The sequence below is a fragment of the Triticum dicoccoides genome, chromosome 2B (assembly GCF_002162155.2).
Source record: "Triticum dicoccoides isolate Atlit2015 ecotype Zavitan chromosome 2B, WEW_v2.0, whole genome shotgun sequence".
In the NCBI taxonomy this organism is placed as follows: domain Eukaryota; kingdom Viridiplantae; phylum Streptophyta; class Magnoliopsida; order Poales; family Poaceae; genus Triticum; species Triticum dicoccoides.
This window is the reverse complement of record NC_041383.1, coordinates 160,536,560-160,608,648: the sequence shown is the minus strand read 5'-3', so window position 1 is coordinate 160,608,648 and position 72,089 is coordinate 160,536,560. Positions and strand designations below refer to the sequence as shown.

Sequence of the window (72,089 nt, the reverse complement as noted above, 5' to 3'; positions counted from 1 at the left end):
GAGAGGACAATCTTTCGGCGCCGTCTTCCGGCAGCTCCGCTCGGTCGATGACCAAGCGATGACCTTTCGGTCGTCGGTGGTGAGGGAGGAGGGGGGTCGCTGGATCCTGTGCGCGCGGATCAGGTAGCTTAGGTTTTCGGGCCCTTCTGGCTTAGGTTTTGGGTCGTTCGATGCCTTCGCTTTGGTGGCGGCGGCGGCAAAAGAAGCTCCAATTCTTCCCCCGACGAGGCGATCAACTTTATGGTTGGTGATGGATTTGGTAACTAGCCTGTCCAAGCGATGATGTCATGGCGGCGTTCTGTGGCCGACTTGTGCCCTCGGGCTCCATTGTTGCGACGACATCTGCTCGAACGCCAACGTGGAGCTTAGGAGGTAGTCAAGGAGCGGATGCAGATAGTGGTATGTATCAAGGACATCTAGAAGATGGATTGTATGATGAGTTTGTGGTTGGTGGTCGGTAGGGGTGGTTTCCTCCTCCAGCATCTTTGTATTGTGGAGATCTCAGATCTGGAGTTCGATGGCGTGTCTGGGGTGTTACTCTGGTCTAATTCGTTCAACGACAATAGCTTTGCCTTTGGTGGGCCACCTTGGATGTCCGCAAAATTGCATATCTTCGGTCTTGATGGTTGTTGTGGTTGTGCCTGAGGACGCTAGTGTCAAGCTCAGGAGATTCTTCGGTCAAGGGGTGGCGATTTGCTGTCTTTCCAATTTTAGGGTCGTGATTTGTTGTCTTTCTAGTTTTCTCACGTCGGTGTCTACGTGCCTTGTACTATGATTTTTATGATATACTCCCTCCGTTTCTAAATATAATTTTTTTAGAGATTTCAATACAAACTACATATGGATATATAGACATATTTTAGAATCCATATTCACTCATTTTTCTTCATATATAGTCCCTTATTGAAATCTTTAAAATTATATATATTTATAAACCGAGGGAGTAAATGAGGCACGTATTACCGTGGAAAAACGTTTGCCAATTTTTTTGCGAGAAAACTTCTGATCTCTTCATTTTCAATCATGACAATACAACGAACACCAGAAATAATAAAAATTACATCCTGATCCGTAGATCACGTAGCGATGACTACAAGCACTAACGCGAGCCGAAGGCGCGCCGCAGTCATCGCCCTCCCTTGCCGGAGTCGGGCACAACTTGCTATAGTAGACAGTCGGAAAGTCGTCGTGCTAAGACCTCATAGAACCAACGCACTAGAATAGCAACCACCGCCGATAAAGAATAACATAGATTGAAAGGATCCAACCTCCAATTTGTCCATGAAAAAAATTGTTCGTCAATTTTAGCAAACGAGTCTATCCAGGACACGTTGATCATGGACTTATGTAAATGTTGTAAAACTATTATTTCAATATAGCACAGTAGGAGCCTCTCCTACTGTATTAAGCTCAAAAAATTGGACACGTTGATCGTTCTTCAAGTGCAACTAGGTGCGGCGGGATAGCAGTAGCAGGGTTATACGCCAGCTCTAAGAAGCTGTCCAAAGAATGAATATCAATTAGACATACTCTCTCGTTCTGAATTACTTGTCACTTAAATGGATGTATCTAGCACTAAAATAGTGTTAGAGACGTCCACTTAAACGACAAGTAATTCAGAACGGAGGGAGTACAAACAAAGTGATGATTATCAAAAGAGGCCAATAAACCAAATTAAGAACGCTACATTATACTCGCATTTAGGTATAAACGTTACACAAAACTGCTACAACAGACTTAAAACATGTATAAACAACAGTAAAATGTACAAGTATTTCCACCCCTTTGCACAATGATGTTCCCTCTCGTCGGTAGCCATTCCCGGCCCTCTCTTTCTTTTTGCGCTGATTTCAATCAGTGTTTCTTGTTTTCTTTTCTTTTTGTAACACCCTCCCTCTTTATCAGCACCAAGCTATATTTTCGTCAAAAAATGGATTAGTAAGAGAGCCAGGCCTCAATTTCTTTCTTCACCGTTGTGTTTGGATGTCTCCGTTGGTGTGCTGGAATTGGATCTGATATTCTCTGACTTGTAATTTAGATGTTTGGATGGTTTGTACATATGGACATGTAGAAATGGGATCGAAATACCAGGTTGTTTTCGGTCGCACGCAGCTATCGCCCGCACTACATAGGGTTCCTGCTCCGACTTCATCTGATTTCAGCCTCTCCCCAAAAGTAAATGGATCGCCCCCCTTTTCCCATGACCACGAAAAGAGCCGAGGAGAGGAGAGAAGGGACGCCAATGATCACGGGGCTCGACGGCCACACCGGTTCATTGCTTCCCCGCTCCTTCCTCCTCCTACTGCGGCATCCCACCCCACCTCTACCGTGTCACCTAGGGTCGGGAGTAGCAGAGCAAAAACTTGGTTTTTCCTCTGCTACTCCTTATCCTAGGTGACCTTTGTGTACATGCATCAATTGTGATGGTTGTTCGGCCAAGATTAACTTGGCTGCATCGTTCTGATGCTCACAAGAGTGTAGTCTTGACAACACCAATTTGATTGATTGAATTATTTTGAGAAAAACACCAGTTGGATGATAGGATGCGAGTAAAAGATAGCAAGCCCGGTCCTGGGGGTGGAGGAGGAGCGGCCGCCTCTTTGTGTCCTATGATCAAAAAGCTACTCCCTTTGTTTCATAATATAAGAACGTTTTTTGCGAAATCACTAGTTAAAGAGTACTCGTTGCGAAGATCCTTCCAATTCCCCAACCTGGTAGTTTCCCCCTTTTTTCATAGATCCGTTTATTCAAAACATTTTATCTCTTAACCCGTGTGTCCAAATCTCGAACCGCTTTCGTCGTTAGATTCCTCGCGTCGAGATCTTCAAAACTAGATCCCATGGTGATAGGTTTTGACGAACTTTTTTTCATGAAAAAAAAACGGACGAAAAAACCGAACCGGGAGCACGGGTTTTTCCCTTTCCGAAAGAGGCATGCTTGTGCCTCTGACGAAATCACAACCGTGCCTCTCGCGGAAGAAAAATCGTGACTCTCACAAAAGAAAAAAAACACGTTTTTTTCGTTTTCGAGGAGGCACGACCGTGACTCTCGCGAAAGCACAACCGTGCCTCTCGCGAAAGCAAAACCGTGACTCTCGCGAAAGAAAAAGAAACGGAAAACACATTTTTTTCATTTCCAAGAGGCACGGCCGTGACTCTCGCGGAAGCAAAACCGTGACTCTCGCGAAAGGAAAAAATAACAAAAAACACGTTTTCGTTTCCAAGAGGCACGGCCGTGCCTCTCGCGGAAACAAAACCGTGACTCTCGTGAAAGAAAAAAAAATAAAACGCATTTTTTTGAGCAATTTTCTTTTCCGATTTTTTTTTGTCGAAAAGCTAGGGAAGACCGGTGAAAAACCAAAACAGCGAAAAAAACTCGTTTAAAAAGTCAAAAACGCGTACGGAAAAGTAAAAAATAAAATAAAATCCAAAGGGAACGCCCAAAGCGCGACACGTGGCGAATCGCTGAGAGCGCGCCAAGTGACGCTGATTGTTGCGATGCTATCGAAGGAGCGCTCGTTAATTAGTTGCTCTCACATTTTTGACATTACATGAAAAAGGTGAGCTGGGCCTAGCCAAGTAGGTACTCGCAAATGGGTTAGTGAATGGCGGCCTGGACGGGATAGCTCAGTTAAAGAAACTAGTGGGGTGGCCCGCGCAATTGCGTGGCTAGAATTAAAATAGTTTGAATATTGATATCTAATATCTTATTTTTCATTCTTTATGCCACATTTTGAATAATCTAAGAGAAATATGAAGTCAAAATTATGATGGCCTATTTGAACTTCCCTACGACTCCCAAAATCTACTACTATAGTCTAATTTCACACTTGTAGTGCAAAACCCAAGTAACTTCATTATATCAAATAGCGGACTCTACCATTCAACTTGTATTCTTTCTTTTAACTCTAGCAATCAGTGGTGTCTTATCAGTCCTGAAGTGATTTTTGCCATGTTCTGGTAACATTAACAATGACAATGTACCAACAGGATGCATTATTTCCATTCCCTACATATCACAATATTTCTTGATGAGACTTGTGAATGAAAAATTATGTCTAGTAGAATGATTTAATTGATTTTTTATAATAGAAATGATATATAGACCAAGATATATGAGATTTACAACATATAGGTTAAAAGTCATGTGACATTTTGAACATTACATAATGATGAATAATTGAAGAGTCCATTCATTATTTTTGTGCGTCCCGGTGTCACCTTCAAAATCCTTCGATTTTCATAGCTCTATATTTTCTAGATTACCTGAGTTTTTATCCAAATACGTGTGTACATTCTTGAAATGTGGGTCTATATCTACCATAATAAATAAGCTTGAAATCTTAGCCTAACTTTTCCACAATAAATCCGGTGCACTTACACGACCATCATGAGCTTCCAAAATGTGTCTCATTTTTCTCTAACAATAATTTATGGATGTCTTAACCGCCCCTGTGGAACTGCCTCTTCTTATTAAATTAGCAACCCAAATAGGTAAAAAAAAAGAAGTTTTATTATTATTTGAAAAGAGTGTTGATGCATAATGGCATATTGTAACCACTCGATAATACACCATACAGTTTTTTAGATGAAAAGCGTTATAGTAATACTTTCATTGTGAAATGCCACCTAAAAAAGAAAGAATTAAAAGCTACAGTACCAATATACATCTATATTATTTTGTTACGACATATCTCAACATTTCCTCCCTCTGATCCTCGCATGTTCTGATGGGAGAGCGCAGTGCCAATATACATGTATATAACTAAATATCAATCTATAGTTGACTTACTGGTTTAACAACCAAGACAACAAAGAAGTAAAAGCGACTTGAGGCATCCAACCAAAATATTTTCATCAAATCTGTTGTCGTGTATTTTGCAAAACCTTAGCACAAAGATCTGACACCTAAAAAATGAAGAAAATATCAAATACATAAACAAAGACTAAAGTTTTTCTCCGGAAGAACTATTGTTTAACACGAATCAATGATGGAAGCATTATTTAGTTGTTATGAAATATTTGTGAAATACGACACTTCTCCTACTTATTTTGGTATGAAATATCTCAACGTTTCCTCCCTTTGATCCTCACATGTGCTGATGGGAGAGCACTGTACCAATATACATGTATATTATTTTTAACTGAATATCAATCTACAGCTGACTTACTGGTTTGACAACCAAAACAAACAAAGATGTAAAATCAACTTGAGGCATCCAACCAAAATACTTTCATCAAATCTGTCGCCATGTATTTTGCAAAACCTTACCAAAAAGATCTGACACCTAAAGAATGAAGAAAATATCAAACATATAAACCAAGACTGAAGTTTTTCTCCGGAAGAACTATTGTTTAACATGAATCTATGATGTAAGCATTATTTAGTTGTTGTTTCCAACATAAATGGACAGGATAAACTGCAACGATGTTATGCTCTTCTATGAAAATATTAGTAGTTGCCGTTTAGCCATCTGTAATTAAGGAATTTATCGTTGTAACATACCAAGAAAAACAGTGATTGTTAGGAAATTTAATGGCCGTGTTATTGGAGTAATTTTAAAATAGCAGAACATACATCCTATTTTTAAACACATTGTGTGCTCCCTTCATATTGATATGGCGTTGTGGATGTTGTCATTTTCTAATAAATTGTTCTAACTTTGCAATGTCTGACTTAGGAAAACTAACAAACAATGTATTTGTCAATGGCGGTAAAAACAGCTCAAATTATACTTTCTAAATTTAAGGAACTGGACGCCGACAGAACTTTGCACAACAGTAATCCAACAAATGTACAAAATAGATAGAAATAATGATATAAATAATTAATAGGCACTTATATGTTTGTAAACTCTGTTGCATAAGCAAAAACACATATTCAGCCGGCCACCATAATATGACTGTGCACCAATTGCGACTTAGATCATAGCGCTTACAACAAATATTAGGAATGTAAAGATCTACTCCCTCCGTCCCATAATGTAAGACGTTTTTTGACTCTAGTGAAATGTCAAAAAACGTCTTACATTATGGGACGGAGGGAGTATGTTTCAGAAAAAACTGAAAAAGCTCTTTGTTTTCCCCTTCGTTTACATCTAACTGTCATCTCATCCAAGTATTTAGCTGATACTTTGATTTTATCTTCTTAGATCGTGGGATAGTAACTCAGGGTTCAGCAAAAGGGAGATCATTTCTATTGTTGTGCTCTCTATTTAGTCCCTCCACGAATGCAGAACCTTACCACCTTATCTCGAGTCCATATTTACATCATGCATGCAGAAACCGGAGCGAGAGTCATAGTCCAGTGCAACCAATACACTTGAATCTTGTAGGACTTGGATTGGATGTCATGTGCTCATGTTGTCTTATCTTCTCTGTTGCTCGTCCAATTCTTGCTGCAGGATCCTTTTTGCGCAGATCAGCCCATCATGTCATCACCAGAGGCGTGAGCCTGAAGCGTGGGGACCTTAGTTGGTTCTCGATGTTAGGTGCCAAGCCGCCGGGCCTTGCCTTCCTTGAGCATAGCTGGGTTGTCCGTAAAAAGTACCAAATAGGTCAATAACACCTTCTGGCATCCGGTAGACGGCGGACAGGTTCTACAACCTACATGATTCTGCTAGCGATTTTGGGAGATAAAACTGTGAGCCTGCTACCGCTCATGATGCGGCAATGGCGAATGTCAGAGAAGCATGAGATGATGCATATTATCTCCCCCTAAGTTAACGGAGTATGTTATAGACATGTTTTTTTGGACAGTTGGTGTGGTCGCTATGGTTACGTATGTCCTTCCTTTTCTATCGTACTATGAATTCTATCTCAGGCCGATTACCTTTTTTAAGCTTGATTGACGTGGTCGCTTTGATTTGTTTCTCTTTCCTTTTCTATCGCTCTTTCCTTTTCTATCTAACGTGAATTATATCTCCAGCCCTTTACGTTTTATTTTTTTCCAAATAGAAAAGGAATAGTAGGAAAAAAGATTAAAAAAATTGTGAATAGCTGTTGAATCCCTAAACACTGTACGTGTGGTCATTACTAACGCTACCCATCTATGCATCCACGTCGTCTTTTTTTGACGTCATGGTATTTTTTTTGACACGAAGCAAGTCCTCTTTTTCGGACGTGATGGTAGTATTAAAAGTTTTGTTTTTCGAACGTGATGACAGTCTTTTTTGTTGACACGATGCAAAGTCCTCTTTTTTGACGTGATGGTAGTCTTTTCTTCTTCATGTCTACACGTGACAATCTGCTATGTATTTGGATGTGTTTTTTTTGGCGTGATGGTAGCCTTTGTTTTTGTGCTTCCACGCCTATTGCTTATGATTGTGTACACGTGACATATCAATATGCTATGTTTTTGGATGTTACGTAATATCTTTTAATCTCAACCGTTAATATTATAATCAAAGGGCCGCTATAATTTTAAGCTATGTAGATTAATATGATGGCTCATGTCTACACGTGACAATCTGCTATGTATTTGGATGTGTTTTTTCTGGCGTGATGGTAGCCTTTGTTTTTGTGCTTCCACGCCTATAGCTTATGATTGTGTACATGTGACATATCAATATGCTATGTTTTTGGATGTTACGTAATATCTTTTAATCTCAACTGTTAATATTATAATCAAAGGGCCGCTATAATTTTAAGCTATGTAGATTAATATGATGGCTCGTTTGACTTTTGTTTTATGTATATAATAGAAGATAGAAGATTTGGGACACCTCAAAAGAAAAAGTTAAAGAAATTTGGGCCAATACTCAATGTCAGTCGATGGGTTGCCCAGATCGGTCATCTCCTCTTTCGTTCGATCCCGCGCCGACCGTTTGATTTGTCGATTCCTTCTTCACCTCCCCACAGGAATGGAAAAAGGGAGAAAGAAAAGAAAGAGCAGCGCCCCAGCCCGCCGGCTCGTGCCATGGCACCCCGCCCATGATATTGGACCATAGGTGCGCCGCACACCACCTCGTCGTCGACGGCGCTCGCAGCCTTGCCGCCACCGTCGAAGCAACTCCCGTTGCGGTTGCAGCATGGCATGCTTGCGGTCGCAGCCCCTCGCTGCTACCGGTTGCAGCCTCGCCGTTAGCACCACCGTCACTGAGTATTGGCCTATTGCTGAAGTTCTTTATATTGCAAGAGAACTTTTAGCATGAATCCGTCTGAATTTTTTCAGCTTGTATTACGAATTTCTGCTTTCATTTTTGCATTAAACATGGTGGCTTGAGGCTCCACTACTTGTAAAAGAACATGTAAATCAAGGCTACCCGGCTAGAGCTTGCTCACTGAATTGTCAAACAGACACCTAACAAACAAGTTGTGAAAATATTTCTCTGTACAGACTCAGTGAAAACTCATATGGCCAATCTAAATAGTTTTTCACACAGGTAATAAACGGCTGTTTGTTCAGTGAGCCAACTTATCCAAATAACAAAGTTTAGTTTCACCCTCTTTATATATATTCAAGTAAGATGAGTTAATTGCAGGGAACTACCACACTTCGGCATGTTGTAACGGATCAGTACCACTAGTCATTTTTTTTGCCATGCAGTATCAACTCTAAGCCTAAGTGTTGCAAAACAGTCTAAGCCACGTATAAACTCGTATTGACGGTGTATCTGACCGCTGGGACCCGTGTGCCAGGTGCCGACGTGGCTTGCTCTTTTACAAAAACAACCCTTATTTTTTATTTAATCACGCATATATCCTCTATTTGTCAAAAAAAGGTCTTGCCGCAAGAAACATTTTTTTCAAAAAAAAAAAACAACGCACACGTCCGCCCGGGATCCGAACCAGCACCTTGCCATTCCACGAGGATGCTTGCTACTAAACCCGGGCAAACGTCGGGCCGGGCTGGGTTTCAGGCCGGGCTTGTAAAAGCCCGACCTTCATTTTCCAAGCCCGAGCCCAGCCCAAAGCCCGAAATACTCCCTATTTTCAAGCCCGAGCCCGGCCCGAAATCAAGCCTGAAGCCCGAAAGCCCGGCCCAAATGTTGTTTTTTAGTGTACGCACGTGCAAGCCCGACCCGAAGCCCGAAAGCCCGGCCCGAAGTACATAAAAAATGAAGCCCGAGCCCGGCCTGAACTATCTTCCGGGCTGCAAAACAAGGCCCGAGCCCGGCTCGAACGTCAAGCCCGACCCGGCCTGGGCCGGGTTTTTCGGGTCGGGCTTGGGCCGGGTCGTCAGGCCGGGCTGCCCATGCCTGGGTTTACTTGCTACCGCTGCGCTGCTGCTCATTTCATAACAAATTGCACACGCGAGGTTATTTATACTTTGTGTCATTCATTTTTTTTACAAAGTAGAAAATCGCGCGACCCTCCGCCGGAAATGCGATCCCGCCTAGTCGTTCGCCGCATCGAGCCGTTCCGATTTTTAATCACCCATATATACTCCGAGCCATTTCGATTTTTATACGATACGAAATGATATTATATGTTCATCGTGTCGTACAATTTAAAAAATGTTCACCACATCGTTTAATATGTATATTGAACATTTTTTAATAAATAATGATCTTATTTAAATATATGATATCATATTTTAGAAAGTTTATCGTATATATATTTAACATTTTATAATATATGATGTCCATAAATATGTGTGTATGATATATATATATATATATATATATATATATATATATATATATATATATATTACGCACACTACGTTCGGTCTGAAGAATAAACATGCTGGTCTCTGCATTGTTTTTGGGTTGACGTTCAAATTTTAAAAATTGTAAAATTATTTTATAAAATGTTGAACATATATTAAAAATTGTAAATGTATTTTTTAAAATGTTCATCATGCATTATAATATTACTACTGTTACAAAATAATTTTTAGTACATATTATCAAAATTTGGAGTAACTATGCGTTAAAAATACAACAAATATACGCAGTAACTGTGAGTTGGCCATATAATTTGTTTAGTTTTGTATTTGAAAAATATAATGAGGATGCATAATAATTATACATGCGTGTGGTCCTGTGTGAAGACACTAAAATTTTCTGAACATTTGTTTTTTCACCCACATATTTTTCTAAATGTGCTGGCCTCACTGGGCCATGGTTGGGCCATGTTGCAGCCCATGCAACGCTGGCTCGTCCAGCTCAAGTGGATCGGGGATTCAGGAACGAGTAGCTCGAGTGGATCGGGGAATCAAGAACGAGAGACACGGGCGGCGGCGTTTGAATCCAGCGACGGTTCCGGCCACCGCGCCTCCGCGTCGCCGTGCCGCTGCACCGCCCGACCGCGCCGCTGCGCCGCCCTTAGCCCTCGTCGCCTAATTCGAGCCGCTGCTCCGCTGCACCGGCGAGCCAGACGCCGCTCTGCTGCTCCGGCGAGCCAGCGACGGGGCTCCGACGAGGGGAGGCCGGCCAGGTTGAGGCGGCGAGGCTTTGAGCGATTAAATTTACAACAAAGGTGTTTTCTGCAAAAAAAATATGCCAGGTTGGCTCCTGACACATGGGTCCAGCGGTCAATACGCGTTTATACATGGCTTATGGCTTAGACTGTTTTGAAATACTTAGACTTAGAGTTGGTACTGCATGACAAAAGAAAAAACTAATGATATTGATCCATTACGACGTGCCGAAGTGTGGTAGTTCCCTGCAATTAACTCAAGTAAGATTGATGTGTTTCTTTATACAGGTTCTTGCTGATACTGGATATAAATGCTAGCTTACATGCATGAATGATGGTGTTTTTTTTTTTAATTTTAGGGACATGCAATACTCACCTTTAGTTTCGTCAATGCTCAAGGAATTAAAAACAGTTGCAAAATATGATCTGTTGAACTCTTATCCCTGTAAACGCAAAAGACTAAAATAGACACTTTGCACAGGTGAAAGAGCATATGGAACACATCATGACTTAGCACACATGGGACAACAAAGCATAACTTCTTACGGTGGAGTGATTAGGTGAGTTGAGTTCATCTCATTCAGGGTCTGGGCCGGATTTCCCTAAGCAAACTATTATGTACTACTCCGCCGCAACATCTTCAACCCATAAGCGCTCATAGCTTAATGGTTCGTCGGCAAATGGACCTAACTCCATTGGCCAAAGAGAATCGTCGAAGTGTGAAATCTCTTCGCCTTTTGAAATAAGCAAGTTGATCTCTTCTCTTTTCTGAAGGACAATGGCTGCTTCCTCTGGGTCCGGAGGAAGGACATAGTTCCATTGATGCAGAAAGTTTGCCCGACTTCTGAATAGTTCGAACCGGCGAGCCATCTCGGCGTGGTCATGTTTCTTGTTATGAGCCTTGCACCAGCGCTCGTAGAAGGCCCATAGGGCGTCGTCCGACTCAAGTTCCTTGTCCGTCCGTTCCTTGACATCATCTATGATAATGATATATGACAGTCTTATAAAGCGTTAGTGGTGTCAACCACACACGCACACACAGCGAATTGCATTGCATGCATGCAATTTGGTTTGTTGCGAGCACAAAGAATTTATGACATGGATGGATTCCTAGCCGGCCCTAACAATGAGAAAAGGGACCCAAGCTGCACTAGGAAGAGGGTGGGATCGGTTTAGGAAAATATCCGGTGGAGCTTAGGCTCATGGACACCTCCTTATCTAGCCACCCAATTCTGCATCGCGATTCATGTAAGTACTTTTTTCTTTTTTGTTTCTCCCATATAGTTTAACATATGAACTTCAAACTTTTCAGCACAACAAAACATTTTTACTAGAATGTGGGAAGAAACATTTGTTTAACATATGAACAGTTTTTTCCGCGCATCATAAATACTAAAAATAAGATTTTTTTATTAAAAAAATCTCATTTTCTATATTTTTTCTTGGACAAAAAAAACTAAAACTTTTATCCCACATTGTTCTAAGAATATTTTGTTTGTCCTGCAAAGTTTCAAGTTCGTTTGTTGTTTTGTTTTGAAGAAACAAAAAAGAGAAAGTTTTCATGTAGTAAGTTAGTTGTGCAGCACGGATCTGAAAGCAACATTAGATGGTGACAATAGGAGGTGTCCAGGAGCCTGTGCTCTAAAAATCCGCGTCCGATCGGTTTACCTGGCAAGCTCTCGTAACAGGCGCTCGAGTAGTACTCAACGGGGCAAAAGTGGGGAGGGTCGTCACGGTCACGGCGCTCCGTGCTAGTTGGGCGGGGAGCGTTGACACCTGAAGCGACGGCTTCGTCTGCGGCTGCCGCACCCGCTGAGCGGGATGTGAAAATATTGGATGGATGAATATTGTGTTGTATTGATCTGACCCTTGTGGGGGTATATATGGAGTACAAAACTTGGAGAGCAAGAAGCCTATGACTTGTAATACAAGATGGACTCTAGAATCCTAGTCTATCTCTAAGTCGTACACATATATGTATTCTAACATCCCCCTCAGTCGTAGCGGGAGTGAAGCGGACGATTACGACTAAACTTGAAGTCTTGTGGTTTTTTCGTCTTCTCCACTGCGCCATCATCAACCGCGTCTCCAATGGCTGATGGGTCGGCACCTGGGGCGGTGACTGCGTCCCCTTCTGGCGCCTTTCCTGTCTTCTCCTCTATTCCCTCCCGCAGTCACAGCGGGAGTGGCATGGACGCTAGTGACGATGCGGACACTGTTGACTGGAGTTGTTGTCGATGAGTTGCTGCAGACGTAGTCATGTGGTCGAAGTCGAGGTCACCGATCATGATGTAGCGGTGGTTGTAGTAGTCATGGTCGATGTAATAGTGGTCGTGAATGATGAAGTCGCACAAAGCCGGAGGCGCAAAAATGCGCTATGACGGAGCTGCAGATGTGGACGATACACCTTGCGGATGTCAGAGGGTGTCGTCGGCGATGAGTTCACCGGTTTTGCCAAGACCGAAGGAATCCCATCGAGCAAACATCGGTATTGTCAGAACCATGTGTCCGTGTAAGGGTCGTCATTGTAGTGACGCCGTGTCGACGCAGTCGTGTTGTCGTGGATGACACGGTTGATGCCATCGTCATGATGTAGTCATTGTCGTCGTCGTGGTCGCGTCTTGCAGGAAAATCTGTCAGAGGACGCTAGTTGTCCATCTTGTGGATGAGGCGGCGGCGGTATGTTGACGATGATGTTGATGAAGACCTTGCCGATGAAGTGTCGGCAACGAGGCAGCATGCATGAAGTAGTGTGTCGCTTGAAGGTGTCCCTTGCTCGCGACATGTGTTGATGCCTTGCTGCCAGACATGAAGTCATGTTACACACAGTGGCGGAGACAGGGGGGGACCAGCAGGGGCCCTGGCCCCCCCCCCCCCCTAACAACCAGGACTTCAAGCTAATTTTCATATAAACAATACATAATTACTGGTTATTTGCTGCCAAAAACTCATTTTTCTAGGATTTGGCCCTTCCCGATCAGTTTTAGCATCACTTGGCCTTCCTGATAATTTTTTCCTGGCTCCGCCACTGGTTACACACCGATCTGCGTGTGGTTGATGCTTCTTGTGGATGTACTCGACAAAGTATGTGGTTCGTAGACTGACCGTAGTCGTACAGGTTAATGCAGATGCAGTTCGGCTTGGGACGATGAATGTTGATGCAGATTGCTCGGTGTAGATCGATGTGTCTGCTCGGTGTAGATGGCATGGCGGCGCGCGAGTGGTCGTCTGGTCGATGGAGTCGACTTGGTGTAGACCGCGTCTGCTCGTGTGTTCGAAGTCGATGAAGACAGCTGATGCAATGCTGCATGCCCTCCCGTGATCGATGCGCCCACGGAGTTGCCGTGCGTCGGGATGATGTAGCCACGTGCAGCTGGGCCCTCGGAGTTGCATCGTTGAAGCTAGCGGAATTGATACCAAGCTTGAGTCCTGATCTGATATAGCAGGTACGTGCAGTTTTTGTGCGTGGCTGCATGGGTCGATGGAGGTGCTTGCCGATGTAGTTGTCCACGCTCCCGACCTCGGAGTTCCTGACTTCTCAATGGATGGGTGCAAGTTCCGGCTCCAAGGGAACAGATCTGATCCCTGTCCGAGTTGCCGATGCGATCGCTGTATGTTGAAGCCGATCGAAAACTGATCGTATGCGTGGACCGCCCGTCGCCCGTACACGTCCCGGGCGTGCTGGCCGGAGCCAGAGGTCGGTGGAGATCGATGCGTCGGGTCGGTGCATCGTGCATGCGTGCGTTGTGCATGGTCACGCTCGGTGCAGGAGCTAGTCCCCCGTGGTGATGGCCTGTGCTTGAACTCAGGACAGAGTCAATGAAGTTCCTTTCCTGCGCGCATGGCCATGTCCGCCTGTGCACATGCGCCATCGGGCCGCCTAGCTTGAGGGTGTGAAAGTCGGCGTGCGTGGTTTATTTTCCACGGTTGATGTCGAGGGGCTATTATTGGTGTTTTGAAAGAAACCGGCGGCTGCTCTTCTGGATCGTGCGACCTGCCACGCGTGCTTCGCTGCTGCACGAGCGTGGTGCCAGATTGCTCTCACCGGATTCGAGGGTGGGGGAGAGGAATTTATTTATGGCTAAAAAGGGAAAAATCGACCTGAGAGAATATCGAAATTGGAATTTTTCTAATCTATAGAATCGATCTGATCTTTGATCGATCGGGTATCGCGCCCCCGGGGAGAAGAGATTAATCTCCTCGGGTCGGCGCGCTGCGGAAGTGGTGAGAAGTCCCAGGATGGCCGTCGTGAGACTAACAGCTCTGATACCATGTCAAAATATTGGATGAATGAATATTGTGTTGTAATGATCTGACCCTTGTGAGGGTATATATGGAGTACAAAACTTGAAGAGCAAGAAACCTATGACTTGTAACACAAGATGGCCTCTAGAATCCTACTCTATCTATAAGTCGTACACATATATGTATTCTAACACAGGAGGCCATCGTAGCGGCCGTTGTGCGAGATGCGAGAGGTGCGCCAGGGAGGAGCTCCTATGCAGCGCTGCAGGCCCCCGTTAACGATCTGGCACCTGCAACGTTGCTAGCCTGGCCGGCCCGCTAGCGTGTTGCCCAGTTTTTTTTATTTGTTACGAAAATAAAAATATGAAATCAAAAAACGTTAACAGATTTAAAGAAAAAAAAGGTTCAACCATTTGACAAAAAAAAGATAATGTCTTCAAAAAAGGTTCATCAATTTTGAAAAAAGTTCATCAATTTAAAAAATGTTCATTCAAATTGAAAAAAAAGTTCATCCAATTTAGCAAAAGTTCATTTTTTAAAAAAAGTTCATTAAATTTGTAAATTTCATAGAAATTCAAACAAAGTTCATGTATTTTTAGGAAAATTTCATCGAACTGAAAAAAAGTTCATAAATCTAAAAAAAGTTCATCGATATTCAAAAAAGTCATCAATCTGAAGAAAAAACTGTTGAAATCTAAAAGAAGTTCATCGATATTCAAAAAAATTCATAGGATTATCAAAAAAGAAAATAGTCAACCGGCGCCTAGATGGGTTGGCCCATTTACGGACGCCACAGGCGGCAGTTAACAGAAATGCACGTTAACTGGCGCCTGTGACGCCAAATAGGAAATGCCGCGCCACGGGCACGCGTTGAGCGGGAGGCCATCGCAGCAGCGCTGCGAGATGCGAGGGATGCGTCACGGGCGGCCCACAGGAACCTCGATGCCATGGCGAGAGAGGAGAGACGATGCGTCGCGTATCTGTTGCGTGTTGCTGTTGGTGTTCCTCCCTTTCGGTGTTCTTATAGATAGGCAAGTTAAAATTGCCCTGCATGCTAACCCCCCAAACAATCCCTAGATAAACATTTTTAATCAGACGTCTCTTGAATAGTCACTCACTAGATAAATGTTTGCTTGGATATGAAAAATTAGATGTGAGATTTAGGAAAACGAGTTTCTGGAGGATCTTTAAGAAAACCGGTTTTAGCTGGTTTTCCTGTTAAGATGAGCTTATACAACTCCTTGTTTGGAGGAGAAGGGAAAAACAAAAGGGAAAACACGATTACGCGATCGTCTCGCGCTCCTCCGGCCATGACGTACGCTTCGGTCGTCGCGACCGGTACATGCTTCTCTTCTCGCACCCCTCGCGTACCGTTTGATGCATGGTGCGTACGCATGCTCTCCTTAAAATAAACTGGCTAGGGTGGCAGTGCTATCCTGTGATCTTATCCGCTGACCAACGAGGACGTCGACTTCGTTCACCTCTTCCCCTAGTCTGTTGCCGGCGAGGGCTAGCCTTCGCCGTCGCCTTGTCGATGCGCCGAGCTCTGCCGGGTCCCGGTCCTCAAGCTCCTCAGTAGTCAGTGCTTCCGGTCATCAGCCACATTCGCGAGGGCTCCGTCGGGTCCATATGTCCTCGAGCTCGTCAGCACAGCTACATCTGCGAACGTGGCCGTGGTCTTGCTCGGCTCCATCGCTGGCGAGTGTGTTGCCGTCGGCGCCATGATCAACATCAGCGAGCGGGTGTCACTGCCACGCATGATAAAACATGGCACGGTCGGCCGTTGGCAACCGGTGCCCATGACGCGACGAGTTCATGCACGAAGTTGCTTGAACTGGCCGGCGGCTTCCATCTGCCTGACCTCTTCCGTTCAACTACTGGCGGCTAGCTTGGATGCATTGTTTGAAATTGCTTCTACCACACTCGCCGCGTGGTAGCTTGGATGCATTGTTGTAGTCCTTGATCCTTTGCTATCTGCTCCTAGTTATTGCACATCTAAATGACACAATCAAATATAAATATAAAAAATACCCACATGAATCTTCATGTAAAATTAATGACATACTAGAATTTAGATGTGTACAATATTTATTACACATCTAGATGTGCTTTAGCAGAGCTGGTTGAAAATCCGGGGAAGCTCCCTCATGTGAATATATCTATATATGCCTACCTAAGATATACCTCTATACCTTATAATTAATAATGACGGGATTATTGCTTCTACCGGTACGTCATCGAATTGTCCCCAAAGTAGCAAAACATTGCCCACTGATAACACCTATAAGTGATAAAAAAAACGTTCCACGCAGGGGAATCCCCGCCTAGGCCGACCGATATAGTAGGAACCTTTTATATTGCGCTTTGTGCTGGGAGAAGACACAATTGTTTGGCTGGCCAATGTCTGGCCTGTTTTTTATTTTTCGTTTCCTTTTTTTCCTTTGTTTTTTCCTACTTTAAATAACTTCGGCCTTCAAAAAAGATATGAAAATCAAAACGAATTTCGAAATAAAATGTTTAAAATTTCATAAATGTTCGTGGATTTATAAAATGTTTGCGAGTTTCAAAATAGTTTGCATATTCAAAACATATTCACACTTTTGTAAACAAGTATTCGTAGAATCAAACAATGTTCATGATTTTTTTAAAGTACGTGCATTAAGTTTTTTAATGAAATTAAACAAAATTTCATCAATTCAAAAAATGTTCATTAACTGAAAAGTATTCTAAAAATTCAAAAACAGTTCGTGATATACAAAATAGTTTACTGATTTATAAAATGATCGTTGATTCAAAAACTGATCATGCATTTTCAAAAAATGTTTGCTAAATCCAACAAAAATTGTGAATTTCTAAAATTGTTCCACCTAACAATTTCCAAAAAAATGTTTGTCGATTCTAGAAATGTCGCCTATTGAAGAAAACTATTTTTTTAAAAATCAGAACTAAAAAGTGTTTGCAAATAGTATAAAATGTTCATGATTTTAGAAAATGTTTGAAAATCAGTAACATTGTTCACAAATTTGAAAAATCTTTACAATTTCAGATATGTTCACGATTTAAAAAAATGGTCATAATATTCAAATATTATTCACGGTTTCACAAAAATGAGAGTGATATGTTCACGATTGTAAAAATATGGTCACGAAAATGAGACATGTTCACGATTTTAAAAAAATGGTCATGATTTTCAAAAATCTGTAACATGCGCGCTGGAACAAGACGCAGCACACCGGTTTGGGCCGGCCCATGTCCAAACGCCCTGCTTTTAAATTTCATTTTTTATTTTTATTTGTCTTTTCGCTTTTTCTACTTTACATAATTTGGGATTTAAAAACTGTACGAATTTTCTAAAAATAGTAATTTTGAAATAAAATGTTTAATAAATCATAAAATATTTGTTGATTCAAAAAATGTTTGTTTGAAAATAAATGTTCAGGAAATAAAAAATGATTATGATTTTTAGAAAAGTTGTGAATTAACAAATGTTAATGAAATTTAACAAATTTCGTCAGTTCAAAAACTATTCATGAATGGAAAAAATGTTCTAACAATTCAAAAATTGTTCATGGCTTACAAAATAGTTTATCCATTCATAAAATATTCGTTGATTCAAGAAATGTTCGTTGAATCAGAAAAATGCGTGTGATTTAAAAAGTTGTTCCGCCAATTTCTGAATAAATGTTCGTCGATTCCAGAATAGTTCGCCAATTCAAGAAAATTGTTTAAAAAAGGTTTGCAGATAGTTTAAAAGGTTCATAAATTTAAAAAATATTCTTGATTTTAGAAAATGTTCAAAAATTTGTAAAAGTGTTGACAAATTTGAAAATGTTCTTTATTTCAAATATGTGCATGAGTTTAAATATATATTCATGATTTCAAAAATAGTTCATGATTTCACGAAATTGAGAGTGATAGTATATCTTGGTATGCGGCAAAATGTGGTCATGGCAAATGAAGATTATGATATATTTTTCTCCTGTTTGCAACGCACAAGCCCTCTTGCTAGTATTTGTTCAATTTTGCAATCCATGGTTTGACCGATTATAAAGGGTCCCAAAAAACAAAGTGAATTATATAAGCATGTGTAATTGTTAAGAGAGATAAGAACGCCACGAGGAGGCGGCATGTCTCTCTTTCGGCTTTTTCATCCGTGAGTCCATAGCACTAGGTCTACTTTTGATCCATTTGAGAGGGATGAACTGTGATGGTTTTCTTGCATGAAGGTCATGGCATTTCGAGATTCCCAAACCATTCAAAGAATGATGAATAGCATGGAGTGCCAAATCCTTATGCCAGCATTGGAAGGGAGACCACAGTCCCAAAGGTCATCGATGTTGGGGCTGATGCAGAGGCCGACCCTTTGCAAGATGCGCTGAGCAAGCGGGCATGCAATGAAGATGTGAGCGATGTCCTCCCCATCAAAGTTGCACCTTGGGCAGAAGGCATCGGTGGCAATATGCTCGTGAAGAAAATTTGCCTTGGAGTTTAACCGTCCGCGAAAGAGTAGCCAGGCAAAGATCTTCATCCGGTTGAGGACACGCGAGGACCAAATTGGCATGGCATGAATGTCAACATTGTCATTCCACATGTCAAGGTCGTAGCGGCCTTGGTGGAGAAGGAAGACCACAAAGGAGGAAGCGTTCGTCTGGGACCTGCGAAGGCTCGAAATCCTGCATCAACAACAAAATGGAGCACAACTCGGCAATGACATTAGAAGTTAGGTGGTTCCGCGGGATTGATTCTAAACCATGATTCAAAGCAGTAGACACACAGTGACACAAGTAGGGGGTAGAATGGTGTGGGAATGTAGACATGAGAACAAAACAGCAAGCGGTTTATGGTGTACCCAGTTGTCTAACCAGAAGTACGTATTAGTACCAGAAAGATTGTGCCTACATTAGGAGAAAAGAAAATCACAGGATGTCCTTCACAAACTAAGGTCACAGCCTATGCCTACACTTTTCGCCAAAAAAAGACCTATGCCTACACTAACTAGAAGTAGGTGTTAAAAAAAGTTCATATACATAGATTACTGATGAATTTACAAATATCATAAATTTGGAAAAGTTTCATCAATTTTAGAAAAGTTCACAATTTGAAAAATATTAATGAATTTGAAAAGGTGTTCAACAATTGATAAAGGTTCAAAAAACTGAAAAATACATTCATTACTGTTGTTAAAAGTATTAAAAATTAAAATAAAAAACAAACAGTAAAAATGTCAGTAAAACATTAAAAAACAATCCAAAATCTCTGGATGTTTCCTAAGACCTGTGAGGGAGCCTATATGGACCACCCCACTTACATACGTTGAAAGTGCATCTAATCCTCGGGTGGTTTTGGTAATCCATGACAACATATATCTCATTGAAATAATGCCAACTGAAAAGAATATTTCAGGAGAGTTCAATTTAGGTACAACAATAGGATGTGAAAGTGGACCCCTTAAAACGCTAAGGACAAGTGTTAGTCAAGCCTCAAGACTTCATTTTTTATTTAATTAATCCAAGGTCACATTGAGTACATCGGCATGCCAATCTTATCGAAAAGGGAAGATTGTGTAATGATTCTCTTTCTCAAGTGCTTAAAGATCAAACTACAAAAGCCTCATAGAAGTTTACATATTCCCTATATATCACAAATCTGAAATACAACTCGGACTGACTAAACTTTATACACCGGAGTCACCGAGTCGCTTTGATATAGCGGTTTCCTAAACCCTAAATTTTAGTCTCGCCAAAGAGCACTTGCCGACCTTTTGTTGCCTAATGCAACTCCTTCAGAATTTTTGAACGGTTTTCGTCAGTGACACCAAAGTGTGAAAAATTCTTAGGTCATCACAACTGGAGCCGCCGAACAGTTTCACCCAAAGCCACTGAAATATCCAAAGTTTGAACCTTTTTATAGTTTGGTCTGACCGAGTGTTTCACCAAAATATGCTAAAAATGAGTAATATTCAGATTTTTTGTGATGCCTATATATACCCCTACCCACTCCACCATTATATCTCGAAGCAAACACATTACAAAACCATATTTATGAGAAAGAGCTCCCACTCCTTCAGGGCCGGTCCTGAGATATTAAGGGGCTGGGACGAAAGTAAAATTTGGGGCCCTTAATATAAACATTATAACAATAATATTTAATGTATCTCCAGATACGAAAATGTTAAACATTCAAGTATATATTTGGTATCTCAGTTAGTGTGATCTCACAAGTAGCCCGAGGTATATATGATGGCTTATGGAGAAAATAGACAAAAATTGTGTATGAATATCACAATTTCACAATACATCCTTAGAAATACAAAGCAACTGCTAATGTCAGGTGTATTAAAACATATGAAAGATATGGATGTCGCCTAGAGGAGTGGGGGTGAATAGGTGCTTTAAAATAATTACGATTTAGGCTTGAACAAATGCTGAATAAAACTAGCGTTTAATTTGTCGAGCACAAAACATAAAACAACTAGGCTCACCTATGTGCACCAACAACTTATGCTAAGTAAGATAAACAACTAGGTGATAGCAAGATATATAACATGAAACACTATGGCTATCACAAAGTAAAGTGCATAAGTAAAGGGCTCGGGTAAGAGATAATCGAGGCACGCGGAGACGACGATGTATCTGTTTGGAGTGGTGTGGAGGCACAATGCTCCCCAATAAGCCATTAGGGCCACCGTATTCCCCTCATGCCCTCGCACAATGCAAGATGCCGTGATTCCACTAAGGGACCCTTAAGGGCGGTCACCGAACCCCGACAATTGACAACCCTTGGGGATGGTCACCGAATCCGTACACTTTGATAACCCTTGGGGCGGTGACCGGTACCCGTCAAATTGCTCGGGGCGATCTCCACAACCTAATTGGAGACCCCGGTGCTTTCCTGGAGCTTTACACCACAATGATTAAGCTCCGACAACACCAACCGTCTAGGGCACCAAGGCACCCAAGAGGAACGAGCTCTAGGGTGCCCAAACACCCAAGAGTAACAAGCTTCTCAACTTCACTTCCACGTATCACCATGGAGAACACAAACCAATGCCCCAAATGCAATGGCAAGGGCACACGGAGTGCCCAAGTCATTCTCTCCCAAATCCCAGCAAAGCAACTAATTCTAGGGAGGAAAATGAGAGGAAGAACAAAGAAGAGAACACGAAGAACTCCAAGATCTAGATCCAAGGGGTTCCCCTCACATAGCGGAGAAAGTGATTGGTGGAAATGTGGACTAGATCTCCTCTCTCTTTTCCCTCAAGAACTAGCAAGAATCATTGGAGGGATCGAGAGATAGCGAGCTAGAAGAAGGTTAACAATGGGGAAAGAACACGAGATCAAAAAAGGATTAGATGCAATGGGGAAGAAGACCTCCTTTTATAGGCCTTCCCAAATCCAACTGTTATGCACTCAGTCCGTGAACAAGCGGTAGTACCACTCGGGTGAGCGGTACTTCCGCTGGCACAGTAGTTTCAGCCATTACGTGCAACTGAGAAGCTCAAGGAGGCGGTAGTGCCGTCTACAGCTGAAACCGCGGTAGTATAGTAGGGTAGTGCGGTACTACCGCACGGAGCGGTACTACCGCCCACTACTGTCGCTCTACTTCCGCGTAGAGGAAAAACGTATCCAGAGGCTAAAATATAAGCGGAGATTCCTGCATGTGGTAGTAGAAGGCTAGAAGTACCGCGCAAGCGGTACTATCGCGCGCTACTACCGCTCGACTACCGCTGAGGTGATAAGGTATCGAGAATTGAAAACAAGCGGTAGTGCCCGCGGCACTGGAACCGCGCAAGCGGTACTACCACTGCCCAGGGCGGTACTACCACTAGAGAGCAACAAAAAGGCCTAAGCAAAACAGATGGATGCAGGAAAGCCTAATCTGCCATAACTTCTGCAAATGAGATCCGAATTGAGCAAACTCAATATTGTTGGATAGATGACGATAAATACTATCCAACAGCAGAGGGAGCATGCCTAAGATATAGAGATGTGGAACCTCTATGAATGAAGAACTGGAAAAATCTCCAACATTGAAAACATCATGGAAGATGCATATATGAACTATGTTTTCGATGAACTCGAGCTTGTCAAGAAAATGACCATAAGCTCTAAAACTCACACAGAGAAACACCAAATAAGAACCAAGAAATATGATGCAAGGGTGCAATGGTTTGAGCTCTCTACGAACGGTTCGATCAAACTACTAACTTGAGAGCCCCCTGATAGTATGGCAATCGATCCTACAACCCTGTCTCCCAACTACCACCATGAGACTGGTAAAATAGAGAACCTATCAAGGGCAAACCTTTGCCTTGCACATAGTTCACGAGCTAGATGATGGCGATCTTGACTTTCTCAAGTTGGACCACCTTTCTTGATTGCGCTGGCTTGATGAAGACTAGTAGATTGCTCCCCCATACCCCACTATGGGTGAGCCACTCTTTGACATATCTTCACAAGTCCATTGTCACCACAATGGACAACAATCTTCAAGCATGATATCTCCGTGATGCTTCACTTGAAATTGCACACGGCAATCTTGATGACGATCACCACTTGATGTCATCCTCCATGGGTTGTATGTGATCTTCCTCTTGAAGCAAGCCCATGGAAACATGTCTAACACCATATAGAACTCTCACGTAGACCCTGGATTAGTACACAAAGCGTAATGAAAAATGCTTACCATACCATGGGACCACTTGATCCCTCTCGGTACATCTTGTATGCTTTGTGTGTTGATCAACTTGATTTACACTTTTACTTAGTCTTGATCAACCTTGTATCGTGTACATGACCAATCTTTGGATAATTCCATGAATAACACATTGGTCACTTCATAAACTCCTTGAAACCAACACATGGACTTAAAGAAAATCCTATGGACAAATTCTTCAATTATAACTCAAGGCAACCATTAGTCCATAAAGATTGTCATCAATTACCAAAACCAAACATGGGGTCACCGCACATTCTTTCAACAAAGATGAACATTGTATATTTGAGGTAAAAAAATGTTCGGGGATAGGTGAATCTATGTATGGTCCTATACGAATTTTGATCCAAAATACATAGTAGTTGTTGGGCTGATTAATGGTAAAATTGTTATTCTATAAATAGCAGTAGCCAAGAAATTAAGATAGATGAGCAAATTCATATGAATGATATGTAAAGAGTTCTTTCACATCTTCAAATATCAATTCAAGCAGTAACAATGTAAAGTATGCGTAACAATGTAAAGTATGCATGCAAAATCTACTCGCCACGATTAGCATTGTGAACGTTACTTGTTCTCAATCTATTTGAGATCTATAACACTCGATAAATATTCAATATGTAATAAAAAAATGTCTAAAGAAGTTCAACACGTACTTGAAAAAGATGAACCTGCAAAAGATGTTCTACCTTGCATTAACAAAAGTCTACATGTATTTAAAATAGGAAAAAATAAAAAGAAAGAAACCGACATACGAGGAAAGGAAAACATAGAAAGAAACTAAAAAGAAAAAAACGGTTGGAACCTACTACCTCTGTCTGTTTTATTGGTCCTTATTGTTATCCGTGCCAAATTTTAACCATAAATTTAACTAACAAAATGTTCATGCATATCACCAAAAATTATATCATTGCAAATACGAATCCAACGATATATTTTTTGTTGAAATGCATTAACATTTTGTAAGTTAAATCTTTAATCAAAATTTAACATAAATTACAAAAAGGACCAATAAACCAGGACTGATGTAGTATTAAAACTCACACGGAAGGTTCCCAAAACCCCTACCAACACTGGGCTCTCCCGTTATTTGTGTCGTGGCTAACTAGAAAATCGCCAGTGCCGGAGACTTGTGTCGGGAGCTCCTAATCAGCACCGCGTCCTGGCCCAGCTCAGCTACGCCTAGTTGACAGGCGGACCTTTGATGGGTTGACAAGTGAACGGTTTGACAGTCGATAGTTTTTTTCTCTTTTAAACACAGCACAGACACAAGCACTCATACATACACGTATACACTCACCCCTATGAACGCACACCCTACCTCTATGAGCACCTTCGAGAGACTGAGCCGGCATATCATCTTAAAATTTACGAAGTCACTATAAGCGTCTCGTCGTCGACGGGAACGTCTCCTCCCACTGAAAGCGCATCGCCGGAAATACTGAAATAAATTCAGAAATAATGTGAGCATCAGGACTTGACTCCTGGTGGGTTGGGGATACCGTTGTCCCTCTAACCATCAATCACAGGTTGGTTCGCGACAGTTGATAGTTGACCGATTAACAGTTGATCGTTGAATTTTGAAAAATGAGAAAGGTTGAAAATAAATCGTGGGTTGGAAACAACTCATAAATTTCAAAAAAAAACATGGATATGTACAATTGAAAAAAAACATTGATTTTGAAAATTTGTTTACGAAGTTTGAAAAACGTTCTTGGATACAGAAAATGTTCGTACATATGAAAAAATGTCACATGATTCAAAAAAAGGTTCCTAGGATTTGAATTTTTTTAATTTGAACAAAAATCACAAAAGAAATAAAAGAAGTTCGTAAATTTGTAAAAGTTAATGAAATTTAGATTAATTTCGCGAATTTGAAAAAAGTTCAGACATTTGAGGAAATGGGAAAGGCAAAAAAATAAAATGAAAAATATAAACGAATTTGATTTTTTTTAAATGTATGCAAAATTTAAAAATGTCCAAAATTGTACAAAAAGTTCAAGAATTCGAAAAACAATCATGAAATTTTGGAAAACAAATTAAATCAAAATGAAAATTGAAACAAAAAAGAAAAAAGAAAAGGACGAATTGTACAAAACTCAACGTGGAAGAAAACTGGAGACAACCTCTCCAGAAAAAACAGATGAAACCTTGTAAAAAGTTCCTAAAACCGGCAAGACAAAACTACATTGATCGGTCGAACAGAAACTAAGCGCGGAGAGCTCCTATGCGGCGCTTAAGGCACCGAAAAGGATAGCTGGTGCTTGTTTGCTTTGTTTGCGGGACGCGGCCCAATAGTACAATCTCCCGCTTGCACCTGCTCATCTCCGCACGTTCGCTGGTTTTTCTTTCGTTCGTTATTACCTATAGTACAACCTTCCCCTAAAAAATATACAGTACGACCAAGTGTATTACTTGCCTCAAACAAAAAACATATTGTACTACATGGCTAGTGGTTTCAAAAACTATGAACACCTTTCAATTTTATTCAATAAGAATCCATGAAATCAAGAAAAATGTTCATCTATTTGAAATAAGTACATGAATTCGAAAAAGGTTCATCGATTTTGGAAAAAGGATTTTGAAAACAAGTTCATTGATTTTGAGAAAAGTTTAAAACTTTGTAAAACTCTCATAAATTTTGAAAAAAGTTAATACTTTTTCAAATAAAGGCACAGATTTTGAAAAAAAGTTCATTGATTTTGAAAAAGCAGTTTGCCAATTTGGAAAAATTTCATGGCATTTGAAAATAAATTGTGGATTTTCAAGAAAAAGTTCATGAATTTGAAGAATGTTTCGAATTTGCAAAAAGTTCATGCTTTTTAAAAAAGCAAAGAAAAAACGAAAAGGAACCAGAAAATAAAATAAAAAAATAAATAAGAGCTCCCCACAAAATTAACCAGCGAGCTACAAATAGAAGAAAGAACAAGAAAAGGTAAAAAAAAGCACACCATTGAGGTCCCCTAGTTGGTTACTGTGATTCTACTGAAGGAAGAGGTCTCGGGTTTGACTCATTGCGCCCGCTTCTTGTTTTTGATGTTTAACAGAAAAGAGAAAAAAAGGTGAATGGGTCGGCCCTACGCGGAGGGGGAGTGCGTCGGTTGGCAAACTAGTTTTGTAACCGGCGATGAGGGCGGCAAATAGGAGTTGACCCTAGCACGCGAGATATTTTTGCGGATGAGAATAATAGTATTAAGTGGGCCGAGCACGAGGTGGAGAGGGGTGTGCGCCAATTTGCCCAAACACCTACAACTGACGCTTAAAGCGCTCAATAGAGCTTGGGACTTCTGTCACCCATAAGTGAGATATGGTGTTTATGCTAGCTTATTGCGCGAACGACAAAGTGTCGCCTGAAGCGGCTCCCTAAATGGGCCTGGCCAGTGCAAGAAGGAGAGCTCACTCCATCACTAGTTTAAGGCATCGACTACAATTCATCTCATGTTCTACAAGTTAGTTTTCTTTTTTCTTTTCTTCCTTAAGTTTACTTATATTTTTTAATATTTTCGTTATTTATGTTAATATAATATTTACTTATATTTTAAACAAAGTTCAAGACATGTTATAAAACGTTTGTGAAATATAAAAAATCGTTCATAAAATCTATAAAAAATCGTTCATAAATCTATAAAAAAATGTTTGCACTAATCATAAAATTTTCAATAACATTTTTAATTATTCACATTTATGAAATATTGTCCATGACATATTTTGGAAAAAAATTCAATGTAAAAAGTTGTTCACGCATTTTTGCTCAAACATATCATTCCCTAAAAAAAGATTATGACACTTAAATGGTCATGGCATTTGAAAAAGAATGTCTATATCATCTAAAATAATGTTCGTACACTTAACGAATTTTCACATGTTTAAAGAAATGTTCATCTAAGAATATAAAATCGTTCAAACGTGTATTCATAAATTTTTTAAGATGTATATGAAAAATGCTAAACATGTATATGAAAAATATTTAGTATGTACTCATAAAATGGACAACCTGTATTTAAAAATATTCATATCTTGATGAAATAAATATATGTTAGCGCAAAAATATGAAATTTTCATGACATATAAAAATATGTTCGCCGCTGTTTCACCAAAAAAAAACATGAGAAGAGAAGAAAAAAACAGGAAAAAAACAACCAAAAGGGAAAGAGATGGCCGCCATAGCTTTTTCGTAGCTGGGCTCGCTGCATAGCCGCCATGGCCCATGGACAGCCAGAACGAACAGAGGGCCGCCGGGGCTTTGCTGTAGCCCGTGCAAGGTGACGGTGTACGTGTCCGTAACCTCGAAACAACGGCATGCATTTTTTTTTTAATTCGACAGTATACCAACGAAATGCTGGATGGGTGCATCTGGAGGATAAAGAAAGAGATAAAGATGCGTTCTCCGGCGGGCCCACCGCATCACATGCCGCCCATCGCCATCGCCGTCAAATAATGCCGGTTGGTGGCTCAATGCGCCAACAAATTCTTTCTCTCTCTCTCACTCACTCCCTCACTCCATTGGTCGGCTTTGGCAACCAAGTCAAAAGCAGCCCGTCCCGTCACGAAAAGGCGCTCTCAACCGTCGAACTGTCGAACGGGCGGCCCTCTCCGCCGTCCGATGGCTCCGATCCGGGCGGGGTCCGGACTCACGCGCACTTCCCCGTCAAATCGGCGTCCACCAATAGTTGCTACAGCGCCTCGCATCGCCGGAGAATCTCCGCTCGGGCCTTCGAGCTGGTGCTCGGTGCCTGTATATGTCCCTTGCTTCACTTCCGGTACATTATAGTGTACGTACAAAGTCTAGTGGATGTGTTTTATTTTTAATTTATTATTCCCTCCGTCCGAAAATACTTGTCATCAAAATGAACAAAAGGGGATGTATCTAGAACTTAAATACATCTAGATACATCCCCTTTTATTCATTTTGATGACAAGTATTTCCGGACGGAGGGAGTACGTCCCTGTTTGGTTCGTTTTCGCGTTGTTAGTGTCGTGGTGGGCCCGTTTTCCGGTGTGGCCAGGATTACGGTTTTGTTGGCCCGTGTTTTTCATTTGAATAAGATAGTGGGGCCGGTTAGCTCGCGTCTCCTTGTTGTTCATGATCCATATCTGTCGGGCCCAGCTGGATTTTCCCGTGCCGTTGTTTTCGGAGAAACGTTTCGCGCCACGTCCATTCCCTCCGGCTCTGGGCAGCTCCGCATGGAGCAAATCCATCCATGTCCATCACCCCACTCAAAGAAAACAGACGATCGGATCGACATTCTCATGCTTGAGAAAGCAATATTCATTTTGTGTATATATGCACGCAACACATCTGTGAACAAAGGTTAGTTGATGGAGATAAGGTTAGTTGCATATTAAACGTGGAAACGTGTTCCACGCCCATCATCTAGCAGCTCCAGGCTAGTACCCATTTTTTGCAATAAACAGCAAGGCAACCGTGCGACGCAATTAACAACAGCCAAGCCTGACAGGGGTGCCTTGCCATCTGTTCCACGCGTGTTTCCCCTCTAAGGCCTCGTTTGGATGCTGGGCAGGAAAAAACCTGGGCAATAAACCCCTAGGGGAGATTCCCCTGTGCACATGCAACCCCTCCCACCACGTGGGAGATGTTCCCATTGCCCAGGTGCCCAAATAGTAACATGAAAGGGAAGAAAATCCCTTGCATACTACAGACAGATATAATATAGCAGATCTTACATAAAAATTCTATAGATGATTTTGAAAAACAACCAAATCATAGATAAAAATTCCACAAATAATTCTGAGAAACAAAAAAAATCACATTCCACAAATAATTCTAAGAAACAACAAAAATCACAGGCACATAACAAAGGTTCATAATTCATGTCAACTAGAATTTTAAAATATTACTACAACTTATCCATCACTTCACCAAGCTTAAGATAGCAGTCTGCATTTCACGACGATCGAGCATTGGCCTAAGCCGTTTTCATGTGCGGAAATAAAAACAATCATTACAAGAGTTATTGATATATCGTCAAGTTTGTGCACTATAAAAAGTTCTGGATTATAAGTTGCCATGTCCAACGCAGGGATACTTTCGAACAAGATGGGCCACAAAGCAACAATCAGGTCCTACTCCGGTCTTTTCTCCACTCCTTCCTCGACATCATGTACCACAACTTGATGCTGGCTGAATGACAAAAAGAAATAAGTTAGCTAGCATCAGTTCAGAATCTCACAACACTATTTTGTAGTATAAGAAAACTAATAAAATAGTATCAACCAACATATGATTTGTGCACTGTGCATAAAAAAATCAAGACTACAAATATAGTTTCGGAACGCAATCACAAGGATGTCCAGTAACCCAATTTGTTTACTTGAGAAAGTCTCCAGATGAACAGGGCAATATATTGTTGTTAGGTGATTTATGAGGCAATAGGAGGTGAAACCAATGGGAGGAGGCCACCAGCAATATATTGTTGTTAGGTGATTTATGAGGCAATAGGAGGTGAAACCAATGGGAGGAGGCCACCAAATTAAGTATCACTAACAAGCTTTTAAAGGTACACAGAAAGTACCAAACAAAGGGCAGTAACATTTCTCCAAATGTGTGGCTCTTCTAGTCAGTTTTAAAGAATGAAGTGTGTTTTGTATTTGCTTATCTATCATCGATTAACAGAGAGAAACAAGCTTATACAAAGCTCCAGTCAATAATGCCACAAAGTAAATAAATATAAATGGATGTAGTGCAAAACAAGAAGGTGAACTGGTTACACACCTTATGCCATTTACATCTCAGAAATCTCCTCCTTCAACCAATAAAGCCGAAGATTTGAGTCCTTGGTATTAATGAATATTTCTCGATTCATTGGGCATTTGAAAAGCCGCAGTGCCTTTGCTTTTTCTGCAACTGATAGATCTTCCATTGGTTCTAGCGCAGCCATACAGTTTCCAATCGAGAAGATGCCATCTTGCTTTGATTCCTTCAACTCGTCAACCAGTTTTGCAGATTGTTTCTTCCGAAAATCCATGTAATCCTCAAGTACAACAGCGATCTGGCTTTGCTTCCTCTTTTTCACAGGCAGTGCTCCCTTTTGTTCAGAGTTGGTAGATGTTGTAGCTTCAGGTTCATCTCTTCTTGATGCCCCTTGCCCTTGTAGATCATATGAGGACATACCATCATCAACATTGGTAGAGGAGATATGGTTCAAATCATTGGTAGAGGAATCCATAGGAGAAATGGCATCGCTTGTGAGATCCACTTGCGGAATTGATACAAAGTTCAAGTCTCCTGAAGCAATACTTCCTGCTCCAAAAAAAAGAAACATATCAGCATGTTCTCTTAGAAACATGAAAAAATACAAGTATCTCAACAATCTCACAAATACTATATAATTAAAGCAAGAATGAAAAGGATTTAATATGTAGGGTCGACGGAAACACATGATATAGGAAACACACCTTCATGTAGTGTAGCCAATGACTTGAAGATCATGAATGGTTTTGAACGGAACTTCTTTACCCTTGGATTATCCTATTGAATGCAACAACATTGTATGGTTGGGATCAATAAAACAATGTCTTGAAGAGCACGAATGGCAGTGAACAAACAATATATCAAGAAAAGAGCTAACCTTGATAAGTTTATCCCATATTACAGGTTCAACGATGATCATGCAAAGTGTATCATCCCATCCCGTGCCACTCTGTTTCCGAGAGTCTCTCACTGCCTTTTAAATCCTTATCCTTCTCTTGGATTTGTTGCTTGGTGAAATGAGCTAGTGGAAATTTCTGATTGAATGTATTTGTCATTCTAGTCCACCCTTCAGTAGTCCACCCATTTTGACCTTGATAAATGGGATTGTTGTGGTCAAGCATTATACCAACAAGACCTTTCTCGTATGCATGGTCCCAAGATGCCCTAGGCGCTGCCATAGCTACATTATTGAACCAACAATGGGGTACTAGTTAAATTTCACTCTACCACTACTTTACCTAAGAAAAGGTGAGAAAAAAATTACAAAATAAACTCATGTCCGACTAGTTGTTATAATCAGCCCACATTTGCACCGCGATCTGATCTCTAAGAGTGTTTCCATCGTTTGCCTCATTGTGATGATGTTGGTTGACATCATCTCCCTCTGGAACATCAACATATGTTTCTGGTGGAATTAACGGTGGTTGGTGATCCAACCATGCCTCATCACCACTTTGAGCTCTAATGATGTAATGGAATACAGCACATGCCGCCGAAATCTTGATTTGTGACTCTATTGGGTAGTGATTGCCCACTTTCAAGATAGGGAAGCGTTTTTTCAGAACACAAATGTTCCTTTCGATGTGGTTCCGGAGGATTGCATGGGTATGGTTGAACATCTCCCTATGGTCTGCATAGCCTGTATTAGATGAGTGTCGCCTCCTAAATTCACTCGGGTGATACCGAACTCCTCGATATGGTGCAAGAAAAGAAGGCGTGTTTGCATATCCACCATCTATGAGATAACATTTTCCATCTAGCACATGAAATCCCTTGCTAATAGCAGAATGAAGAACTCCTGCATCTGATGCGGACCCTTCCCACCCACATGAAATAAATGTGAAATTCAGATCAAAATCACATGCAACCATGACATTCTGTGAGAGGGTTCCTTTCCTATTCCTAAATGGGGGGCTTATCTTCAGCAATAGTGATGGGGATATGTGTTCCATCTATAGCACCAATGCAGTTCTGCACATTGAAAAAGAAATAACAAAGTTGGTAGGTTTAGAAATCTATGTGGAGAAGTTTCAAAAATTCCATTGATATGGAGATGTGTGTGTAGTGGTTCACCTGGAAATAAGGCCAATAACGGTTGTTCAAAACAATCTTCGGGTGGTGCTGGAGTGAACTTGGAATCTTTATAAATCTTTGGGCTAGAGTTGGAATTAAGTCAAAAATCATGTTTACCTTCCTATGAATTGTTTCTGCGCTGTGTTGGAAGTATTTTTGTAGATCTTGATTACTAGCATTGTGCGAAATCATGTACATGAACATTGCCAACTGCTCCTCGATAGCAACACGCGACGTACCCTTCAGTAGATTCTCTCTTCTAAGGTAATCCATGATAGACTTGAAAATCTCAGGTTCCATCCGAAACTCAACCCTAGACCAACTCTCGTGGCCTTCTAATATTTCCTTAACCTTTGCAGCCCCGGATAAAGATGGTGTGTGAACTGGATGCTTTTCCTCATAAAGGGAAACATATAAAGCGGGAACCAAAAGGAAAAATAGTTCATCGTCTTCTTCTTGTTCTTGCGAGATAATCTTAATAATTTTATTTCTCCTACAATCCATCACTATTATACCTAATGAAAACAAAATTAATACAATGGTAATAATTATAAATAAAGCAATAATAATACCATCTCTATTATGGCTGCAAAGAACCAATAGCTAGGAGCCTAGGAAGCTCAGGAGTGAATACAAAGATAATACCATTTCTATTGTAACATCTACATACATAATTAAGAGCATCAGTTTTCTCATATACTAAAATAAGACCACTTTCAATACTAGGCAGAGAAAAACAACATCACAAGAGCAGTAGTTTTGCATAATTTAAGCTTCCTCAGTGGCCATGTCAAAGGGATGACTGCGTCACATACCTTTCTTGCTCCGAGTGAAAACTTCTCAATGATCGACGAATCAAAAGGCACCAAGCAATTGAACACAAAGTCTTTGGATAAAGCCAACTTCTAATATCAGAGCACCTGCATTTGAAACATGATAAAATAATGAATAGCTACATATAGATAACTAAATAGAGTTGGCCCACAAATCAATACCTACTAGAAAACAATGATCAGTTAGGAGGATCAATCAAATTTTGGCAGTAGGTAGCACAGGTTGAAATGAACGAACAAACAAAACTACAACAAGTATGTGACTGGACTCAGTAGTAACACCTCAAACGATACAAGGTAGTAACACCTCAAATCGACAGAGTGACAAATCAACTGTAGTCAGTCAGTCAAAGAGATGTGAACTCCGGCCAGCTAGCCACAACGACAAATCGATAAAACAAGTGTAGTATTCATCAACCAAAGAATGGCATCACATCATATCCATCAAGGAGCAGACGAACATTTTTTTCCCGCAACAGCAGCAACTAGAGATTAGGGACCAATAGGAGCAACAAAAGCAGTATCCATCAGACTTGCATATATAGTCTACACAAGCAACCTTCACTCAACTAGTACACAATGGGTACCAAAAAAACAAACAAGCTCAACTCAACTAGTTTTTCATCGCCAAAAAAACTGAACTAGTGTTTTATTGCCATCAACGATCTTAACCCAGCAAGCAAAATCTTCTTCCACCCAAACAAGTTCAGCTACCCACCCAAACCAAAACAACAGCAGACCCATCCCACCTACAACCATAGTAACCACCGAGCTTTCTATGATATAGTTCATCTCATGTGTCATTCAACTACCATTTTGCGTCAATCCTACCTCCTTGAACGAACCCACCTACAAACAAATTTGCCATCTTCACAATATACTAGAACATTGTGCATATAGATTAGCATCACAGGGAGGTAAAGGTGGATGTGCTCACTTGTGATGTCAGGATTAGATAGAGCACTTCAAAGCATTCGATGTTCTTCAGTACAACTGCTCACTTGGGGTCAGGGTACAAACCTCAAACAGGAGAGGAGGTCCCTTGATCTGTATAGACGCTCGTCAGTGCGTGTAGCAGGAAAGGAACCACTATGGCAAAGAAAAATAGTGAGTGGAAGAGGAGGAGGAGGGGATAACCTTGATGAGAAAGAGGAGGATGATCTATGGCTATCGTCTTTGCCGGAGGTGAGTAATGCTTCGAGGGAGAGACAAGATCCGGGAAGAAGGGGGTGACGAGCCCGATCGTCGTCGCCCCCACCGGAGGGACAGAGCATGGAGGTACAGGCCGGAGCGTGGTGGTGCGTCGCTTCTAGTTGTCGGGCGAAGCTCCGGAGGAGGGCGGAGCGTGGTGGCGCGTCATGCTTGGATCTTGCCGCCGCTGCCGCCTCTCGTTCGCGATACCAAGAGATCGAGGGTTTCCTCCCCGGCCACTCCAGGCGTGGAACGTTCTCCCAGGGAAAATACGTGGAAGGGGCCGGGCTACCCCGATATCGTGGGCCACCAAATGGCCGGGTAGATCACCCAGGGCCAACTTGGCTCATGGGTTCCCAGCCCGGGGAACAAGAAGGGATCCCGGGGGGGAACTGTGAAACCAAATGAGGCCTAAGGTTGCGTCCTGCAAGCTTTTAGTCCATGGCGCGTAACCATGCCTTAACATGTTAAGATGTCAATGCACCTTAGGCTGGTTGTAATGGTAGTATTATAGCTAGTATTATGCATGCCAATTAGGCAATGTTGATGAGGTTGTTGGTTTTGATGTGACGGTTGTACATGTAGTTAGATCTATTAGCCAAACACCAAGTGGTCAGCTTGGTAAGCTATTAACAAAAATATTGCAGATCTATTAGCCAAACAGAAAAAAGGAAAAGATATCGTTACTGGAAGAGGATCCATGCACCAACGTACATGGACTTTTCTCCCAACTAAGGTGACCTGATCAGGGGCACCCAAACAAACAGATGGTTTAGGTCCCCTGTCGCTAGCGCTAGATAAAAGGGGGTACGGGAGAGGGTTGGCTGCCTGCGAGATCACAATTCACGTACGGTTTCTCTCCTCCCGATATTCTCTCACCCCATCCGATTAGGGGTGCTGCAGCGACGGGAAGACCCACTCGAGCCGCCGTTGTCGTCCCCGGACAATGACGGTGGCGTCCTGAGGGCATCAGGACGTTGAGGAGGCCCTCTACCTCTCTGACAGAGCAGGCGATCATGTCGACCTCTGTGACATGTAGAGGATCTCTAAACCCATCCATGTTCATATTGTTTTAGGTGATCTAGATGAAATTTCATCATACTGTTGGCATCCTAGTGATGCATTAGATCCAACAGAGGTGGCATAGAATTAAATGAATATAGAGAGAGTTGAGTATCATATCATGATAGCGTTTTATAATAAATGCTATGCTACTATGTGTCATGCATGGCAATACATAAAGTCATCTATGATACTAATAAAAGATACTATGCATTAGGGAGGTAGTATCATACACTGGTATTATATGCATGATACTACCTTATGATACTATGTGTTGCGCAAAACGATTCTAAGCCACCGCCGCCGCTCAAATGGTCGACCTTCTGTGTGGCCGACACCGTGCGGGTCGCCGTAGCCCCTCATGTCGTGGTGGCCGGCTTCTCTCCTCCCTTCCTGAAACGCCATGCGCGCGGACACCGGGGCCACGTTCGACGAAGGAGCGTGCGGAATTCATCCTGCGGCACGCTCCTCCAGCGAACGCAGCCGCCATGGCCGGCGCGCCTTTTGGGCCGCCGTCGAACGTCATCACTCTGCCAGAGAGTGAGAATCAGGGAGGAGGGGAGGAAATGGTCTCGGGTTAGCACGAGAGCAAGTTTTTTCCGATCGGGATCAAATCGAACCGTCCGTTTAGATCCGACGGTTCATCATTGCGCTGAGCTCCGAGTTGGGCCTTCGGGAGCTTAATGGCCATGTCCGGCCGTGGGCTGCGGCCCAGGTTATTTCAGTCCAGTGGAAAGTTATTTTTTCTTTTAATGTTTTCTTCTGCTGGGTTGGACCGTTTTACGTGTAGCTATGGGTATTTCGGGCACATATACATTTTGGCCATTTTCTGTCTTTTCCACTGCATTTTCAGTTAATACACATTATGTTTTTGCACTATTTTAGCCAGAAAATTCCTGAGATATGATGAATTAAAACATGTTATTATTCCGAGTAATTTTGAACCAACGAGATCTTTTATTTGGAATTTACGACATGTTTGCATGATGGATACTTTTTAGACATAAAAAATAATGATATTTTTTAATGTTGATGTTTAAATTGAGAATGAAATGACTCTAATTTTAATTCAGACCATCGTTGTTTTATTATCATGAGTTGTCACTTTATGATATTTTAGTTCCATGCCTTTTCTTCCCAACGGTGATATGACATGGAGTTGAAATTAAATCCTTGGCATGCTTGTTATTTTACCAATGTAAATTTATAATCATGCAAGTTTACTTGTGAATTTTTATGATAATTTCAGCTTCCGCTCCATTTCGGTCCGACATGATCGAACCACTTATGGGGAGTAACTTCCCGTGTTGGAAGTCCCAAGACAAATTATGTTTGGGTTGTAATGAGTTTGATTATGCCTTGAGGGAAGAAAAACCTATAGCACCCGTGGAAGGTGTTATAGGGTATCCAGAACTCAAAAAGGACTATGATGTCAAGATGGAAAAATGGAACAAGTCCAACCATATTGCGCTTCACATCATGAAAGCGACAATATCACCGGACATTTCTGAGGCACTCCCTAAGAAAGACACTGCTAAAGAATTCGTCGCTGAAATGGAGGAACAATTTAAAGGCTCGGACAAAGTGTATGCTCATGATATTTTTACTAAGCTTCTGCAAAAATACACTATTGACGGAAATGTTAGGTAGCACATACTAAGGCCGGTGAACGCTTTCACCAAGCTTACAGCTTTGGAGTGTTCTTTAAGTGAAGGTCTTCTTGTAATAATGATTCTTGAGTCTCTTCCAGAGGAATTTGAACAATTTAAGGTCAAATATAACTCTCTAAAGGAAAAATGGCCACTTAGTGAGATGACCGCAAGGATCGTCTAGGAGGAAGAGAGGATAATGAGACAGAAGAAAGACCATGTTTCTCATGTTGGCTCTAACAAGAGAAAGCATGAGGGCAAGGTTTCCCTAAGCCTCAGAAAAACCAATTCAAGAAAGAAGGCCCTAAGCCATTCGAGGGTAAAGAACCCGGCGGCTCTTCTTCTGCTCCTAGCAGCTCCACTGCTGGAGAAAATGCTTGTAACTTCTGCATGCAGGAGGGACACTACCAAAGAGACTGCCCAGGCTTTCTAAAATGGATGAACAAAAGAGGTACCGATGAAATAATTTCTGTAGATGAATCTCTTTATGTCGATATTTCTATAAAGTCATGGTGGATTGATTTAGGCGCAACCACTCACGTTGCTAACTCTATGCAAGGATAAGAAATTGGATCCAAAAACAGTTAGCTATTTCTTTGTTGGATACCCTCATAGGGGAAAGGGATATTGTTTTTATTGTCCAAGTCATACCACCAAGTTTGTGGAGACTAGACAAGCGGTATTTTTTTGAGGATAATAAGGTCGCAAATTTAAGGGAGATCGATCTTGAGGAGAAGCTGGTTTGTGCACCATCCCCGATTATCCAAGGTTTTTTTCAATACGAAGAAATGTGACATCTGATGATCCTGAATCTCACGGTTCAGTTCCTCGGTCAAATGGTGATCCAGAGACTAATAATGAAAATCCAGACACAAATGAGGACCACTAGGAAAATAATGATGTACCACCACCACCTCCTCCTGTGGGTACACCACGACATGAGAGTAACAAAGCCATATCAGATGATTATTGTTACTTTCATGATTGAGGATATGAATGATATGGAAAAGGTGGAGGATCCAACCTCTTATAAGGAAGCCATTAAAAGCAAAAATGTGTCCAAGTGGTTGGTTGCCATGGAAGACAAGTTGAAATCTATGTGCTCAAAAGACGTTAGGGAGTTAGTAGAAGTTCCCGATGGAGTTAAGAAAGTAGGTTGCAAGTGGGTCTACAAAACCAAGTGTGATTCCAAAGGGAATGTCGAATGGTTCAAGGCAAGGCTAGTGCCAAAAGGGTATACACAGAGAGAAGGAATTGACTATAAGCAAACCTTCTCTCCTGTGTCAGCTAAGGATTCTTTCAGAATCATAATGACATTAGTAGCTCATTACGACCTAGAACTGCACCAAATGGATGTTAAAACGACATTTCCAAATGGTGGCATGAAAGAAAACGTTTAGATGGCTCAGCCGGAAGATTTTTGTTGTGGAAGGGAAGGAACATTTAGCATGTCGTCTGAAGAAATCAATTTATGGCTTAAAGCAAGCTTCAAGAGAGTGGTACCTCAAGTTCGATAAAATTATCAAAACTTTTGGTTTCACCGGAAATGTTGTGGACAACTGCATATATGTTAAGTTTAAAGGCAGTGGGTTCACAATTTTAGTCCTATATGTTGATGACATATTGTTGGCCTGTAGCGATAGTGATACGCTGCATGAGACCAAGAATTTTCTGTCATCCCGTTTTGATATGAAAGATCTTGGTGAAGCCTCGTATGTCCTCAGCATCGAGATTCGTCGAGATAGGTCCAGAGGAACGTTAGGACTATCTCAAAAGGCATACTGTGAGAGAGTACTCAAGAAATTCAATATGCATAAGTGCTCACCCTCACCTACCCCTATAGTTAAGGGCGATAAGTTTGGGCCATTTCAGTGTCCGAGGAACCTGCATGAAACTGAACAGATTAAGTCAGTTCCTTATGCTTCAGCTGTCGGAAGCATCATGTACGCTCAACTATGTACACGCATAGATTTATGTTTTCTAACCGGGATGCTTCGCAGATACCAATCAAATCCAGGATCGGACCATTGGTAGGCCGCAAAGAAAGTCTTGCGTTATATGCAAGGAACTAAGGATTTCATGCTTACATATAAAAAAACTGATAACCTAGAAATTGTTGGTTATTCTGACTCTGATTTTGTCGGGTATGTGGATAGTAAGAGATCCATGCTAAGTTATATATTCACACTTTGTCGGGGTAGCCATATCATGGGAAAGCTCCAAACGAACGTTAACTGCTGGATCTACAATGCAAGTAGAATTTGTGGCATCTCTTGAGGCCACCGGGCAGGCTCTATGGCTAAAGAATTTTATTCCAGGGCTAAAAGTGCTTGACAACATATCTAAACTAATTTTATTATACTGCGATAATGAACCCGTAGTATTCTATACGAGTAACAACAGGTCAAGTGATGCTGACAAACACATTGCAATGTCAAGTATTGCTATTCAACAAAGCATTCGGTTAAGAGACTTAATAAATGACAGAGAGAATCATGATCAATGTGACACTTGGCAATTTTACTGGGGGGGGGGGCACAAAATATTCTAACAAAAGAATATATCTGGAGTTCATTGGCAATCCTATAGATGCACCTAAGCCATTTCAATGGATATGGAAATCATGCTCTTTAACCAAGCAAAAGTTCTTTTTCGGGTTGCTCCTGCAGGATAGGCTTAACACAAGAGATCTCCTCACCAGGAAAAAAATTTCATATCCAATCCACCTCATGTGTTTTATGTGATGATGAACCAAATGAGCACTTGATGCACCTCTTTTTCAGCTGTGATTTCAGTCAAAATTTCTGGATGAATATTGGCATCCAATGGAATACAGATTTTGATCTTCTTGAAATGTTGTTGGATGGCAAGAGACACAACAATATTAAGTGCTATAAGGAATGTTTGATTGCAGGTTGTTGGAGCTTATGGAAGCACAGGAACAATATCATATTTGATCATAAGGAAAAGAATATGGCATATTGTATCAGTACATTCAAACAACACCTTGATATGATTATCAAAAAAGCAAAGCCTAGTTTGAAGGAAGGAATGCAGAGCTGGCTGGACTATTTGTAGATTCTCTTACTTTACCATGTTCATTGTATAGTTGATGTAACATTATCCCTATTAATGAAAGTCAGAGTTACAGTGGGGGTTTTCCCTACTGTGTTTGCTCAAAAAAAGTATCGTGTTGTGAAAGATAGAATCAAGGATCAAACTGTTGATGTTAAACATATAAGAACGAAGCATATGCTTGCAGATCCGCTACTAAAGGCTTACCACCCAATATTTTTCGCGAGCAAAACACCGGCATGGGAGTAATGAAAGCCTTATGATTCTGGAATAAGAGGACTGAGGGAGTCCTGGACTAGGGGGTGTCCGGACAGCCGGACTATCATCGTCCGCCGGACTCCAAGACTACGAAGATACAAGATTGAAGACTCCGTCCCGTGTCCGGATGGGACTTTCCTTGGCGTGGAAGGCAAGCTTGGCAATACGGATATGTAGATCTCCTACCATTGTAACCGACTCTGTGTAACCCTAGCCTCCTCCGGTGTCTATATAAACCGGAGGGCTTTAGTCCGTAGGACAACATACATCATAACAATCATACCATAGGCTAGCTTTAGGGTTTAGCCTCCTCGATCTCGTGGTAGATCCACTCTTGTACTACCCATATCATCAATATTAATCAAGCAGGACGTAGGGTTTTACCTCCATCGAGAGGGCCCGAACCTGGGTAAAAACATCGTGTCCCTCGTCTCTTGTTACCATCCGCCTAGATGCACAGTTCGGGACCCCCTACCCGAGATCCGCCAGTTTTGACACCGACATTGGTGCTTTCATTGAGAGTTCCTCTGTGCCGTCACCGATAGGCCCGATGGCGTCTTCAACCAACAACGCTGTCCAGGGTGAGACTTTTCTCCCCGGACAGATCTTCGAATTCGGCGGCTTCGCACTGCGGGCTAATTCGCTTGGCCATCTGGAGCAGATCGAAAGCTACGCCCCTGGCCGTCAGGTCAGATTCGGAAGCCTAAACTTCACGGCCGACGTCCGCGGAGACTTGATCTGCGACGGACTCGAGCCACAGCCGAGCGCGCCGCACTGTGACGATGGGCATGATCTAGCTCTACCGCCGAACAGTGTCTTGGTGGCCGCACATGAATCCGCTTCGGCCATCAGTCCGGAGCCGATCGCCCAGATCGAGGATTGGTGGATAGACGCCGCCTCAGGGGCTTCAACTTCCACGGCGATGGAGCCGAACATTAATCTTGTCCCCCGCGAAACTCATGATTCCGAGGTGCCGGACTCCTTGCCGAACTCCGAACCTCCCACGCCCCTACCAATCGATTCGGATTGGGCGCCGGTTATGGAATTCACCACCGCGGACATCTTCCAACACTCACCCTTTGGCGACATCCTAAATTCGCTAAAGCACCTCTCGTTATCGGGAGAGTCCTGGCCGGATTATGGCCAGGATAGTTGGGGTACGGACGATGAAGAAATTCAGAGCCCACCCACCACCCACTTTGTAGCCACTGTCGACAATCTAACCGACATGCTAGACTACGACTCTGAAGACATCGACGGAATAGACGACGATGCCGGAGACGAACAATAAACAGAGCCTATAAGGCACGGGAGGACCACCCCGTCATATGACATATACATGGTGGATACCCCAAAAGAGAGCGATAACGAGGACCAACGGGCCGCGGCAGAAGATAACCCCGCCGATGAACAACCAAAACGGCGGCGCAGATGCCGCCCTAAGTCCCGCCTCGACAACAACAACGCTCCTAAGGAGCCCGTAATACAGCAGGGCTCACAAGTGGACGACGAATATGCAGATAAGCAACCGTCCGAACATGATGAGTCAGATAATCAGTCCAGGCCCGGCGAAAACGACAGTCCGGACGATCTCATGCCGGACATGCCGCCGGAGAGCAAAAACCTTCAGAAAAGACTCGTCAACACTGCAAGAAGCCTGAAGAAGGAAAAGCGGAAGCTCAAAACAGCGGAAGACACACTCAGAATGAGATGGAGCAAAGTGCTCAAGACCGCGGACAAATACGACAATGGTCACCAATCAAAGAGCTACTCGAAGCACAAGCTGCTACCAGAATTCGACGAGGAGGCCATAGAGCCTCCACCGTCAAGAAATAAAGAGGCCGCCTGGTTGGATAGACGGCCAGATGATAGGCCAAATTCTGAAAGCGGCGCCACACATAAACCAACTAATGAACCTGGAAAGACAGATGGCCCACCCAGGTCCATCTACGGGCCAAAGAAGAAGGCCCCAGGAAGCAAGGCAACACGTAAAGTGTCCGAAGATAGTGGCACACCAAAATACAGGGGCGCCGCACACCCACTATGTTTCACCGATGAGGTGCTGGACCATGAATTCCCAGCAGAATTTAAACCCATAAACATAGAGGCTTACGATGGAACAACAGACCCTGGAGTCTGGATAGAAGATTACATACTACATATACACATGGCCAGAGGAGATGATCTCCACGCCATAAAATACCTACCCCTCAAGCTCAAAGGGCCAGCCCGTCATTGGCTTAAAAGCCTCCCAGAAAATACTGTGGGAAGTTGGGAAGAGCTCGAGGAAGCGTTTAGAGCAAATTTTCAAGGGACCTATGTCCGCCCTCCGGATGCAGATGATTTAAGTCATATAACTCAACAGCCCGGAGAGTCAGCGCGCAAATTCTGGAACAGGTTCCTCACCAAAAAGAACCAAATAGTCGACTGTCCGGACGCCGAAGCCTTAGCAGCTTTTAAACACAATGTTCGAGACGAATGGCTTGCCAGACACCTCGGCCAAGAAAAACCGAGGACAATGCCCTCGCTAACAAGCCTCATGACCCGCTTCTGTGTGGGAGAGGATAGCTGGCTAGCAAGATGCAGCACCAGCGACCCAAGTACATCCGAGATAAGAGATGGAAACGGAAAATCGCGGCGTAGGAAAGAGCAGCGCCGGAATAAAGAGAAAAGCCCAAAGAGCACGACAGTCAACACCGGATTCAAAAGCTCGCGGCCAAACAACAAAACATCGCCTCTTAAGGATGACGGCGATGAGCTGTCCAACTCAAACAAAATTTTGAGTCGGATATGTCAAATCCACAGCACCCCCGGAAGGCCTGCAAACCACACCCATCGGGACTGTTGGGTTTTTAAACAGTCTGGCCGACTAAACGCCGAACACAAGGGGCTCGACGCGTCAAGCGAAGACGATAAATCCCACCAGCAGAGCACCGGAAAACAAAAGACTTTCCCACAAGGGGTCAAAGCAGTGAATTCACTTCATGTGATAATATGGAAAAATAGTGCGGCACTTTCTAAAAAGAGCTTCGCGCGGTCCAACCCAGCAGACCATAGAGATTGGATATCAAAACCAATCACTTTCGACCACATGGACTATTCCAGAAGCGTTCGAAACGCGGGACGGACTCCCCTGATATTGAATCCCATAATAGACGGACTACAATTTACTAAAGTCCTAAGGGACGGAGGCAGCGACTTAAACCTGCTGTATTCAAACACAATCCGTCAGATGGGGATAGACCCTACAAAAATTCGACACAGCCGCACTTCCTTCAAAGGAGTGACGCCAGGCCCTTACGCCAAGTGCACAGGCTCCCTATTACTAGAAGTCGTGTTCGGATCACCGAACAATTTTTGGCGCGAAAAACTAATTTTTCACATCGTCCCATTTAAAAGTGGATATCAAGCACTCTTGGGACGAAAGGCTTTTGTCCGTTTCAACGCCATACCGCATTACGCATCTCTTACACTCAAGATGCCCGGTCCGCGTGGCATCATTTCAGTGCGAGGGTCACTCAAAGACCCCGGACTCGGATAGACGAGTCCGGCTTCAGCAGGCTAGGGGTTCCTTAGCCGCACACCTCTTCACAGAGGGCAGCGCGCACAAACAACCGCGGGTTCATACAAACCCTACTTTACTTATTTATATTTCTTCTTTTACACGTATATTTTTCGCACGAATTGTTTTCAAACTAAGCGTTCCTCTCCTTTTACAGATGAACAACGTGCATACCCGTCCAGGATAATGGCGAACGGAGACACAGGCGCAGACGTGCAGTAGGGACCCGTTGTGAGGATTCTTTTCAGATTAAGACCCTGCGTAAACCTTTTTTACTGTCTCTTGTTGTTATTCTCCCTTTGTTTCTTCCTATAGCCAAAGCGGAGCCTGACGTTTTGGCATCGGCCGCGTCAGAAGACTATGCCCATACCTGGACACGAGGGGCTTAGGGCATTGTTCTGCCCATTATAAAGACCGGACACCTTCGGGAGTGTTCGGCGTCTCGAGTTAGGCATTATATGCATCAGCTCCGAATCATGTCTTTGATCAAATGTTGGGTTTGCCCGGCTCCTGTGTTTTGCTGCCTTACGTTTCGTATCATCGGCTAACGCGGCACCAGGAGAACTACTGCGATTGTGCCCCAGTTCGGCTGGGCGAGCACCTCAGTAGAGAAAGCCGAAAATTGACTGTCATGATATAGCGAGAGACTGGTCAACCACTCGATCGACCACCGGAATGTTTAGAATTCCCCGCTTTGACGAAGGACCGTTTCCCGGTCAGGCACACACGCGCCCCGAATTCGGAGAAGTGCGGTGCCCCAAGGGGCTATATCGTAGCCCCACCCTCGAACTCCACTGGCTAAGTGAAAGTGATAAAGCATTATAGTCCGGATTGCCTCGTTTGCTACGCTACCACCTCCTTAACAGGACCAAGACGTCGGATTAAGTGTGAAAACGCGCTATTTTTGCGAACACCCCCGCACCTTGTGCGTGGGGGCTGAAGCCGAAGACTGCAATCTTTCAGGTTATACAAATGTATACGTAAACGGCCGCATAGGAGAAGTTTTACTACTTGGGACGCACAAGTATAAAAAGCAGTTATAGCATAATCATCGTTTTACAAGCTAAAAAACGTTCATTTGAACGTGACATTTTTTGAGCACTGCGACTCTATTACACGAGCGCCACGCATAACTTCCCCGAAATAGTGCTCGGCGGGGAGCCGGTTTTCATCCGAGCCCTGGGCGGCAACAGCGGTGGCATCCATCTCCATCCAATGCGCCTTCACGTGGGCAAGAGCCATCCGCGCGCCCTCGATGCAGGCCGACCGCTTCATCTCCTTGATATGCGGCACCGCTCCAGTAAGCCGAAGTAGCTCGTCGCCTTGGGCCTCTCTGGCCAGACATGAGCCACGATGTCAGTCATGGCAAGTCCGGATAACCTATTTAGCTCGGCCCATTCGGCTAACCGGTCGGTCAACGGAAGTGAGCGATCCGGACTATGGAATTGAGACCAAAATAGCTCTTCCGTCTTGTGATCCTTCTGGCCCCGGAAGTGCTCAACGGCATCAGCCGCACTTGCCGCTAAGTCCATATACGGATCCTCCGGACTCCACAGCCGATCAAATTGAGCATACTTTTGATCCATAAACCGGCGACGCAGTAGATAAGGCTTGCCAGCCACGATATCTCCGGCCTGGCGCAGCTCCTCCCTCATGGCCCGCATTGCAGAGCGGGCATCCTTGGCCTCGGCGGTGGCCTTCCTCAGTTCTTCCCGCTCCGGTAAACGCTCCTTTTCAAGAGCCTCATTGCGGTCGGCAGCATCTTTCACTTTCACGGCCAATTCGGCCACCTCTTCCCTGCTTAGGCAGTGTGCAGCCTTTTCGGCTTTCAACTCCTCGGCCGCCCTCGAGGCAGCCGCGTCACTCCTTTGGGCTTGCTCCTTAGCTTGGGCAAGTTCGGCCCGAAGGCTCTCCACAGCAGCAGCACCGTCTGTACAACAGCATATAATTTATCAGAGGAGGGCTTTGACCCCCTTAATAAAGCGACTGCGGAGAACTCATTTACCTTGCGACTCGTCAAGTCGCCGGTTGACAAGCGCGATGTCCGCATCCGCCACGTCAAGTTGCCGCATTAACTCGGCAACTCCACTAGTCCGGCTAGCCCTCGGACTATCTGCCACCTGCATAGGAATGACGACATTAATTACTTGCGATTTTGATCCTCGGCACGCTGTCGTCTTCGACAACCTACCGAGTCTCGGGGGCTACTATCTATACATGGCGCATTTTTATGTGCAAAACTGTTAATAGACAAAGGGATGCGTCATTCTCGCGTACCTCAAACCCCGCCAGCAAACTCATAGCAGCATTGCGCAATCCGCTCTCGGCGGACGAAATCCTTCCAATCACCATACACATCAACGTACGGTGATCTTCTGAGATGGACGCCCTCTCAAGTAGATTCTTCAGTTCTCCCGGCCGGATACTAGCGGGTGCCGAACTCTCTGGCCCCTCCGGACTCGGGGATACCCTCCGTGACGATACTTCAGGCTCGTCTGCCTTATCTGACGGCGCAGCAGACGGAGGCGTTTCGCTCTCCATCATCTCCGGAAGAAGGTCCCCCGAAGATGAACTCATCTGAGAAGGCTGCAGATCCGAACTGCAAGATAAATATTTCGGTTACCCACAGAAGCACAAATGGAGGTATTTCCTTACTAATTAACTCCCCTTTTCATACTCACGCCTCAATGGAGGGCTGATCCTTTGGCGATGATTGTACGTCCGGATTCTCCCCGGACGCCGGACCCCCCGGTGAAGATCTCTTCCCCCGCTTAGGGGCTTTGGCCTCCGGATCTTCGGAGGCGGTCCTCTTCTCCCCCTGGAAGGAGGGGTTTTTGATTCCCCCCTCTTCAGACGCCCCTTTGGGCGAAATAACAGCTCCTCTATCTTCCCCATCGCTCCCTTCCATGGGCGCGACCTCCAACATTCTGACCAGCACGGGCTCCAGTGCGGTCTCTGGGAGGGGGGCCGGACACCTTATCAGCCTCGAATGTGCTACCCACTCCTGTGAAGAGTAAGGGGTCAGGAGGCGAACTCTAGAAAAGCAGATAAACGGAGCGTCCGGACTCTGAGCTATTTACCTGAGAATCCGGGCGATTGCGGCCTAGGCCTGCGTCCTCGGCCAATTCCGGGCACGCTACCTGCGGTCCGAAGAACAACTTGTACATCTCCACGGGTGTCGCACCCATGAAGTGTTGGAGAATCCGAGGTCCCTCCGGGTTGAACTCCCACAGACGGAGAGGACGGCGTTTGCAGGGCAGAAGATGCCTGATTAGCATAACCTGCATCACCACAATCAGATTGATCTCCCTCGCCTAGAGATCTCGAATCCGGCCCTGCAATAAGGGCACGTCTTCGGACGGTCCCCAATTGAGCCCTTGGTTGACCCATGACATCAGTCGGCATGGAGGTCCCGGGCGGAATGAAGGCGGCGGCTTTTGCTTGCTGCCCTTCGGAGCGGTGATATAGAACCACTCCTGCTGCCACAGTCCGAGTTCCTCTTGGAAGGAACCCTCGGGCCACGGGGCATCAGCCTTTTTGCTTATGGCCGCCCCGCCGCACTCCGCTTGACGCCCCCCGATCATCTTCGTCTCCACATTGAAGGTCTTCAGCCACAGGCCGAAGTGGGGAGTGACGCGGAGGAAGGCTTCGCAGACGATAATGAATGCGGAGATGTGGAGGATGGACTCCGGAGCCAAGTCATGAAAATCCAGCCCGTAGTAGAACATGAGCCCTCTCACGAAGGGGTCCGTCGGGAAGCCTAAACCCCGACGGAGGTGGGATACGAAGACAACGAACTCACCGGGCTCGGGGGTAGGCACGGCCTGCCCTTGGGCAGGCAACCTGTGCGAAACCTCGTAGGCCAGGTACTTGGCCTCACGTAACTTTAATATGTCCTCCTCCGTGACGGAGGAGGGCATCCACCGGCCTTGGAGGTCGGAGCCGGACATGGTTGAGAATCCGAAGCGCTCGAATCTGAAGCTCTGGGTATTGGAACTGGGAGCGAGGAGGAGATTCGATGTGCGATTGAAGAACAAGAACAAGCCTTGGTCCTCTTATAAAGGGGGAAAATACCAAGAGCCGTCTCCGTGACCGTTCGGGATTCACCTTCGATAGAGGAGGCGTGGCGACGGGAACGGTTGGGTTACCCACACACGTATTGATGAGAATCCCGGGATAAGGGGAACACGATCTCTGCTTCGACAAGACGTGCCAAGGAAATCGCTTCGCTAAATGTGCTGAGGTGGTATAGTAAAAAACGATTCAAGTAAAAGCCTGGTAGCGGTGTGATGTCACGCCGCGTAATACGTCAGCAGATTGGACTAGTGTACATTCTATTCTCTCTACGGTGGAATGTGGAATTTATTTTGCAGAGCCGGACACTATCCTGGTGTTCATGATCTTCTCTGGATTATTCAAGGGAGGAACCCGCCTTGCAATGCCGAACATTATGCGCGCCGGACTAATCGTCATTGAAGCCTGGTTCAGGGGCTACTGAGGGAGTCCTGGACTAGGGGGTGTCCGGACAGCCGGACTATCATCATCCGCCGGACTCCAAGACTACGAAGATACAAGATTGAAGACTCTGTCCCGTGTCCGGATGGGACTTTCCTTGGCGTGGAAGGCAAGCTTGGCAATACGGATATGTAGATCTCCTACCATTGTAACCGACTCTGTGTAACCCTAGCCTCCTCCGGTGTCTATATAAACCGGAGGGCTTTAGTCCGCAGGACAACATACATCATAACAATCATACCATAGGCTAGCTTTAGGGTTTAGCCTCCTCGATCTCGTGGTAGATCCACTCTTGTACTACCCATATCATCAATATTAATCAAGCAGGACGTAGGGTTTTACCTCCATCGAGAGGCCCGAACCTGGGTAAAAACATCGTGTCCCTCGTCTCCTGTTACCATCCGCCTAGACGCATAGTTCGGGACCCCCTACCCGAGATCCGCCGGTTTTGACACCGACAAGGACCATTAAAATAAACCACTCCCCAATATGCAAAATGTTTTCCATTTCGAAATAGGCAGGTGTGCTATAAGTGTTGAGGTTCTACGAGTTTTTTTTGAGTTGTTGTAACATCTCACTTTGGTACACCATTCCTATGGAGAATGGGCAAATGCAGTTAAGACTAACGATCAATGGGGGAATGTTATTTTGATCTGACGGTCGTACATGCAGTTAGATCTATCAGCCAAACAGAAAAAAAGAGGAAAAGATAACATTACTAGAAGTGGGCCCATGCACCAACCTACATGGACTGAGGCGCCCTGATCGGGGGCACCCCAAACCAACTAATGGTTTAGGTCCCCTGTCGCCAGCGCTAGATAAAAGGTGGTACGGGACTGGGTTGGCTGCCTGCGAGATCACAATTCACGTATGGTTTCTCTCCTCCCGATATTCTCTCACCCCGTCCGATCAGGGGAGCGCTGCAGCGACGGGAAGACCCACTCCAGCCGCTGCTGTCGTCCCCGGACAGTGTCGGTAGCGTCCTGAGGGCATCAGGATGTTGAGGAGGTCCTCTACCTCGACTACATCACCCCTGCATCACGCCTGCACCGAGCAGGCGATAATGTAAACCTCCGTGACATGTAAAGGATCTCTAAACCCATCCATGTTCATGTTGTATTAGGTGATCTAGATGAAATTTCATCATACTGTTGGCATCCTAGTGATGCATTAGATCCAACAAAGGTGGCATAGAATTAAATGAAAAAAAAAAGATAGTTGAGTATCATATCATGATGCCATATTATAATAAATGCTATGCTACCATGTGTCATGCATGACATACATAAAGTGCATATGAAGTTTGGTCAAAGTCAAGCTTTGTTAAGTTTGACTAATTTTATGTTAAAAAATATCAACATTCACAATATGAAATCAATATTATCAGATGCACCATGAAATGTATTTTCATACTATATAGTTTTAGTATTGTAGGTATTCATATTTTTTGATATAAATTTGGTCAAACTTCGTATAGTTTGACTATGACCAAACTTTATACGCGGAGTAAAAAGAAACGGAGGGAGTACAAATAAAAGATACTCCCTCCGTAAAGAAATATAAGAACGTTTAGATCACTGAAGTAGTGATCTAAATGCTCTTATATTTCTTTATAGAGGGAGTACTATGCATTAGGAAGGTAAGTATTCTACACTAGTATTGTATGCATATATTACCTTATGATACTACCCATTTGAAGCAGCCTTACATACGTACGTACTAACAAAACACTGACAATGAGACAAAACGTACAGAGCACGTACGTAGCACGTACACTGAATAAGCTCGGGTCAGTTCGTTGCATGACGGTTGCACAGACCGCGCGTGTGTAGTACTCCGTTCCAAAATAATTGTCTTTCCAGCCATCTCAAATGGACTACAACATACGGATGTATGTAGACATGTTTTAGAGTGTAATAGCACTCATTTTGCTCCGTATGTAGTCACTTGTTGAAATCTCTAGAAAGACAATTATTTAGGAACGGAGGAAGTAGTAGAAAGGATAACAGCTTTGCTTTTGATCTGTTTGTTCATCGCGTCGACACGCCCAACCGAAACCCGGGTTCCGGGTTTCTCACACGTGTAAAGCGCCGAAGGAGGCATATGCGTTTGGCACAATTCGTTGGAGCGATGGCGGATCAACTAACTCTGGTGGACCACGATGCCACACTCGCCCCCCTCGATCCATCTTTTTCCCGAACATAGTAGCACCGTGCATCTCAGTTATCAGTATCGTCGTTAATCGATTGATTAGCAGCAGGAAAGCGAGTAATCTCGAGATCAATTTGAACTTCAGAAACACGAGGGCCAGTCACGTGCGGCTCGCAGGCTGGTCATCCTGTCATGCTAAACCGGAAAAAAAAAGAGACACGGTTGTCAGAGGTGTCGCCGGCGGGAGGCGCGCGACAGGATCACCGGCCGCGCGGGGGAATGAGTACGCGTCCGTGTCCGGTGTCCCCGTCCCCGTCAGGCCAAGAAGCAGAACACCTCGCCGTCGCGGTCGCCGACGTGTCCCCTTCAGGCCCCGTTCTGCCGACGTCCCTGCCCCCGTTCCGCTCAGCAGCGGCTCAGCGACAATCTGTACGACCTGTGCGGCTGCCGTATTTAATCCCGGCTGATCACGACGCGAAACCGCCGATGCGAACGAACGACACAGTTTTGCTTCACAGCACAATTTGGAAACAATTTCATAATGGGATTGGATCTCTGGTGAGTAAACTATAAGATCAATGGGGTAGATCGGGTTGGATTGGATTGCGATGGGCGCAATGATTATTCGGTTGGAGGAGCATAGCTAGCTCTGGATGGACCGCACGGGCACGCTTGTCTTGTCACTGCTGCTGCTTGGACCTCGCAGAAATATTGTGGAATGTGGACCCTTTTTTTAATGGAAAAATACGGGGCATATTCTACCTGTAATCTAAAATGGATTCCTGAGGTTGCTTCCTGCTTAACCCTACCGGAGTAGAGTAGTAGTACTATTTTAGTGTTGAACCTGGCCAGCTTGAGAAGGAGAAGGTGAATGTTGGTACTATTTTAATCAATATTAATTATCGTTTATTGAGTATAAAATTGTACAAAATCAGCGATAATTAATATAATCAATATGGATAGGAGGGAGTACAAGTTATGACTTTCTTTAGCCTGTTCTTGAAATTATGGTTGTGTAGTCCGCCTATACACAAAACCGAATACTACCATCTTCACACGATGAAAAGACAATTTTCAAGCTTATAGAAATATATTCTGCTTCCCCAATATCATTATCAAGCACTAGAATAATATTGCCACCATATCAGTAACAGTAATAGTAATGGTAGACGTTTTCGGATGGACCGCAATACCGTGGCCTGAGAAAACAATGTACAATGCGAACCTTTATTAATAGCAAATTATACATTCTACTTGTGGATCATATTGAATATTGTGGAGGTTGCTTCAAGCTTGACAACTCCGGCGCTATTTTATTGTGCAGCCTGATGGATGGGTTTCTCAACAACTTGCAATACACGAAACATAAATCCGGTGACTCGCATATCTTGATTGCGTACTGCTCGTGTTATTCAAAAGGGAAACCCGTCTTTATGCAGCGCAAGTGCATTCTTAAGATCACTAATAAATTGTGTTTTTTCTCCCGACAATCCAAGACTAGAATAATACTGTACGTGCCTGTTAGTATACAAGCATCAGTAGACGTTTTCGAAAGCGCACGGCGTATGCGACGAAACACATCCGTGTCCACTGTCAAGAGCAAGGTGTCCTCGCAAAAAAAAAGAGAGCAAGGTGCGTCCTGCATAACAGAGCGCCGTCACGCACCGGAGATTTGACTGGTGATTTTTATACAGCATGGACGGCTGCAAAGTTTCACCTTTTTGACAATAGAAGAAAGAAAGGAAACCCACGGAAGAGATTAAAAAGAAAAAGAAAAAGAAGTAGAAAGAAGAATCTCAGGTCACGTGTAGGGAGCTCGTGAGCTCTGCAGAGTGTTCGGCCGCAGAGGATCCCGCTGAGCGCGCCGCAAGTGCGTAGTACCCGACTTGGGAGGGGCCAATGCTTTCCTTTCCCTCCATATTTAAACGGCCCATTTGGCGGGGCACCCGACGCGTCACGGGACGACCGGGCGGCGGTCACGCTGCGGAGTAGGGGCCACGCAGCCGCCGATCCCCCTGGACCCACGCGTCAGTGGCACGAGTGCTGCCACTCGCGGGTCATTCCCATTCATGCGGGACGCGCCACGGCTCCGGGCTCAAGGCCAGAGCACGAACCATTCATGGGCAGTGAATGATCATCGACCTGTTTGTCAGTTTGTGTGCTTGGTTTTTTTTTTTTTATCAAAAATGGAAGAAGAAACGGACCCTAAAATTCAAAGCGGCGGCCCCGTGGTTTTTAGGGCGTTCACACAAAGTTGGCCTGCCCCCCTGGCTTGGGAATCCACCCCAACTGACCGATTCCGTTCAACACTTGTAGGTCACTCGTCTCGTTCCAGACCAGGCATGGAATGATCCTTTCGCCCATTTGAAAAAGGACGGGCACCATCTCGGTCAAGAAAGCCCGGTGGGTGGGGTGTCCTACCAAATGGGGGCAAACCTTAAAATAAAGTATTGATCATTTCAAACAAAAAATGGAGCAAATCTGCCCTAATGGTAGCACTTTTTGAAAGTGAAAATTGTGTTGGTAAAAACACTGCCAGCCATGCACATTTCACATTTGAGTAGAAGAAAAATTGTGGTGGCAGTCTTGCCGAGAGTGGAACTACTCAGCTTCAGTAGGGACAAGCCACTCTGAATTCAGCGAAAAGAAGCACATACTAGTACTGCACCCCAAAAGGCCTCTGAGCCTGAAAGGCGAAGCAGGGGCCACTGCAGTGCGACAAGGCAAGCAGAGGACACGATCATGCCATCCGGCAACTCTGATGAACCGTTTGCGTTCCGTCCGAGGAAGCAAAAAACACCATCGATTAGTACCACAACAAACTCGTCTCATCTTTACAGGTTTTGACGGACACTATAATGGTGAGCCAGCCATCATCAAGGGCAAAAAAAGTCAAGACACAGTTTCGCAAGTACGGCAGGGAAGCCTTATTGCTGATGTTATGTACTGGGCTGGGCTGGGCTGGACTAAACAACTTACGCCGCCGCCGACCGAGGGCGGAAATGAAACCAAGGTATTTTTTCTAATGGTAGATGAATGGAATTGGCGCCTCATTTCGACGACCAATTCCGGTTGTTGTTGGTGTTGCAGCTGCTGTTGTTGTTCCTCGGCTTGGCATTCGGCTGCCAGCCCCGGTTCCCTTGCTTCCGGATGTCTTGCGGATCCACCATCTGTACAGTCCTCTGCTTCTTTGCTGCAATCACAATCAAAAATTGACATCATTACTCAAATCACATATAGAGCTCAAGCAGTGAAGTTCACTGTTATGCTCATTGGCAAAATTAGCACGGTTAGTATTTAACTGTTTGGCTATAATCTAAGCTAAAAGGCAATCAGACCAGTTCAAGCCATAATTTACAGCCAGCAATGATGTGATGCCGTCACAGGTAATAACAAACCCAAAATTTCATGGTCAAACACATACCGTTATCGAATTCTTGGTAACCTTCCTGAAGCTTTCGCTTTGTCATCTCTAGCTTCGAGTTAGTTGCCAGTTCTAACTTTGCATTCTTTGCAAGATCTAGCTTTGCTCGAAGCGAGCTCGCATCAGGGTTGCCCGCCGGTTTCTACAGGGCAGGCACAGAATTTGGGATTAGTATGAATAAAACAACCACAAATAGTATTTTGTTCGAGGTGCAATATGCTCACATCAGATGGCACCGGTTGCGGTCTCCCTTGAGCGGGCGAGGCACCTTGCTGCTGCTTAGGCCTCACTTGAGGTCTCCCACGACCCGACTCAGCACTTGAGGGCTTCGCCAGCATGGCTGCAATGAATTGCTCTCTCGTTTGCCCATTGGCCATTTCTTGCGGCCGCGATTGCCTTGCTGCAGATTGTTCTTGCCTCCAGCTCTGGTCAGGGTCATACTGCTGGGCCACTGGCTGCGGAGGCCTTCTAATTGGTTCTTGGCTCCCCGGATGCCGCTGTAAACTGTTCCTTGTATCTGTGGATAATTCACAAAACAATCAGCATGTCAAACACTAGTCCCTGGCAAAGAACAATCAGAGGGGATCAAAGAGGGTTAAGATGTCACTCACTTCCAGCATCATCCATTCCATCAAACATCCTAGAGCCCTGGTTATCCTGAGAAATTCCAGATATAATTGTGTCAGATCAAATAATACCATGGACCCGATAAGACTACAGAGCGTGAAGCGGTTGATTTATGTGTAAATTCAATTACCTCTGAGAGCCGGATGGAAGTGCTCGGTGTGGCGAAGAGTGCCCCCTCGTCCACGGAAGGAGATGACATTCCTCGGTCTTCCTGCTCCAGACTGGACGGATGCATGGACTGAGGGGTGTGATCTGCGAATTGTTTGCAGAAGAAAACAATTAATCAGCTAATGAAGTAGTCGTAGCACATAACTACTAGTAGCTTATACTCCCTCCGTTCCAAAATAGATGAGTCAACTTTGTATTAAGTTAGTATAAAGTTGAGTCATCTATTTTGGAACGGAGGGAGTACAAGACAAGCATTACTTAAGTAAAAACTTGAAATATGATGAACTATTTTGATCGCTACTTACCAACAATGGCGTCTCCGCTGCCTCCATTGCTCATCCACTCGTCAACTATACTCTTCCAACCCCTGCGATTCACACGAAACATGCCAAGGAATGTTACTACAATAAAAATGGGTATCGATAGCTAAAGGAAATACAGAAGTAATTCAGAAGATAATTTTCTGGAAATGGTTTGGACGAAGAAAAACATGGAGATACATACCCGATGAGCAACCGTACGAGGTGCCGAATCTGCTTGGAGTTGTGCTTCCGGAGGATGCCCACGGTCTTCCCAATCGCAGTGACCTATCAGGACGAATCCGCGTGAGCACCAGCCAATACAAAGAACGAAATAAGCATGGCAAATCGATCAACGGAGCTCCTGTGGATGTCGTATCTCTCACCTTCAAGGTGTGCACCGTGAACTCCAGCTGCTGCAGCCGCCGGAGCAGATCGAGCAACGCCGCCTCCGACTGAAACAGCACGGCAGAACAGATTCAGCACGGGCGGTTACGACTTACCAGCCAACAACCAGCTGCACGGACGGCGGCAGCGGCGTGGAGAACGAGGGGATGAGCGTGACCTTTTCCTGGTAGTTGACGAGGACGGCCTTGATTTTCTCGGCCTCGGCGGCGACGGAGTCGTCGTCGTGGCGGGGCGCTCCGTCGTCGGTAATGGCTTCGGCGCGGTCGGAGCTGCAGAGGCTGGGGACGCTGGCGGCGCCCTCGGGGAGGAGCTGCTGCTGGTGCTGCTCCTGCGCCTGCGGCTCAGCGGCGGGCGCCCCCGCCGGGGGACGCGCCGCTGCCGCCGCGGCCCCTGCCGCCGTGGTCGGCGCGCCGGAGGACACGAGGAGGAGCGCCGTGTAGAGGCGCTCGGCTATGGCGTCGCGCCTGGCGCGGAGGGCGGCGGGCTGCTCGGACGCGGCGACGTCGATGGCCCCCTCGATGGCGTTGAGGATGTCCTCGCCGCCTCCCCGGAAGAAGTTGACCCAGTAGTCCCTGGGATGCGGCGCCATCGCCGCCCGCCGATCGATCGGGCTCCGACGGACCAGCCCCCAATCAAAACCCACTCCTTCCTCCCGTGCGGCGACGGACGGAGATTGGTTAATTCAAGTTTTAGTTCCGATTCAGTTCTTCCGTTACAGGGCAAGATAGATACAAGACGAACACGAAAAAAGGTAAAAATGAAAAAAGTGTCTACTGCGGATTGGCACACCCAGACGCAAGAACTGCGCAGGGGGTTGGCATTACCATCCACCAGAATCTATCTATCCATCCACCAATCTCACGGCCGGCGCACGCAAGAACGCGGTCGAGACCGGTAAGGGCGGACGGACGGGAGGAAGAACGAAAGGGAGAGATAAAAAAAATGGGTTTTTGCCCCGGGTTTGCTTTCCTTCCTACTCGGTGCGTGGCTAATTCCGATCTTTGTCCTGTCTACTGCGGATTCCCCGTCGCCCCCACGAGCGAGGGAGGGCCTGCGCTGCCGCGAGTGGGAGGTGGAGGGGGGAGGGAGGGGGGCGGAGAGAGTGCGCGGCGCTTGTGGTGGTGATGGCTGCTCAGCGATTTCCGCCAGGTCCAGGGGATGGATGCGATGCGATGCGATTGCGAACGCGGCGCCGCAATCCAGTCCAGCCCCCCCGGCGCGTGGCCGTACCGCGAGGGACAGGAGAGGGGTAGGACTAGGAGGGGGCCGTGTGCGTGAGCGTAGCGTTGTGTTTCGGCAAGGCTCAGACCTAGCTGGTGGGTGCGGCGCAACGACAGGTTTCTCGAAACCGCTAGGGCCACCAACGCATGTGGAAAGGAAAGGAAATGGCATGAACCGTGACTTGATTGAGCATTTGTGTTTCTCTTCTCTCTTTCTTTTTCACCTTCTTTCTTTGCATGGTGCAAACTTGAATTCAATCCATTTCCATTTGTTATTTCCGATTTTTCTACGTTGTAATCCAAGCATATATGTGTTTGCTTAAATGAAATGCATTTAATGCCCAAGACTGCCGCTTGTTGGGGTCTCGTGTTGATGAACTGGCTAGCTCGCTGGTTGTCATCCACCGCGTGATTTGAGAAATCTATGTCTTGGCTTGACGGGATATGCTTGATCGGTTGCTTAAAAGATGTCTGATATATATTTTTGTGAGTAGATTCATGTTGTTGATTTCTCCTCTCCGGTGATTGCTTCTGCTTTGCTTAAAACATGTTTGTGTCCCTTCCGCAACATACCTCGGTCTTCCTCTATCACTGCACGAGATGCCCGCCTCCGTCTTCAAGCCATTGATGGACAACTTTGACATATATCTATGGGGATGGACATGGACGGCTCTCCTTCTCCCGGGGCTGGGGAAAGGGAAACGTTACTTCTTCTGGTCCAATGACGATGCTAGCTTCTGGGTCTAAATGCCTTGCAACGTAGGATAAAGTCTGCACGCCAAAGCTTGCATGTGGTCTTCGTGTTAAAAACATTCTTGCACAAAATCTTTTGCCTTCTTGACTACGACTCCTACCCATGTGGATGCAACTTTGTCAACTGGATATGGCAAAAGATGGGCATCGTGCCCGCTTTCCATCCAATCGGCGTTCTCTGGATGGGCTCTGCGACCCCTCAGCTACCCCATGCACTAAAATCCTTCGTCTCGCTCACGTAGATTTGTAAAGTTTGGGATGCGAGAAACGTGAAAGTCTTCCGTCAGCAGGATTTAGCACCGAATGATGTAATAGTGAATGTTCTCTCTGATTTCAGCTTTTGGACAAATCGGCTAAAAAAGCCACGCTCAAAGATCATGCCAGATTGTGGCACTATTTTTTCCTCGGTTTAGGGATCCATGGCCCCTTCGAAAGTTCCAAAAAAACAAGCAGCAATGTTGTATAAATCTTATTATTTGAGATTGCATATGTTTTGTTCCTATCAGCATGAATCACATATTCAATGATGCCAGATTACTTTTTAGATCTCCGTAGCTAGAAAACATCGACAGGTTTCTCGAAACAACTAGGGGCACGCAACACATGTGGAAACGAAATGGCATGAACCGTGACTTATTTGAGTATTTGTGTTTCTCTTCTCTCTTTCCTTTTCACCTTCTTTCTTTTTGTGGTGCAAACCTGAATCCAAATACATGGTTCCGTTCCATTTGTTATTTCTGAATTTTCTACATTATAATCCAAGCATATATGTGTTTGCTTAAATGAAAAGCATTTAGATTGTTTAATGCACAAGACTACCACTTGTTGGGGTCTCGTGTTGATGAACTTAGCTCGTTGGTTGTCATCCACCGTGTGATTTGAGAAATCTATGTCTTTGTTTCACAGGATATGCTTGATCAGTTGCTTAAAAGATGTGCGATATATGTTTTTGATGGTAGATTCATGTTGCTGAATTCTCCTCTCTGGTGATTACTTCACCTTTGATTCAAACATGTTTGTGTCCCTTTCGCAACATACCTCGGTCTTCTTCTATTATTGCACAAGATGTCCGCCTCCGCCTTCCAGCCATTGATGGAAAATATTGACATATAACTATGGGGATGGATGACTCTTCTTCTCCCAGAGTTGGGGGAGGGAGAGGGGTGCCTACATAAAGGGAAACGTTGCTTCTTCTGGTCCAATGACGATACTAACTTCTAGATCTAAATGCCTTGCAACGTAGGATAAAGTCTGCACGCCAAAGCTTGCATGTGGTCATGGTGTTAAAAACATTTTGGCATAAAATCTTTGCCTTCTCGACTACGACTCCTACATACTGTGTTATGTGGCGTCGGAATCGTGAAACCCTCTCCCTTTTGAATGCAACTTTGTTAACTGGATATGGCAAAAGGTGACCATCGTGCCCTCTTTCCATCCAATCGGCGATCTCTGGATGGGCTCTACGACCTCTAAGCTACCCCATGCACTAAAATCCTTTGTCTTGCTCAAGTTGATTTGTAAAGTTTGGGATGCGAGAAACGTGAAAGTCTTCCATCAACAGGATTTAGCATCGAATGATGTAATAGTGATTGTTCTCTCTTATTTCAGCTTGCGGACAAATCAGCTAAAAAAACACGCTCAAAGATCACGCCAGACTGTGGCACTATTTTCTTTCCTCGTTTTATGGATCCATGCCCCCCTCCGAAAGTTCCAAAAAAATATGCAACAATGTTTATATAAATCTTATTATTTGAGATTGCATATGTGTTGTTCTTATCAGCATTAATCACACATTCAATGATGCCTGGTTACTTTTTAGATTTCCGTATATAAAAAATATCGACAAGTTTCTCGAAACCGCTAGGGGAACGCAACACATGGGGAAAGGAAATGGCATGAACCGTGACTTGTTTGAGTATTTGTGTTTCTCTTCTCTCTTTCCTTTTCACCTTCTTTCTTTGTGTGGTGCAAACCTGAATTCAAATACATGGCTCCATTCCTTTTTTTATTTCCGAATTTTCTACATTGTAATCCAAGCATATATGTGTTTGCTTAAATGAAATGTGTTTAGATTGTTTAATGCATAAGACTACCACTTTGTTGGGGTCTCATGTTGATGAACTGGCTAGTTCACTAGTTTTCATCCACCTTGTGATTTGAGAAATCTATGTCTTAGCTTGACAGGATATGCTTGGTTAGTTTCTTAAAAGATGTGTGATGTATGTTTTTGTGGGTAGATTCATGTTGCTGGATTCTCCTCTCCGGTGATTACTTCAGCTTTGGTTCAAACATGTTTGTGTCCCTTCCGCAACATACCTCGGTCTTCCTCTATTACTGCACAAGATGTCTACCTCTGTCTTCCAGACGTTGATGGAAAACTTTGACATATATCTATGGGGATGGACGACTCTCCTTCTCCTGGGGTTGGGGGAAGGGAGAGGGGTGTGCCTATATAAAGGGAAGCATTGCTTCTTTTGGTCCAATGATGATACTAGCTTCTGGGTATAAATGCCTTGCAACGTAGGATAAAGTTCGCACGCCAAAGCTTGCATTTGGTCTGGTGTTAAAAACATTCTGGCAAAAACCTTTGCCTTCTCGACTATGACTCCTACCCAATGCGTGGCATGGTGTTGGAATCGTGAAAGCATCTCTCTTTTGAATGCAACTTTGTCAACTGGATATGGGAAAAGGTGGCCATTGTGCCCACTTTCCATCCAATCAGCAATCTCTGGATGGGCTCTATGACCCTTCAGCTACCCCATGCACTAAAATCCTTTGTCTTGCTCATGCTGCTTTGTAAAGTTTGGGATGCGAGAAACGCGAAAGTCTTCTGTCATCAGCATTTAGCACTGAATGATGTAATAGTGAATGTTCTCTCTGATTTCAGCTTGTGGACAATTCAACTAAGAAAGCCAAGCTCAAAGATCACGCCAGTGTAACACCCACGATGCGGCTATATCTCCCACGTGTCGAAGCACGACTTAGAGGCATAACCGCATGGTGATTTTGTCGCAAGAAGGGTCATCTTCACACAATCCCATGTAATGAACAAGAATGGTATAAAGAGAGTTGGCTTACAATCGCCACTTCACACAATACATAATTTAGATCATACATCATTCAAATACACTCATAGACCGACTACGGTCAAGTTCAAATGAAAAGAAGACAACCCCAAATGCTAGATCCCCAATCGTCCCGACTGGGCTCCTCTACTGATCATCTAGAAACGATACATAGTAACGACCAAGGGCCTCATCAAATTCCCACTTCAGCTCAGTTGCGCCATCTGCGCCAGTAACCTCGGCACCTGCATCTGTTTTGGTAGAATCTGTGAGTCACAAGGACTCAACAATCTCACACCCGCGAGATCAAGACTATTTAAGCTCATAGGTAGGTAAGGGGGAATATGGTGGAACTGCGGCAATCACTAAGCATATATGGTGGCTAACATACGCAAGTGAGAGCGAGAAGAGAAGCAACGCGTCGGTCGAGAAGCTAGAAGTGATCAAGAAGTGATCCTGAAACTACTTACGTCAAGCATAACACAAACCGTGTTCACTTCCCGGACTCCGCCGAGAAGAGACCATCATGGCTACGCACGCGGTTGATGCATTTTAATGAAGTCAAGTTTCAAGTTATCTACAACTGGACATTAACAAATTCCCATCTGCCTCATAACCGCGGGCATGGCTTTCGAAAGATTATATACCCTGCAGGGGTGTCCCAACTCAGCCCATCACAAGCTCTCACGGTCAACGAAGGAATAGACCTTCTCCCGGGAAGACCCGATCAGTCTCGGAATCCCGGTTCGCAAAACATTTCGGCAATGGTAAAACAAGACCAGCAAAGCCACCCGATGCGCCGACAAATCCCGATAGGAGCTGCGCATATCTCGTTCTCAGGGCACACCGGATCGTCCAAACTTCCGGTAGGCCAGCCCAGAGTTGCCCCTGGTGGCCACCTGCGGCTGACAGGTTGGACCAACACTCACGACGAGCACTGGCCCGGGGGGGTAAATAAAGATGACCCTTGGGCTCGCGAAAACCCAAGGGAAAAGGGCTTAGGTGGCAAATGGTAAAACCAAGGTTGGGCCTTGCTGGAGGAGTTTTATTCAAAGCGAACTATTAAGGGGGTCCCATAAATCACCCAACTATGTAAGGAACGCAAAATCAAGGAACATAACACCGGTATACGGAACTAGGGCGGCAAGAGTGGAACAATTCACCAGGCATAAGGCCGAGCCTTCCACCCTTTACCAAGTATATAAGGTGCATTAATTTAAACAGGAGATATTGTGATATCCCAAAGTAACAATGTTCCGACCAGGAACAAACTTCATCTTCACCTGCAACTAACAACGCTATAAGAGGGGCTGAGCAAAAGCGGTGACATAGCTAGACAAAGGGTTTGCTAGGACAGGATGGTTAGAGGTTTAACATGGCAATAGGCAGGCATGGTAAACAAAGGCAGGTAGGGCTAACAAAGCGATAGAGCGAGTACTAGCAAGCAGAGATAGAAGTGATATCGAAGGTATGATCATCTTGCCTGCAAGGTTCTCAGAGTAGTCGAAGGCTTGATCCTCGTAAGCATTCTCAACAGGTTCCTCGTGCACGTACTCGTCTCCCGGCTCTACCCAAATCAAGAACACAAGCAAGGAACCACAATAAATCACGGTGCGATGCACAAGCAACATGATGCAATACATGTCATGATATGCGAGATGTGATATGCAATGCATATGTGTGCTTCGGAAGGAAAGATGATGAACAAGGCATCAACTTGGAAAACCAAGTATGCCGCTGGAAAGATGAGATGATTTCGATTGAAATCGATGTAAAAATCACCGGGAACGGATGCACGGTTTGCAAATGGCAAGCAAGACAAGAATGGCACAAAGCTGCGTTTAACAGCGCGATGCTACTTAGCATGCAACAAGAAACTATGCTACAGCACCCCAAAATAAAAACAAAGCATATGGCAATGATCTACAGGATATGCTTTACAAAAGAGGAACACTGAGCTATGGCTAATTCACATCATAACAGGTTCAAACGAGCATGGAGAAAGTGCAAAAAATTATCAGGTTGGACATGGCATAAACAGCAGCACGAAGCAATGTTCAGAGCAAGTTTTTAACATGCTACAAGAACTTATAATAGTAAAATAAGGCATGGCATGAATCTACTAAAAGCATAGATCAAAAGTCCCTTACTGACCATAAGCCAAAAAGGATCAGAAAATATGATGGCACCCACGTAAACATAGCAAGTTTCGTTAACAGATTTCAGCAAACAAAGCATGACATTGAAATAATTACGAAGGCACCTTCGTGAGCTCGATGCACTCACTATAGAGCATTTCATGATAAACTAAGCATACATCCATCAAGAAGACATGACATAGAAGCTATACATGGCAAGAAACAACATCATAGCATATCCGGATCAACTACAACAACCTCGGCCAAATTGAATAACATGTAAACAATCTGCCAGGAAACAATTTGAAGCAAAAGTAGAGCATGAAAATGACATGCTAGACTACTCCATAATTGCAACTAGGACCATGGATGGATAGAGCAAAACCATGTTTTCAAAACTCCCTTACTGAAGTATCTCAAATTATGCATGTATCTCTCTGTAGCAACATGTTTACATGACATCAAAATTACAGCAGGACATGAACTAAAATCAGCATGATCACGAAGCCTAGTTTGCATGCTTGTGCTAGTCACCACATTTATCACGAAAATACATGGTAAGCACCTCTGTAAAGAAGACATAGCCTAGTTTAAAACAAATTTAGGGACCAAGTCCATAGGATGCACACATCAATCATGGCAAAAATGACAAAAGAGTTCGTGCTGATAAGAATCTGAAACTAACAATATGAAGCCCTCTTCCAACAGAATTTCGGGCATCAAGATGAGCTCAAATGCAAATGATGCAATGGAATGAAATGATGTTCTCTTTGAGACGAACAATTTGACATATTACACGCATGAAACGGAGCTACGGGTGCGAAGATGTGATGCTATGAAGTTGCAACAAAATTAATGCAGTTAAGGACTTGGAAGAAATTCGGGGGAGAAGAAAAAGTCAACCCAGAGGGATCCGATCGGATCTGGCGCGCGCTTCGAGGATCGCTGTGTTGGGAAACGTAGTAATTTCAAAAAATTTCCTACGTGCACACAGGATCATGTGATGCATAGCAACGAGGGGAAGAGTATTGTCTACGTACCCTACGCAGACCGACTGCGGAAGCGATGACACGACGTAGAGGAAGTAGTCGTACGTCTTCACGATCCAACCGATCAAGCACCGAAACTACGGCACCTCCGAGTTCGAGCACATGTTCAGCTCGATGACGATCCCCGGACTCCGATCCAGCAAAGTGTCGGGGAAGAGTTTCGTCAGCACGACGGCGTGGTGACGATCTTGATGAACTACAGCAGCAGGGCTTCGCCTAAACTCCGCTACAGTATTATCGAGGAATATGGTGGCAGGGGGCACCGCACACGGCTAAGGAATCGATCACGAGGATCAACTTGTGTCAACTTGTGTGTTTAGAGGTGCCCCTGCCTCAGTATATAAAGGATCCAAGGGGGGGAGGAGGCGCCGGCCAGGAGGAGGTGGCGCAGGAGGAGTCCTACTCCTACCAGGAGTAGGACTCCCCTCCAATCCTATTCCAACTAGGAATCCCCAAAGGGGGAAAGAGGAGAAGGGTGGCCGGCCACCTCTCCTAGTCCTAATAGGACTAGGGGAAGGGGGGAGGCGCGCAGCCCTGGTGGGCAGCCCTTTCACCTTTCCACTAAGGCCCATGAAGGCCCATATGGTTCCCGGGGGGTTCCGGTAACCCTCTCGGTATTCCGGTAAAATCCCGATTTCACCCGGAACACTTCCGATATCCAAATATAGGCTTCCAATATATCAATCTTTACGTCTCGACCATTTCGAGACTCCTCGTCATGTCCGTGATCACATCTGGGACTCCGAACAACCTTCGGTACATCAAAATGCATAAACTCATAATATAACTGTCATCGTAACCTTAAGCGTGCGGACCCTACGGGTTCGAGAACAATGTAGACATGACCGAGACACGTCTCTGGTCAATAACCAATAGCGGGACCTGGATGCCCATATTGGCTCCTACATATTCTACGAAGATCTTTATCGGTCAGACCGCATAACAACATACGTTGTTCCCTTTGTCATCGGTATGTTACTTGCCCGAGATTCGATCGTCGGTATCCAATACCTAGTTCAATCTCGTTACCGGCAAGTCTCTTTACTCGTTCCGTAATACATCATCTCACAACTAACATATTAGTTGTAATGCTTGCAAGGCTTATGTGATGTGTATTACCGAGAGGGCCCAGAGATACCTCTCCGACAATCGGAGTGAAAAATCCTAATCTCGAAATACGCCAACCCAACATCGACCATTGGAGACACCTGTAGTACTCCTTTATAATCACCCAGTTAGGTTGTGACGTTTGGTAGTACCCAAAGTGTTCCTCCGGTAAACGGGAGTTGCATAATCTCATAGTCATAGGAACATGTATAAGTCATGAAGAAAGCAATAGCAACATACTAAACGATCGGGTGCTAAGCTAATGGAATGGGTCATGTCAATCAGATCATTCTACTAATGATGTGACCTCGTTAATCAAATAACAACTCATTGTTCATGGTTAGGAAACATAACCATCTTTGATTAACGAGCTAGTCAAGTAGAGGCATACTAGTGACACTCTGTTTGTCTATGTATTCACACATGTATTATGTTTCCGGTAAATACAATTCTAGCATGAATAATAAACATTTATCATGATTATAAGGAAATAAATAATAACTTTATTATTGCCTCTAGGGCATATTTCCTTCAGTCTCCCACTTGCACTAGAGTCAATAATCTAGATTACACTGTAATGAATCTAACACCCATTGAGCTTTGGTGCTGATCATGTTTTGCTCGTGGAAGAGGCTTAGTCAACGGGTCTGCAACATTCAGATCCGTATGTATCTTGCAAATCTCTATGTCTCCCACCTGGACTAGATCCCGGATGGAGTTGAACCGTCTCTTGATGTGTTTGGTCCTTTTGTGAAATCTGGATTCCTTTGCCAAGGCAATTGCACCAGTATTGTCACAAAAGATTTTCATTGGACCCGATGCACTAGGTATGACACCTAGATCGGATATGAACTCCTTCATCCAGACTCCTTCATTTGCTGCTTCCGAAGCAGCTATGTATTCCGCTTCACATGTAGATCCCGCTACGACGCTTTGTTTAGAACTGCACCAACTGACAGCTCCACCGTTTAATGTAAACACGTATCCGGTTTGCGATTTAGAATCGTCCGGATCAGTGTCAAAGCTTGCATCAACGTAACCTTTTACGATGAGCTCTTTGTCACTTCCATATACGAGAAACATATCCTTAGTCCTTTACAGGTATTTAAGGATGTTCTTGACCGCTGTCCAGTGATCCATTCCTGGATTACTTTGGTACCTCCCTGCTAAACTTATAGCAAGGCACACATCAGGTCTGGTACACAGCATTGCATACATGATAGAGCCTATGGCTGATGCATAGGGAACATCTTTCATATTCTCTCTATCTTCTGCAGTGGTCGGGCATTGAGTCTTACTCAATTTCACACCTTGTAACACAGGCAAGAACCCTTTCTTCGCTTGATCCATTTTGAACTTCTTCAAAATTTTGTCAAGGTATGTGCTTTGTGAAAGTCCAATTAAGCGTCTTGATCTATCTCTATAGATCTTAATGCCTAATATGTAAGAAGCTTCACCGAGGTCTTTCATTGAAAAACTTTTATTCAAGTATCCCTTTATGCTATCCAGAAATTCTATATCATTTCCAATCAGTAATATGTCATCCACATATAATATCAGAAATGCTACAGAGCTCCCACTCACTTTCTTGTAAATACAGGCTTCTCCGAAAGTCTGTATAAAACCAAATGCTTTGATCACACTATCAAAACGTTTATTCCAACTCCGAGAGGCTTGCACCAGTCCATAAATGGATCGCTGGAGCTTGCACACTTTGTTAGCTCCCTTTGGATCGAAAAAACCTTCTGGTTGCATCATATACAACTCTTCTTCCAGAAATCCATTCAGGAATGCAGTTTTGACATCCATTTGCCAAATTTCATAATCATAAAATGCGGCAATTGCTAACATGATTCGGACGGACTTAAGCATCGCTACGGGTGAGAAGGTCTCATCGTAGTCAATTCCTTGAACTTGCCGAAAACCTTTTGCGACAAGTCGAGCTTTGTAGACAGTAACATTACCATCAACGTCAGTCTTCTTCTTAAAAATCCATTTATTCTCAATTGCTTGCCGATCATCAGGCAAGTCAACCAAAGTCCATACTTTGTTCTCATACATGGATCCCATCTCAGATTTCATGGCTTCAAGCCACTGTACGGAATCTGGGCTCACCATCGCTTCTTCATAGTTCGTAGGTTCATCATGATCTAGTAGCATGACCTCCAGAACAGGATTACCGTACCACTCTGGTGCGGATCTTACTCTGGTTGATCTACGCGGTTCAGTAGTATCTTGATCTGAAGTTTCATGATCATTATCATTGGCTTCCTCACTAACTGGTGTAGGTGTCACTGAAACAGTTTTCTGTGATGAACTACTTTCCAGTAAGGGAGCAGGTACAGTTACCTCGTCAAGTTCTACTTTCCTCCCACTCACTTCTTTCGAGAGAAACTCCTTCTCTAGAAATGATCCATTCTTAGCAACGAATGTTTTGCCTTCGGATCTGTGATAGAAGGTGTACCCAACAGTTTCCATTGGGTATCCTATGAAGACACATTTCTCCGATTTGGGTTCGAGCTTATCAGGTTGAAGCTTTTTCACATAAGCATCGCAGCCCCAAACTTTAAGAAACGACAACTTTGGTTTCTTGTCAAACCACAGTTCATAAGGCGTCGTCTCAACGGATTTTGATGGTGCCCTATTTAACGTGAATGCGGCCGTCTCTAAAGCATATCCCCAAAATGATAGCGGTAAATCAGTAAGAGACATCATAGATCGCACCATATCTAGTAAAGTACGATTACGACGTTCAGATACACCATTACGCTGTGGTGTTCCGGGTGGCGTGAGTTGCGAAACTATTCCACAGTTTTTCAAATGTACACCAAACTCGTAACTCAAATATTCTCCTCCACGATCAGATCGTAGAAACTTTATTTTCTTGTTACGATGATTTTCAACTTCACTCTGAAATTCTTTGAACTTTTCAAATGTTTCAGACTTATGTTTCATTAAGTAAATATACCCATATCTGCTTAAATCATCTGTGAAGGTGAGAAAATAACGATATCCGCCACGAGCCTCAATATTCATCGGGCCACATACATCGGTATGTATGATTTCCAACAAATCTGTTGCTCTCTCCATAGTACCGGAGAACGGTGTTTTAGTCATCTTGCCCATGAGGCACGGTTCGCAAGTACCAAGTGATTCATAATCAAGTGGTTCCAAAAGTCCATCGGTATGGAGTTTCTTCATGCGCTTTATACCGATATGACCTAAACGACAGTGCCACAAATAAGTTGCACTTTCATTATCAACTCTGCATCTTTTGGCTTCAACATTATGAATATGTGTATTACTACTATCGAGATTCAATAAAAATAGACCACTCTTCAAGGGTGCATGACCATAAAAGATATTACTCATATAAATAGAACAACCATTATTCTCTGATTTAAATGAATAACCGTCTCGCATTAAACAAGATCCAGATATAATGTTCATGCTCAACGCTGGCACCAAATAACAATTACTTAGGTATTAATCCCGAAGGTAGATGTAGAGGTAGCGTGCCGACCGCGATCACATCGACTTTGGAACCGTTTCCTACGCGCATCGTCACCTCGTCCTTTGCTAGTGTCCGCTTATTCTGTAGTCCCTGTTTCGAGTTGCAAATATTAGCAACAGAACCAGTATCAAATACCCAGGTGCTACTGCGAGCATTAGTAAGGTACACATCAATAACATGTATATCACATATACCTTTGTTCACCTTGCCATCCTTCTTATCCGCCAAATACTTGGGGCAGTTCCGCTTCCAGTGACCAGTCTGCTTGCAGTAGAAGCACTCAGTTTCAGGCTTAGGTCCAGACTTGGGTTTCTTCTCTTGAGCAGCAACTGGCTTGCTGTTCTTCTTGAAGTTCCCCTTTTTCTTCCCTTTGCCCTTTTTCTTGAAACTAGTGGTCTTGTTAACCATCAACACTTGATGCTCCTTCTTGATTTCTACCTCTGCAGCTTTCAGCATTGCGAAGAGCTCGGGAATAGTCTTGTTCATCCCTTGCATATTATAGTTCATCACGAAGCTCTTGTAGCTTGGTGGCAGTGATTGGAGAATTCTGTCGATGACGCAATCATCCGGAAGATTAACTCCCAATTGAATCAAGTGATTATTATACCCAGACATTTTGAGTATATGCTCACTGACAGAACTGTTCTCCTCCATCTTGCAGCTATAGAACTTATTGGAGACTTCATATCTCTCAATCCGGGCATTTGCTTGAAATATTAACTTCAACTCCTGGAACATCTCATATGCTCCATGACGTTCAAAACGTCGTTGAAGTCCCGATTCTAAGCCGTAAAGCATGGCACACTGAACTATTGAGTAGTCATCAGCTTTGCTCTGCCAGACGTTCATAACATCTGGCGTTGCTCCAGCAGCAGGCCTGGCACCCAGCGGTGCTTCCAGGACGTAATTCTTCTGTGCAGCAATGAGGATAATCCTCAAGTTACGGACCCAGTCCGTGTAATTGCTACCATCATCTTTCAACTTTGCTTTCTCAAGGAACGCATTAAAATTTAACGGAACAACAGCACGAGCCATCTATCTACAATCAACATAAACAAGCAAGATATTATCAGGGACTAAGTTCATGATAAGTTTAAGTTCAGTTAATCAAATTTACTTTAAGAACTCCCACTTAGATAGACATCCCTCTAATCCTCTAAGTGATCACGTGATCCAAATCAACTAAACCATAACCGATCATCACGTGAGATGGAGTAGTTTTCAATGGTGAACATCGTTATGTTGATCATATCCACTATATGATTCACGCTCGACCTTTCGGTCTCCGTGTTCCGAGGCCATATCTGCATATGCTAGGCTCGTCAAGTTTAACCTGAGTATTCCGCGTGTGCAACTGTTTTGCACCCGTTGTATTTGAACATAGAGCGTATCACACCCGATCATCACGTGGTGTCTCAGCACGAAGAACTTTCGCAACGGTGCATACTCAGGGAGAACACCTCTTGATAATTTAGTGAGAGATCATCTTATAATGCTACCGTCAATCAAAGCAAGATAAGATGCATAAAAGATAAACATCACATGCAATCAATATAAGTGATATGATATGGCCATCATCATCTTGTGCCTGTGATCTCCATCTCCGAAGCACCGTCATGATCACCATCGTCACCGGCGTGACACCTTGATCTCCATCGTAGCATCGTTGTCGTCTCGCCAATCTTATGCTTCCACGACTATCACTACCGTTTAGTAATAAAGTTAAGCATTACATCGCGATTGCATTGCATACAATAAAGCGACAACCATATGGCTCCTGCCAGTTGCCGATAACTTGGTTACAAAACATGATCATCTCATACAATAAAATTCAGCATCATGCTTTGACCATATCACATCACAACATGCCCTGCAAAAACAAGTTAGACGTCCTCTACTTTGTTGTTGCATGTTTTTACGTGGCTGCTACGGGCTTAAGTAAGAACCAATCTCACCTACGCATCAAAACCACAACGATAGTTTGGCAAATAGACTCCGTTTTGACCTTCTCAAGGACCGGGCGTAGCCATACTTGGTTCAACTAAAGTTGGAGAGGCAGTCGCCCGCAAGCCATCTCTGTGCAAAGCACGTCGAGGGAACCGGTCTCGCGTAAGCGTACGCGTAAGGTTGGTCCGGGTCATCTCGTCCAACAATACCGCCGAACCAAAATATGACATGCTGGTAGGCAGTATGACTTGTATCGTCCACAACTCACTTGTGTTCTACTCGTGCATATAACATCAACATCATTAACCTAGGCTCTGATGCCACTGTTGGGAAACGTAGTAATTTCAAAAATTTTCCTACGTGCACACAGGATCATGTGATGCATAGCAACGAGGGGAAGAGTATTGTCTACGTACCCTACGCAGACCGACTGCGGAAGCGATGACACGACGTAGAGGAAGTAGTCGTACGTCTTCACGATCCAACCGATCAAGCACCGAAACTACGGCACCTCCGAGTTCGAGCACACGTTCAGCTCGATGACGATCCCCGGACTCCGATCCAGCAAAGTGTCGGGGAAGAGTTTCGTCAGCACGACAGCGTGGTGACGATCTTGATGAACTACAGCAGCAGGGCTTCGCCTAAACTCCGCTACAGTATTATCGAGGAATATGGTAGCAGGGGGCACCGCACACGGCTAAGGAATCGATCACGAGGATCAACTTGTGTCAACTTGTGTGTTTAGAGGTGCCCCTGCCTCAGTATATAAAGGATCCAAGGGGGGGAGGAGGCGCCGGCCAGGAGGAGGTGGCGCAGGAGGAGTCCTACTCCTACCGGGAGTAGGACTCCCCTCCAATCCTATTCCAACTAGGAATCCCCAAAGGGGGAAAGAGGAGAAGGGTGGCCGGCCACCTCTCCTAGTCCTAATAGGACTAGGGGAAGGGGGGAGGCGCGCAGCCCTGGTGGGCAGCCCTTTCACCTTTCCACTAAGGCCCATGAAGGCCCATATGGTTCCCGGGGGGTTCCGGTAACCCTCTCGGTATTCCGGTAAAATCCCGATTTCACCCGGAACACTTCCGATATCCAAATATAGGCTTCCAATATATCAATCTTTACGTCTCGACCATTTAGAGACTCCTCGTCATGTCCGTGATCACATCTGGGACTCCGAACAACCTTCGGTACATCAAAATGCATAAACTCATAATATAACTGTCATCGTAACCTTAAGCGTGCGGACCCTACGGGTTCGAGAACAATGTAGACATGACCGAGACACGTCTCTGGTCAATAACCAATAGCGGGACCTGGATGCCCATATTGGCTCCTACATATTCTACGAAGATCTTTATCGGTCAGACCGCATAACAACATACGTTGTTCCCTTTGTCATCGGTATGTTACTTGCCCGAGATTCGATCGTCGGTATCCAATACCTAGTTCAATCTCGTTACCGGCAAGTCTCTTTACTCGTTCCGTAATACATCATCTCACAACTAACATATTAGTTGTAATGCTTGCAAGGCTTATGTGATGTGTATTACCGAGAGGGCCCAGAGATACCTCTCCGACAATCGGAGTGAAAAATCCTAATCTCGAAATACGCCAACCCAACATCGACCATTGGAGACACCTGTAGTACTCCTTTATAATCACCCAGTTACGTTGTGACGTTTGGTAGTACCCAAAGTGTTCCTCCGGTAAACGGGAGTTGCATAATCTCATAGTCATAGGAACATGTATAAGTCATGAAGAAAGCAATAGCAACATACTAAACGATCGGGTGCTAAGCTAATGGAATGGGTCATGTCAATCAGATCATTCTACTAATGATGTGACCTCGTTAATCAAATAACAACTCATTGTTCATGGTTAGGAAACATAACCATCTTTGATTAACGAGCTAGTCAAGTAGAGGCATACTAGTGACACTCTGTTTGTCTATGTATTCACACATGTATTATG

At 44.2% G+C, this 72,089-nt stretch overlaps 1 protein-coding gene and 1 pseudogene across 1 annotated transcript; both read right to left on the bottom strand.

The window, feature by feature from the left end:
- Positions 1-30,067: 30,067 nt before the first annotated feature.
- On the bottom strand, positions 30,068-33,023 carry LOC119360720 (annotated as a pseudogene).
- A 20,144-nt stretch (positions 33,024-53,167) lies between these two features.
- Positions 53,168-56,577, bottom strand: LOC119362763 (probable mediator of RNA polymerase II transcription subunit 26b). The gene is made up of 9 exons (XM_037628020.1): positions 55,489-56,577; positions 55,310-55,378; positions 55,129-55,211; positions 54,930-54,991; positions 54,587-54,708; positions 54,441-54,486; positions 54,054-54,346; positions 53,830-53,971; positions 53,168-53,598 (listed from the first exon to the last, which is right to left on the bottom strand). Exons 1-9 carry the CDS (start codon positions 55,918-55,920, stop codon positions 53,456-53,458), a joined length of 1,392 nt encoding a protein of 463 aa, XP_037483917.1. The 5' UTR covers positions 55,921-56,577; the 3' UTR covers positions 53,168-53,455.
- Positions 56,578-72,089: the final 15,512 nt, after the last annotated feature.

Bases quoted from the DNA above. Each gene is read 5' to 3' on its own strand.
- LOC119362763 (XM_037628020.1), bottom strand. From the start codon at position 55,920: ATGGCGCCGCATCCCAGGGACTACTGGGTCAACTTCTTCCGGGGAGGC. The intron at 55,379-55,488 runs GTCACGCTCATC...GTGCTGTTTCAG, and splicing joins TCGTCAACTACCAGGAAAAG to TCGGAGGCGGCGTTGCTCGA. The intron at 53,599-53,829 runs GTATGTGTTTGA...TTGTGATTGCAG, and splicing joins TTACCAAGAATTCGATAACG to CAAAGAAGCAGAGGACTGTA.